Source organism: Oncorhynchus gorbuscha, linkage group LG25 (assembly GCF_021184085.1).
Source record: "Oncorhynchus gorbuscha isolate QuinsamMale2020 ecotype Even-year linkage group LG25, OgorEven_v1.0, whole genome shotgun sequence".
Taxonomy (NCBI): Eukaryota; Metazoa; Chordata; class Actinopteri; order Salmoniformes; family Salmonidae; genus Oncorhynchus; species Oncorhynchus gorbuscha.
This window is the reverse complement of record NC_060197.1, coordinates 34614966-34687054: the sequence shown is the minus strand read 5'-3', so window position 1 is coordinate 34687054 and position 72089 is coordinate 34614966.

Below are 72089 nucleotides of genomic sequence, written 5' to 3'. Positions count from 1 at the left end.
GAGAGAGATCAGGGGCCTCGCAGTCGAGACATCTGAGTTAGCGAGCGGGTAATTTGGCTAATACAGATTAGCTCCCGTGGGAACAGACGTATTGATTGAACAACAAAGGCTGGGAGAAAAACGCTCCAACATTCAATTATCTACACCGATAGACATAATGCCATCCCCTCTCTCTCTCTCCTGCCCCACCCCCCCACGCTCTCTCTCCCACCACTTTCTCTCTCTATGTTTGCGAGTTTATGCAATTCTTTGGTGTGTGATTGTTTTTGTTCATATGAGCTCGGCTGGTGTGTGTGTGTGCGTGCGTGCGTGCGGTGGGGCTGTGGTCACCCGTGACACTGAAGCATGAGCAAGGAAATTATGAAATTAAGGACGTTGAAAGCATGTGATGTACACTATATATACATAAGTATGTGGACACCCCTTCAAATTAGTGTATTTGGCTATTTCAGCCACGCCCATTGCTGACAGGTGTATAAAATCGAGCACACAGCCATGCAATCTCCATAGAAACATTGGCAGTAGAATGGCCTTACTGAAGAGCTCAGTGGCTTTCGACGTGGCACCGTCATAGGATGCCATCTTTCCAACAAGTCAGTTCGTCAAATGTCTGCCGTGCTAGAGCTATCCCGGTCAATTGTAAATGCTGTTATTGTGAAGTGGAAACGTCTAGGAGCAACAACGGCTCAGCTGCGAAGTGTTAGGCCACACAAGCTCACAGAATCCCCGCAGAAATGTTACATCATCTAGTGAAAAGCCTTCCCAGAAGAGTGGAGGCAGTTATAGCAGCAAAGGGAGGACCAACTCCATATTAATGCACATGATTTTGGAATGAGATGTTCAACGAGCAGTTTCCAAATACTTTGGTCATGTAGTGTCTGTTGTTGCAGCCACCAGTGTAGGGTGCCGTTGCCCCTAGATTCTGATCTAGGGTCCGTTTTCTCTTTTTATTCCTCTAATTGTTAGGATTGGGTAATAGTGCCTTCGGAAAGTATTCAGACCCATTGACTTACGTTACGATACAGCATTATTCTAAAATCTCTCCAGAGATGTTCGACCTGGTTCAAGTCCAGACTCTAGCTGGTCCACTCAAGGACATTCAGAGACTTGTCCTAAAGCCACTCTTGCGTTGTCTTGGCTGTGTTCTTAGGGTCATTATCCTGTTGGTAGGTGAATCTTCGCCCCAGTCTGAGTTCGTGAGCACTCTGGAGCAGGTTTTCATCAAGGATCTCTCTGTACTTTGCTCCATTCATCTTTCCCTCGATCCTGACTAGTGTCCCAGTTTCTGCCACTGAAAAACATCCCCACAGCTTGATACTGCCACCACCATGGTTCACCGTAGGGATGGTGCCAGGTTTCCTCTAAATGTGATGCTTGGCATTCAGGCCAATCTTGGTTTCATCAGACCAGAGAATCTTGTTTCTCTAATGAGTAAAAGGCACATTACAGAGTCTGGCCACTGTACTATAAAGGCCTGATTGGTGAAGTGCTGCAGAGATGGTTGTTCTTCTAGAAGGATCTCCCATCTCCACAGAGGAACTCTCAAGCTTTGTCAGAGTGACCATCAGGTTCTTGGTCACCACCCTGTCCAAGGCCCTTCTCCCCCGATTGATCAGTTTGGCCGGGCGGCCAGCCCTAGGAATGGTCTTAGTGGTTCCATACTTCTTCCATTTAAGAATGATGGAGGGCACTGTGTTCTTGGGACCTTCAATGCTGCAGACATTTTTTGGTACCCTTCGCCACATCTGTGCCTCGAAACAATCCTGTCTCTGAGCTCTATGGACAATACCTTCTACCTCATGACTTGGTTTTTGCTGTGACATGCACTGTCAACTCTGGGACCTTTTGTAGACAGTTGTGTGCCTTTCCAAAGCATGTCCAATCAATTGAATTTGCCACAGGAGGACTCCAATCAAGTTGAAGAAACATCTCAAAGATCGTCAATGGAAACAGGAGGCTGATTATTAAAAATGAATAAGGCTGTAAAGTAACAAAACGTGGAATAAGTCAAGGGGTCTGAATACTTTCCGAAGGCACTGTGTGACCAATGCGTCCTGGTTATTAGTGTATTAGCGTTAGCCATCACACCTCTGGCTCTTTACAATTTCATAGCTCTAAATCTGATTGCCACTCGTCAGGTCTATCTGCGGGCGGCTCGGCTCGTCTTCTTTGGGAGAAGCGGAGTGGCGAGGGCTTCTCATTTCCCACGGCCAATGACACGTGAAGGTGACGCAGATAACAGATGCGGGGGCACATGCACAGACACACATTCCCACAAACAGTCTATCTTGTTTCTTTCGCTCGCTCTCTTGCTCACACACACACACACCAGGGTCATCATCATTAGGCGAGAGCGGCGGTGCGCTAAATGGCTGATGATGGGAGGGAATTTTTGGCTAATGGCAGGAGCGTGCGACCAGGGCGTGATATCCCTGGAGTGTCTAGAGGGATGGAGAGAGTGTGGTAAATTGGGTGGGAGTAGGGTGGGGTTGGGGAGTAAGCAGAACCTCAAAGTAACCTTACATTTTAGACTTTTATCACTCTTATCCAGAGTGACTTACAGTAAGTACATTCAACTAAAGTAGTCGAGACACCCACATATCAGGATTATTGCGGATAAAACCTACTACTTTCTTCAATATCCATTCACTCAGTCTAAAGGCCTAAGGCAAGATCACTGGTTAGAGGGTGAGCTATGTATGAAAAGATCCAATCCTCCAAATTCGTTCTCTATCAGGGTAACATATAGTCCCAAAAGTCATTTGAGGGTTTGGGCAGGAGAGGGAATTTATCGAAATGAAAGGCTACTCGATGAAGAGGGGAGGCCATTTTCTGGCGAAGCAGTATTGACTCCTGCACTCGTTCTAACAAAAGGCATTAAATAGCCTCACCTGGAACTGTGTGTGTGTGTGTGTGTGTGTGTGTGTGTGTGTGTGTGTGTGTGTGTGTGTGTGTGTGTGTGTGTGTGTGTGTGTGTGTGTGGGTGGGTGGGTGGGTGGGTGGGTGGGTGGGTGGGTGGGTGGGTGGGTGGGTGGGGCGGGCGGGCGGGCGGGCGTGCGTGAGAGATAGTAGATGGAGAGCATATGGGAGGGGAGGAGAGAAGGGGAAATGAGGAGGGGATACCAGAGAGAGAGAGAGAAATAAAGGGGGTGGGGTCTCGTGAGGGTGTGGTGAGCGAGATGGATAAGTCGGTTGGGGGGAGAATGGGAGGACAAACTTTGCTGGCGTTTTATCTCTGGTATCTTATCTTATGGGCTTGGATGTCATAAAAGCATAATGATGATTAGATCAGTGAGGAGCGATATTTATTTTACTGTGCTCTTTACACAGGAGTGTGCGCAGTCCTTTGTCATAAATAATGAAACCCTCCCATCTTAGAAGTTAAATGAAATATTTACACAGGGACGCCATGTAAACTCTCCCCCTGAATGAATCATTATCACACCCACTTAATGTTAGAAAAATTCAAAGGCATTCAGGAAAAGAACCAAACAATAATGGCCACCTTTTTTGCAGTGTGTTTGTACAGTATGCGGTCACATATTTGTGGTCCGACCACAATCTTTCACAATTAAAAAGTGGATAGGCTCACCGTGTATCTTGTATCTTCAGCATAGCCATTCAAATCAAATCAAATGTATGTATATAGCCCTTCGTACATCAGCTGATATCTCAAAGTGCTGTACAGAAACCCAGCCTAAAACCCCAAACAGCAAGCAATGCAGGTGTAGAAGCATGGTGGCTAGGAAAAACTCCCTAGAAAGGCCAAAACCTAGGAAGAAACCAGGCTATGTGGGGTGGCCAGTCCTCTTCTGGCTGTGCCGGGTGGAGATTATAACAGAACATGGTTCTGTGGTTCTGTTCGATGTTCAAATGTTCATAAATGACCAGCATGGTCCAATAATAATAAGGCAGAACAGTTGAAACTGGAGCAGCAGCACGGCCAGGTGGACTGGGGACAGCAAGGAGTCATCATGTCAGGTAGTCCTGAGGCATGGTCCTAGGGCTCAGGTCCTCCGAGAGAGAGAAAGAACGAGAGACAGAGAGAGCACACTTAAATTCACACAGGACACCGAATAAGACAGGAGAAGTACTCCAGATATAACAAACTGACCCGAGCCCCCCGACACATAAACTACTGCAGCATAAATACTGGAGGCTGAGACAGGAGGGGTCAGGAGACACTGTGGCCCCATCCGAGGACACCCCCGGACAGGGCCAAACAGGAAGGATATAACCCCACCCACTTTGCCAAAGCACAGCCCCCACAACACTAGAGGGATACCTTCAACCACCAACTTACCATCCTGAGACAAGGCTGAGGATAGCCCACAAAGATCTCCGCCAAGGCACAACCCAAGGGGGGGGGGGGCGCCAACCCAGACAGGATGATCACATCAGTGACTCAACCCACCCAGGTGACGCAACCCTCCCAGGGACGGTATGAGAGAGCCCCAGTAAGCCAGTGACTCAGCCCCTGTAATAGGGTTAGAGGCAGAGAATCCCAGTGGAAAGAGGGGAACCGGCCAGGCAGAGACCGCAAGGGCGGTTCGTTGCTCCAGAGTTTTTCCGTTTACCTTCCCACTCCTGGGACAGACTACACTCAATCATATGACCCACTGAAGAGATGAATCTTCAGTAAAGACTTAAAGGTTGAGACCGAGTTTGCGTCTCTGACATGGGTAGGCAGACTGTTCCATAAAAATGGAGCTCTATAGGAGAAAGCCCTTGCTTCCAGCTGTTTGTTTAGAAATTCTAGGGACAATTAGGAGGCCTGCGTCTTGTGACCTTAGCGTACGTATAGGTATGTACGGCAGGAAAATAATCAGAGAGATAGGTAGGAGCAAGCCCATGGAAAGCTTTGTAGGTTAGCAGTAAAACCTTGAAATCTGCCCTTGCTTTGACAGGAAGCCACTGTAGGGAGGCTAGCACTGGAGTAACATGATCAAATTTTTTGGTTCTAGTCAGGATTCTAGCAGCCGTATTTAGCACTAACTGAAGTTTATTTAGTGCTTTATCTGGGTAGCTGGAAAGTAGAGCATTGCAGTAGTCTAATCTAGAAGTGACAAAAGCATGGATTAATATTTCTACATCATTTTTGGACAGAATGTTTCTGATTTTTGCAATGTTAAGTAGATTGAAAAAAGCTGTCCTTGAAATGGTCTTGATATGTTCTTCAAAAGAGAGATCAGGGTCCAGAGTCACACTGAGGTCTTTCACAGTTTTATTTGAGACGACTGTACAACCATTAAGATTAATTGTCAGATTCAACAGAAGATCTCTTTGTTTCTTGGGACCTAGAACAAGCATCTCTGTTTTGTCCGAGTTTAAAAGTAGAAAGTTTGCAGCCATCCACTTTGTTATGTCATTTATTTTTTAAATTTTACCTTTATTTAACTAGGCAAGTCAGTTAAGAACAAATTCTTATTTTAAATGACGGCCTAGGAACACTGGGTTAACTGCCTTGTTCAGGGGCAGAACGGCAGATTTGTACCTTGGCAGCTCGGGGGTTTGAACTGGCAACCTTCCGGTTACTAGTCCAACGCTCTAACCACTAGGTTACCCTGCCGCCCCATGCTTCTAGCGAGGGCAATTTTGGGGCTTCACCATGTTTCATTGAAATGTACAGCTGTGTGTCATCTGCATAGCAGTGAAAGTTAACATTATGTTTTTGAATGACATCCCCAAGAGGTAAAATATATAGTGAAAACAATAGTGGTCCTAAAACAGAACCTTGAGGAACACCGAAATTTACAGTTGATTTGTCAGAGGACAAACCATTCACAGAGACAAACTGATATCTTTCCGACAGATAAGATCTAAACCAGGCCAGAACTTATCCGTGTAGACCAATCTGGGTTTCCAATCTCTCCAAAAGAATGTGGTGATCGATGGTATCAAAAGTAGCACTAAGGTCTAGGAGCACGAGGACAGATGCAGAGCCTCGGTCTGAGGCCATTAAAAGGTCATTTACCACCTTCACAAGTGCAGTCTCAGTGCTATGATGGATACCAATCACCCACCTGGATGATGCCATGGCAGCCATTTTAGTGATGTAATACACTACTTTAGTCCTGTGATATTCTGTAATTATCTATAACACTATAATACATGATAAAGAGAATTGAAGAATGTCTCAATACTCCACACCATAACATAATAAATACAGTAGACCATTGTGATACTGTATAATGGAAGATTTTTTTTTATTTGACTTCTAGCCTCTCCCCAAATCACTTCTAAAACCTGGAGTATTTTTGGTTGGCCAATTACTAGCCTTTTACAGTTCATGTTAATTGGGACCAGAAACTTGGTCTGAGCCTCATTCGATAACGATTCTCTCAGATTCTCTCAGACTCAAAACTGCTGGATTGTTTTGAGAATACAGATTGGAATACAGTATGTTCAAAGATTCATCCACTCAGGACTCATCCATCAACATTGAGGAATATACCAGGCTGACTTGCTGACTGACGAGAGGCTGACTGACGAGACATGTTAGGACGTGTTGATGATGTTGTACCAACAATAACAATCCGGGCATATCCCAACCAGAACCCCAAGATGAACGGAGATAGCCGTACCATGATAAGAGCCCATACTGCAGTATTCAATGTCAGCAGAACAAATCCAGATGACTCGGTGGCGCGTGTCATACAAGGCAAGCAGGTACGAGCTCCGCAAATCCATTAGGGATGCAAAACGACAATACGGACTCAAACTTTAATTGATGGGTCTACCAATTCTTACAGACAACAAAGGCAAATCCATCTGTGTGGTGCCCACCGAAGCCTCCCTCCCAGACGAGCTTAACACATTTTCTGCTTGTTTTGAGGCAGACAATACTGAGGCATTCAGGTAGACTCTCGCTGTTCCGGACGACCAGGTGCTTTCACTCTCTGACGCTGACATGAGGAAAACTCAAATGAGTGAATACTCACAAAGCCGCAGCCAGATGGCATCCCTGGCCGCGCCAGTGTGTGCCGACCAGCTTGCGGCTGTCTTCTCGGACATCTTCAACCTGTCTTTGTCCCAAGCTGTAGTCCCCACCTGCTTTAAGGAGACCACCATCATCCCAGTGCCCAAGAAAAACAAGGTGACATGTCCAAATGACTATCGCCTCGTCGTGCTCACCTCAGTCATCATGAAGTGCTTTGAGAAGTTGGTCATGGCCCACATCAAGGCCAGCATGCCAGGCACATTAGACCCACTCCAATTTGCCTACCGCTCTAACAGATCCACAGAAGATGCCATTGTCATTGTTCAGCATTTAACACTATTGTTCTCTCCCAGCTCGACACCAAGCTCAGAGCCCTGGGTCTGGACACCACCCTCTACAGCTGGATTTAGGACTTCCTGACAGGCAGACCACAGGCTGTGAGGATTGGCAACAACACCTCCTCCACACTTCTCTTAACACAGGAGCCCCCCAGGGGTGTGTCCTCAGCACTCTGCTGTACTCCCTGTTCACCCACGACTGTGTGGCTTTGCAGGACACCAACTCCATCATCAAGTTTGCTGACAACACCACGGTTGTAGGCCTGATAACCAACAGCGACAGGTCAGCCTATAGGGAGGAGATAAGTGAACTGGCATTGTGGTGTCATGACAGCAACCTCTTCCTCAACGTCAGCAAAACAAAGAAGTTGATTTTTGACTTCAGGAAGCAGAGGAGGGAACATGTCCCGATCCACATTAATAGGGCTGCAGTAGAGAGAGTCACAAAGGGAGCATACTGACCGGTTGTATCATGGCACGGTATGGGAATTTCTTGGTCCACGACCGCAAGGCCCTCCAGCGAGTGGCGAAGATGACCCAGTACATCACTGGGACTGTGCCCGCACCCATTCAGGCCATCTACTCGAATCGGTGCCTGAGGAAGGCACGCAGCATCATCAAGGACCCCACACACCCCAGCCACAAGCTGTTCTTTCCCTTACCATCAGAAATGGGGTCTGATACCAACAGGCTCAGAGACATATTCTATCTACAAGCCATCAGACTGCTGAAGTCTGGAACTGGACTGACCACCTGCTCTGATTCTCCACAAATTAGCACACATGCACCCACTCATGCACACACATATACATTCCTGCTACACACACAACTGCTGCTACCAGACTCTTATTATACTGCTCAGTTTATGCACTGTTTTTACACATGTAAATATTGGACTATAAATTCACTTTCTGTATTATACTAATGCAAAAAAATATATATATATACTGAGCCATTTACTTTATAGTCATATTCTTATCTTTTCTTATTTCTTATTGTTGTGTCATTGTTGAGAAGGAACCTGCAAGTAAGCCTTTTGTTGGACTGTGTATACCATGCGTATCCAGTATATAGGACTTATAAAACTTGAAACTGGAACTCTCCTTCCCAATACACTCTGGCCTTCAGCAGAATATTACTTATTAAGTACACTTTATGAGCTTGGATTTTCATTCTCCAGTGTTCTTTTCTCCGATCTGCATACAGAGCTGTAGCCATCATGCTGGGAAAGCGCTTTCCAAAAATACTAAACTACAGATATAAAGTCTGTCGAGTAAGATGAGACATTTTGTAGCAGTGCTATTTTCTTTGAAGTAAAAAATGTAATAACAATAACGAGGCTATATACAGGGGTACCGGTACCGAGTCAATGTGCGGGGGTACAGGTTAGTTGAGGTAATTTGTACATGTAGGTACAGGTCAAGTGACTATGCATAGATAATAAACAGAGAGTAGCAGCAGTGTAAAAACAAAGGTACAGGAATCTAGTAGACTAGATCATAACTCTCACTGTCCTAGTGTCACATCCAATCCGGTCGACTGGATCATAACTCTCACTGTCCTAGTGTCACATCCAATCCAGTCGACTAGATCATAACTCTCACTGTCCTAGTGTCACATCCAATCCGGTCGACTAGATCATAACTCTCACTGTCCTAGTGTCACATCCAATCCAGTACACTAGATCATAACTCTCACTGTCCTAGTGTCACATCCAATCCAGTACACTAGATCATAACTCTCACTGTCCTAGTGTCATATCCATTCCAGTAGACTAGATCATAACTCTCACTGTCCTAGTGTCACATCCAATCCAGTAGACTAGATCATAACTCTCACTGTCCTAGTGTCACATCCATTCCAGTAGACTAGATCATAACTCTCACTGTCCTAGTGTTAAATCCATTCCAGTAGACTAGATGATAACTCTCACTGTCCTAGTGTCACATCCATTCCAGTAGACTAGATCATAACTCTCACTGTCCTAGTGTCACATCCATTCCAGTAGACTAGATCATAACTCTCACTGTCCTAGTGTCACATCCATTCCAGTAGACTAGATCATAACTCTCACTGTCCTAGTGTCACATCCATTCCAGTAGACTAGATCATAACTCTCACTGTCCTAGTGTTAAATCCATTCCAGTAGACTAAATCATAACTCTCACTGTCCTAGTGTCACATCCATTCCAGTAGACTAGATCATAACTCTCACTGTCCTAGTGTTAAATCCATTCCAGTAGACTAAATCATAACTCTCACTGTCCTAGTGTCACATCCATTCCAGTAGACTAGATCATAACTCTCACTGTCCTAGTGTCACATCCATTCCAGTAGACTAGATCATAACTCTCACTGTCCTAGTGTTAAATCCATTCCAGTAGACTAAATCATAACTCTCACTGTCCTAGTGTCACATCCATTCCAGTAGACTAGATCATAACTCTCACTGTCCTAGTGTTAAATCCATTCCAGTAGACTAAATCATAACTCTCACTGTCCTAGTGTTAAATCCATTCCAGTAGACTAGATCATAACTCTCACTGTCCTAGTGTCAAATCCATTCCAGTAGACTAGATCATAACTCTCACTGTCCTAGTGTCACATCCATTCCAGTAGACTAGATCATAACTCTCACTGTCCTAGTGTTAAATCCATCCATATCCTCTTTCAGTTAATATAAAATGGTGAGAGCCTGAACCCAGGCCATTGTTTCAGTCTGAGATCCCAGCTGTATCCAGAGTAAAGCCTGGTCATCTTCAGAGAAGGAATCGCCTAGGAAAACAGCCTCTGATCCTCAGACTCTCCCAGGAGAGTGGCAGAGAAGAGGCAAGGAGATCAATCTCATCAAATGTCACGCGAAGCCACTAGTGAAGCAGTCTGTGATTGCTGTTGATACAACCTGGTCATTGACCCATGGTGTGTGTGTGTGTGTGTGTGTGTGTGTGTGTGTGTGTGTGTGTGTGTGTGTGTGTGTGTGTGTGTGTGTGTGTGTGTGTGTGTGTGTGTGTGTGTGTGTGTGTGTGTGTGTGTGTGTGTGTGTGTGTGTGTGTGTGAGAGAGAGAGAGAGTACGTGTTGGTGTGTGGAAGGGGGGTTTGGTAGGCCACTGTGTGCCCGAGTTGACCCTATCTGGCTTGGATACTTCAGGGAGAGCTTAGAGCAAATGGAAACACCAGTCTCTCTAGCTATGATGGTGGAAGGGAAGGATCCATGGTGTGTGCATGCGTGGACTGAGGAGGAGGAGGAGAGGTGGGCAGCACTATAGGCGCTGTGTGTGTGTTTAAAGGTGTAAAGACACAAAAATACACCACCCCGTTCACGAAAATGGATCGCTCCTACAGACAGTGAGTCACGTGGCTTTGGTTTGCTATATAAATCAGGCAGACAGGCATTGAGACATTCAGTTACAGTTTGATTGGGCAAAACGAGTGACCGAAGCAACTGAGCGTGGTATGATCGTCGGTGCCAGGTACCCTGGATCCGTATCTCAGAAACGGCCACCCTTCTGGGCATTTCACACATGACATGTGTCTAGGGTTTACCGGGAAAGGTGCGACAAACAAAATACATCCAGTCAGTGACTGTCCTGTGGGGGAAAACAGCTCGCTGATGAGAAAAGTCGAAGGAGAATGGCAAGAATCGTACAAGCTACAACGTGGGCTACAAACAGACAAACAGCACTACAGTACAACAGTGGTGTGCAGAACAGCATATCAGAATGCGCAACTCGTCAATTCTCATCACAGATGGGCTATTGCAGCAGGCGACCACACCAGGTTCCACTCCGATCAGCTAAAAAAAAGGAACAAGCGGCTCCAGTGGGCAGGCGGTCACCAACACTGGACAACTGAGGACTGGAAAAACATTGCCTGGAACATGACAGTGAGTTCAGTTCACTTGGGTGGCCTGGTCAGTCCCCAGACATCAACCCAATAGAGCGTCTTTGGGATGAGATGGAACAGGCTGTTCACAGCATGAATGTACCGACGTCCAATCTGCAGCAACTACATGATGCCATCCCGTCAGCATGGACCAACATCCCTGTGGAACGTTTCCGACACCTTGTAGAATGCCCCGAAGAATTCAGTCTGTTCTGGAGGCAAAGGGGGGGGTCTGACCTGGTATAAGACGGGTGTACCTAATAAACGGTCTAGTGAGTGTAGCTCTAAACACTGGCTCTCGAGCACACACGTACAGTTACTGTATACATGGTCGTTCACACAAATCCACATAGACATATTCAAAATGTAATGTAAGCATCAAATACACGACCCCCCTCAATCTTGAACCCTCATACTGCACGCTGTTATCTCTTTTACACACACACACACACACACACACACACACACACACACACACACACACACACACACACACACACACACACACACACACACACACACACACACACACACACACACACACACACACACACACACACACACACACACACACACACACACACACACACTGGCAACTGGCACCCTGGGCACCTGCTTTAGGAGGCTTCAGACCCCCCTCTCGGCAGTGGCTAATCCCTGCACAGGTTAATCCAACTCTGACCTGCCCCGGATCTAACTGCCTGATCCTATCTTCCTCTCCCTGGTTCTCTCGCTCTCTTTCTGTTTCTCGCTCTCTCCCCCCCTCTCTATTTTTGTTTCTCTCTCCCTCAGCCACTCTCTATATATATATATCTCTCTTCCTCTTCCCCTCTCTCTCTCGCTCTCTCTTCCCCTGTCTCTCTCTCTTTCCATCTCTCTCTTTCCATCTCCCTCTCTTTTAAAGTTCCTGCCACAACAGTTCTGATGCCCTCCTTTAAACCCCGGCCCAGCAGAGCCCAGCCAGTGCCAAACTGATGGAGAGATAAAGACCCCATTTCCCCTGCCCTCAGATTCCCATTAGAGTTAATTTTGGGAACCATTAGTTTAGGGGGAGACTCCAGCCTCTCAGAACCCCTTAAGCCTGCTGTCTATTTAGTAAGGTTGTTTAGTGAAGGAGAGGAGGTTGAGGAGAAGTGGAGAGACGTAGGAGTGTGTGTGTGTGTGTGTGTGTGTGTGTGTGTGAGAGGTGACTCTTGAGTGTCACTGTTCTAATTCCCATAGGAGGTGGTGCGCCATGTAGCTCATACCCTCAGGCAAGGTAGCTTCATCCGCATGCTACACCCAGGAGCTGAGATGGATTATCCAGAATGCCTCACATTCTGTGCGTACTATACCTGCGCTCTCCTGGACAAGGGCGTCAGCTAAGTGCCATGTTACTACTCCCTGGAGTGGGCTTAGGAGGGGACGTTTGATGGAGGTTTTGCTGGAGGTTGGCAAGGCTGTGTGCCTGAAGGCATATTGGCAGGTAAAAATGTTTAAGAGGGCACTTTTTGGGGCAGGAGTGGGTGGAGGGGGTGGAAGAGACGTTGGTAGTTGGCATGGGTTAGCCCTAATGCACGTGCTCGTGCCACATGTGCCCCCTTAGTGTCTGGGCATTGTGCCAGTCCAAGGTGGCACTGCCATTTACGATCATTCGAGCCCTGATGCTACTGCAGGAAACCATTTTACAAATGGCAAGACAATGGTTGGCAGTTGGCACAGATGTTGGCATAGTGGAAAGGCACTGTGGTCACCATAAGGTACCCTTTTGGATGGGATTAGTTAGATTAATTGTCGAAGACCATTTGTTTACGAGAAAATGTAACTATTGGGTTAGGCTTAGTTGTCAAGTGTAACAGTTTAACTTTCGTCCATCCCCTCTCTCCGACCCGGGCTCGAACCAGGGACCCTCTGCACACACAGACAACTGACACCCACGAAGCATCGTTACCCATCGCGCCACAAAAGCCACGGCCCTTGCAGAGCAAGGGGAACAACTACTTCAGATCTCAGAGTGAGTGACGTCACCGATTGAAACGCTATTAGAGCGCACCACCGCTAACTAGCTAGCCATTTCACATCGGTTACACAAGCACAACTTTGGCAATCGATCTGCTCTCATAATACTTGTAAAGGTATTTACTTCTAAACATATTTTTGTGAGAAAGTGAAATGGATGATTTATCTTGGTTTAAAAGTAAAGTGAGTATCTGATACAACCACAATCTCCAGGATTCCTTAATCCGAAGCTGTGCCATGTGTTTGAGATTATAGTCATTTTCAGTAACATTCGCACTTTTGCAGTGTCTATATGCACCCATTGACTTCCAAGTTCCAGGGGCTACATGTGTTAACCTGTCGTTGTCTGTCCTGAGGTGATTGTAGTGCTGTGTGACCCTTGCGTCCCCTTGTCTTTGTAAACGGAACAGATGCCTGCATTCCCCTTGTCAGGGAGGACAGAGCCCAGGCAGCTGAGGTGGTCGTAAAAAGTCCCCGTCGAGCCTCGAGACCAGCCGCACAAGAACCCTAGCCTCAATCTCCCCTGGCTGCCTCCTAGCGAGCCAGCTGACACCAACATTATCCAGTTAGCATGTGGGATGAAGTCCTTGTGAGGCCAGGGCTTAGATTACTGTTTGGCAGTAGGGGTACGTGGGTAAAATCCCTGAGAAAGCCAAGCCAGTAAAATAAAACATAGTACAACCTATGCTGTGATAATTGCATTGTTTTCTTTGTAACTCATTCGTTCATACGCAACCTTCATGTACAATAAGGCAGAGACAACAAACAGACAACAGTCACATAGCGGCGGAATAAACTGATCTACACGTACGTTTGTTTCATCACAAACCAGGAGAGCAACATCTGTCTGGTGAAGTCCACAAAGAAAATATTGCACGTAACAAACCTGCAGCATGTTTTCAACGGTTTACTGAACAACTACTGATTTACATCCACAGAGTTACCGCGAGTCAGCACAAAGACAACAGGAGCACTGCCTCCGCTATTCCAGCACCATTTCAACTTAAACATTTAAACATCATCAAATCAACAAAGGCTATATATGCATATTTTAATACACTGAACAGAAACTTAAAGATACCAAGAACAATTTAGTCCAACCAATGTTGCTAAATATCATGTGGCTGTCCATGGTACCGATTTCTGTCTGTGTGTGTGCGTGAGCATTCGTGTGCACAAGTAAAGAAAATAATAATAATTGAGACACCCTACTTGTAGACTAGTTGAACGTCACTGCCATTCGCTCTCTTTTATGTCGGCAAATTGGTCTACGGCTCTGTCATCTACTGTAGTACGCTTTTATTTTTGTTGTTGTCATAGGCTACCTAGCTTAAATGCTTGCTAGCCTAACTTCCTCACATAGGCAAAAATGAACCAGCAAAGTTAGCTAGCTAGTTAACATGAGCCGAAAAGGGCTACATATTCAACATGTCATACTCTTTTGGTCCAGACAGCATCAGATACATGGGCTACACACACTGGCAGAGGGGCTCCGTTTCCCTCGCTCGGATGATTTCTCTGATGAGATTCGGCCACTTGCGAATTGACGGAAAATTATGAAAACAGAGATTGACGAAAGATTAATTATTTTTATAATGTCAAATGTTTTATTGGTCAAATATTTGGGGAAGCTTGGCTTCCCTTCCCATCGATGAATGCATTCCACTGCTGTTTGTGGACTGGGTACCCTGCAATATAGACGCAACAGTTCGTACAGTTGAAGTCGGAAGTTTACATACACCTTAGCCAAATACGTTAAAGCTCAGTTTTTCACAATTCCTGACATTTAATCCTAGTAAAATTCCCTGTCTTAAGTCTGTTAGGATCAACACTTTATTTTAAGAATGTGAAATGTCAGAATAATAGTAGAGAGAATGATATTTCAGCTTTTATTTCTCTCATCACATTCTCAGTGGGTCAGAAGTTTACATACACTCAATTAGTATTTGGTAGCATTGCTTTAAATTGTTTAACTTGTTCTTTAAATTGTTTAACTTAGGTCAAACACATTTTGGCCCATTCCTCCTGACAGAGCTGGTGTGACTGAGTCAGGTTTGTAGGCCCTCTTGCTGGCACATGCTTTCTCAGTTCTGCCCACATATTTTCTATAGGATTGAGGTCAGAGCTTTGTGATGGCCACTCCAATACCTTGACTTTGTTGTCCTTAATCCATTTTGCCACAACTTTGGAAGTATGCATGGGGTCATTGTCCATTTGCAACCAAGCTTCCATGCTTCATGGTTGGGATGGTGTTCTTCGGCTTGCAAGCCTCCTCCAAACAGTTCTATTTGTGTTTCATCAGACAAGAGGACATTTCTCCAAAAAGTACGATCTTTGTCCCCATGTGCAGTTGCAAACCGTAGTCTGGCTTTTTTATGGCTGTTTTGGAGCAGTGGCTTTTTCCTTGCTGAGTGGCCTTTCAGGTTATGTCAATATAGGACTCGTTTTACTGTGTATATCGATACTTTTGTACCTGTTTCCTCCAGCATCTTCACAAGGACCTTTGCTGTTGTTCTGGGATTGATTTTCACTTTTCGCACGAAAGTACGTTCATCTCTAGGAGACAGAATGCGTCTCCTCCCTTCCTGTCCCATGGTGTTTAGACTTGCGTACTAATGTTTGTACAGATGAACGTGGTACCTTCAGACATTTGGAACTTGTGGAGGTCTACAATCTGTTTTCTGAGGTCGTGGCTGATTTCTTTTGATTTTCCCATGATGTCAGCAAAGAGCCACTGAGTTTGAAGGTTGGCCTTGAAATACATCCACAGGTACACCTCCAATTGACTCAAATGATGTCAATTAGCCTATCAGAAGCTTGCACAAATTAGATGTCCTAACCAACTTGCCAAAACTATCGTTTCTTAACAAGACATGTGTGGAGTGGTTGAAAAACTAGTTTTAATGACTCCAACCTAAGTGTATGTAAATGTCCGACTTCAACTGTATAAGGAAATCAGTCAATTGAAATAAATTCAGTAGGCACTAATCTATGGATTTCACATGACTGGGAATACAGATATGCATCTGTTGGCCACAGATACCTTTAATTGTAGAGGTGTAGATCAGAATACCATTCAGTATCTGGTGTTTTTGCCTCATGCAGCGTGACACATCTCTTCCACATAGAGTTGATCAGGCTGTTGTTTGTGGCCTGTGGAGTGTTGTCTCGTTCCTCTTCAGTGGCTGTGCTAAGTTACTGGATATTGGCGGGAACTGGAACACGCTGTCATACATGTCAATCCAGAGCATCCCAAACATGCTCAATGGGTGAAATGTCTGGTGAGTATGCAAGCCGTGGAAGAACTGAGACATTTTCAGCTTCCTGGAATTGTGAACAGATCCTTGCGACATGGGGCCGTGCATTTTCAGGCTGAAACATGAGGTGATGGCGGTGGATAAATGGCACGACAATGGGCCTCAGGATCTCGTCACGGTATCCCCGTGCATTCAAATTGCCATCGATGTAATGCTCTTTTGTTCATTGTCCTCAGTTTATGCCTGCCCATACCATAACCCCACCACCACCATGGGGCACTCTGTTCACAACGTTGACATCAGCAAACTGCTCGCCCACACAACGTCATACAAGTGGTCTGCGGTTGTGAGGTCGGTTGGACGTACTGCCAGATTCTGTAAAACGACGTTGGAGGCGGCAATTCTCCGGCAACAGCTCTGGTGGACATTCACGCAGTCAGCATGCAAATTGCATGCTCCCTCAACTTGAGACATCTGTGCATTGCGTTGTGTGACAAACTACACATTTTAGAGTGGCCTTTTATTGCCCCCAGCATAAGGTGCACCTGTGTAATGATCATGCTGTTCAATCAGCTTCTTGATACGCCACACCTGTCATGTGGATGGATTATCTTGGCAAAGGAAAAATGCTCACTAACAGGGACGTAAACAAATTTGTGCACAAAATTTGAGAGGAAAAAACATTTTGTGCGTATGGAACATTTCCACGATATTTTATTTCAGCTCATGAAACATTGGGACAACAATTTACATGTTACTTTTTATATTTTTGTTCAGTGTAGTTAACAATGACTTGTCAAGGTGTTAGCTGGTGTTTAACAATGAGTTGTCAATTAGTTAGCTTGAAGTTTTTACATTAAGTCAGCTAGAATCTGTCATTCAGTTAGCTTGTAGCTAACATTGAGTTGTCAGTGACTTAGATAGTAGGCTAACAAGGAGATGTCAATGACTTACCTCGTAAGCTTTTCTAAATCTTCTACATACAGTATCTCTGTATGTCTGAACAAAAACCTCGACAATGTGTTATTTTGTCCAAGTTTTATGTATTATGAGCTGACTAACGCACTTTGTGAACCCCTCTTCTACACTGCATTTGCTCATTGCTCTATCATCCTTTACTAAAGTGATAATGCCCGAGAAGCTGTTTCTTTGGAGGATATATTGGCACGGCTTTTGTTCGGCCCGAGACAGTCGACACCGGATTCGAGGGCATTATCACTTTTACACAATGGTTTACCAATATATTCAAATTATGAATGACATTTTCATAAACGGTAGTGTGATAAATGTATTCATTCGACACGTCTAAGGTTGCTACCCAAGCTGGCTGGTCGCTCATTCTATCGGGTTTGGTTGCTGATTGCTGCATTGTCCTTTACACTACAATAAATAATGCTAAATGGTCTACCCAGGATGAGGTTATTTTTCTGTTTGTGGTGGCTTTGCAGAAGGGATTGTGCCATCAAATAATTGAAAGACAAAATGCTAACTTTGTGTTACAATTAAATTGTGTAGGTCATAATACCAATCGAAAAGATTGGGTTTCTCAGATAGTGCAGCCCCTTGAATGTAGTGATTTGCATAAATATGCAAACAGAGGAAATATAATTGTTTTATTTTTTAGGAACCTGCACAGATACAATTTTCCATATGGTGTGTGTGTTTCTGTGCGAATAAAAACACTTGACTCCACAGGATTGGCCAAAACGGAGCAAATGGAATGGCAACATAAACCTGGAAACTATGTGTTCTATATATTTATTTAACCAAGTCATTTAAGAACAAATTCTTATTAACAATGACGGCTTACTCTGGCCAAAACCTAACCCGGACAACGCTCAGCCAATATTGCGCCGCCCTATGGGACTCCCAATCACGTCAGTATGGAATCGAACCAGTGTCTGTAGTGACGCTTTAACCACTGAGATGCAGTGCCTTAGACCGCTGCACCACTCGAGAGTCCCAAAGTCAAATGTGTTTGATGTATTTGATACCATTCCACTGATTCTGCTCCAGTCATTAACGTGAGCCCGTTCTCCCCAATTTAAGGTGCCACCAACCTCCTGTGCTTGACTCTGTCTGCTCTAGATGCTTATACCTACCTATTCACAGAGATTGATGGTGGTGATTTTAGGTCAAGCAAAACCCAATACAGAGAAAATAATAGGATCGCTCTCCCTTTCACTCACTCACTCACTCACTCACTCACTCACTCACTCACTCACTCACTCACTCACTCACTCACTCACTCACTCACTCACTCACTCACTCACTCACTCACTCACTCACTGACACACACACGCACACAAACTCACACCGTCTCTCTCTCAAACACACACAGCAGCTCTCGCAAACACACAAACATATAAATAGATTAGGGGCAGCTCTCAGTATCAGAGGGAACACATATTTGGCCTGTGGCCTGTTTCTCTGTGCTGTAATCAGAGGCCAGAGAGAGAGAGAGAGCTGGCTGTTGGCCCTGGATTAAAAGCTTGCCTGGTTGACATCCATCAGGTGGATAAGGTTACACATGGCACGGCACTCTGGAGAAGACTGCTCTGCTCGCTCCTCCTTCGGGGGAGATTGGTCGTGCCGGGACATTATAAATTGGAGGCGGGCATGCCTCGTTTTTTGAGGAATGCTCTCCCACCTTTTCCCAGTCTGGCCGGGAAGGGAGACGGATACTTTGGGAAGGACGAGGAACATTTGCCAACTTGGTGTGGTTAGATAATGGAGTTGTAGTGTGTAAGGCCCACGGCATGTCATGGTACTGGGAGCTGAAGGAGACTTTCATAAGAGGGTTGAACTTTGTCCCAGTTCAGTTGATATGTTGAATCAGATGCTGGTCTGGGACAAAGATGTGCATCCCAATTCCTGGGTTGACAAATACTGGTTTAAGTCAGTTTTTTTTGGAAAGGGTAAAGGCTAATTTCAGTCACTATACTGACTTCATTTATTTGTAAAGCAGAATGATCCTCTGTGATCCTGCCTAACGCTAACCCCTGGTATTGTTACATCAAACAAACCCTTTTGAAGAGGGAACTGAGGAGAGAAATAAATAGAATTGGCTATGTAGTGACATTGTGACCAAGTAGTCTACAATAACACTGAACACAAATATAAACGCAACATGTAAAGTGTTGGTCCCAGAAATGATCCCAGAAATGTTCCATACGCACAAAAATATGTTCTCTCAAATTATGTTCAGAAATTTGTTTACATCCCTGTTAGTGAGCATTTCTCATTTGCCAAGATAATCCATCCACCTGACAGGTGTGGCATATCAAGAAGTGGATTAAACCGCATGATCATTACATGGTGCTGGGGATAAAAACATTCAATTGCCATGCTGACTCCAGAAATGTCCACCAGAGCTGTTGCCAGAGAATTTAATATGAATTTCTCTACCATAAACCACCCCCAACATCATTTAGAGAATGTGGCAATACGTCCAACCAGCCTCACAAATGCAGACCACGTGTAACCACGCCAGCCCAGGACCTCCACATCCGGCTTCTTCACCTGCGGGATCATCTGAGACCAGAGACCCGGACAGCTGATGAAAGTCTGTGACGAGATCCTGAGGCCCAATGTGCCATTTGTCCAACGCCATCACCTCATGCTTCAGCATGATGAATCAATGTCCCATGTCGCAAGGATCTGTACACAATTCCTGAATGCTGAAAATGTCCCTGTTCTTCCATGACCTGCATACTCACCAGACATGTCACCCATTGAGCATGTTTGGGATGCTCTGAATTGACGTGTACCACAGCGTGTTCCAGTTCCCGCCAATATCCATCTACTTCGCACAGCCATTGAAGAGTGGGACAACATTCCACAGGCCACAATCAACTTCCTGGTTAACTCTGTGTCGATCTTGTGGTATGGTCATGTGACGATTTGCTCTCTGGGAACTTTCTCTGACACACACACATTATTAAGCATTTCACTGTATGCTTTAACTTGTATTCTGTCATGTGACAAATAAACTTTGATTTGATTTGACCCCCCCCACAAACACACATTCACACCTACACTCCTTCGCATATCTCTCCATCCCCTTTAGGCCTCAGAGAGGACTGCTTGTTGTTGTCGTGCTCCGCCCTTTGCTAGCCCAAAACAAGCCACTTTCTATGGTACACCTCCTTTTGTCTCCTCCTCTAAATACTGCCACCATGTCCCTTTGAAATAGAGGCCAAACACCACTGATAACCCAGCACTTATCTTAACCCGCTCCTTCCGACTAGAGGAAGAGAAGTATGGGAAAGAGAGAGAGGGTTGCTTTATGCTTTAGTCCCTACAGAAGGGAGGGCATGATGCATGTGCTGGTTGCGTGTAAGCATTGCTAATTCCAGGTATTGGCGAACAGCCCGATGCATTATGCATTGCGTCCGTAGAGCCGGAGCCTTTGACTGTAAGGCCCTTTGCACCACTAACACACACACACACAAACGTACAGATCAGTGCACACCGATGTACCATCCCTCTCACATATAAGACCCTTTTTTGAGGGAATCAAGGCTCTCTTCTCCCCTCTCCTCCCTCTTTCTCCATTCTTCCCCAGCTCTTCCCTTGACTTTTCGCAATACATGATTGATCTATCAGCAGCCGTTTTTCTGCGCTTCTCAGAAAAGTATTGAGCTTTGAATGATTTATGGCTGTGTGTGTGTGTGTGCGTGTGTGCATGCGCGTTTGCAGTGTTTTTGCATCTTCAGATGCCTATCCAAGTAAAGAAGAGAAGCGTGAATACAGTCAGTGCTGGGAACACCTATCGCTCGTGAGAAAGATGCAGACAAGATGCAAAAACGTATATGTTCCAAACCCAATAGTCTCAGAGGATGTAACATATTCAAGGAGCAGCAAAGAGGGAATTGCACCCATAGAGGAAGGTTCAAAGATAATTATTGGGTAGGGCTCATGTACAGTATGAGAGGGGTTCCCCAAGGCTTGATGTTGGGCCCGCTGACAATTCCACAAAATCCCACATCTGCAAATTGACCACAGTAAGCCCAAACAGATAGAATATTTGATTAAAATGTAATCATGTCCAACCTTGCTTACATTTGTATACGATCACATATATTTCACTATTATGCATGGGAATACTTTGGAAGAAACCTTGGGTGTCCAAATAAATTCACAGGACCACCAGTTGGGGATATGCCTGTAAGGAGACGTGTCAGTGTAAGGGGTCCTGATCCATTTTAGACAGCCTCATCCATTAAAAATAGGTCTGTTGACGGACTGCTCGGTTCCCTGTAGGGGAAATTAATCTAGGACATGATTCTCTATCATACCGACCACCATCTTCTCCACAACCTGGAGAGAGACCCTTTACTATAGCCCCAAAGCCCCACAAACAAGGTCAGTCAAGCTATGCAGCAACCACACGTGTGTATGGGGGGTATGTGCGCTTGTGTGCAGTAGCAGTGAGCCCATAGATGCGCTAATGAATCCAGAATGGTTGGATTTACTGTGTGTGTTTGTGTGTGCATACCTGTGGATCTGTGCATCTGTGTGGTTGGGGAATGTGCAGGTACAGGCCAATGGATGAAAACATTGGTTTAACCCTGTACTGTGAGCCTGTGTGCATTATCTGGTACTGTGTGTGTATATATACATGCATATATACACACAGAGTACCAGTCAAAAGTTTGGACACACCTACTCATTCCAGGGTTTTTCTTTATTTGTACTATTTTCTACATTGTAGAATAACAGTAAAGACATCAAAACTATGAAATAACACATATGGAATCATGTAATCATCAACAAACCAAAATAGATTTTATTTTTAAGATTATTCAAAGTTGCCACCCTTTGCCTTGATGACAGCTTTTCACACTCTTGGCTTAAATTTTTTGTCTTTTGATTTACACTATATATACAAATGTATGTGGACACCCCTTGTCTTTTGATTTACACTATATATACAAATGTATGTGGACACCCCTTGTCTTTTGATTTACACTATATATACAAATGTATGTGGACACCCCTTGTCTTTTGATTTACACTATATATACAAATGTATGTGGACACCCCTTCAAATTTGTGGATTCGACTATTTCAGCCACACCTGTTGCTGACCGAGGTATAAAATCGAGCATACAGGCATGCAATCTCCGTCGACAAATATTGGCAGTAAATTGGCCTAAATGAAAAGGTCAGTGACTTTCAACGTGGCACCGTCATTGGATGGCACCTTTCTAACAGGTCAGTTCGCCACATTTCTGCCCTGCTAGGAGCAACAACGACTCAGCCGCAAAGTAGTAGGCCACACAAGCTCACAGAACGAGACCTTTGAGTGCTGAAGTGCGTAGCGTGTAAAAATCCTCTGTCCTTGGTTGCAACACTCACTACCCGAGTTCCAACTGCCTCTGGAAGCAACGTCAGCACTAGAACTGTTCGTCTGGAGCTTCATGAAATGGGTTTCCATGGCCGAGCAGCCGCACACAAGCCGAAGATCGCCATGCGCAATGCTAAGTGTTGGCTGGAGTGGTGTAAAGCTCTCCGCCGTCTGGAGCAGTGGAAATGCGTTCTGTGGCGTGATGAATCACGCTTCACCATCTGGCAGTCCGACTGAGGAGGATGTTATAGCAGCATAGGTGGGACCAACTCCATATTAATACCCATGATTTTGGAATGAGATGTTAGATGTGGAGGTGTCCACATACTTTGGTCATGTTGTGTATCAATAATGGTCAACCACCCAAAGGACATCAGCCAACTTGACACAACTGTGGGAAGCATTGCAGTCCAGATGGGCCAGCATTCCAGTGGAATGCTTTCGACATCTTGTAGAGTCCATGGAAAAGAGGTGCAAATCAATATTAGGAAGGTGTTCCAATATATATTTACACTACCGTTCAAAAGATTAGGGTCACCAGTCTCAACATCAACAGTGAAGAGGCGACTCCAGGATGCTGGACTTCTAGGCAGAGTACTCTGTCCAGTGTCTGTGTTATTTTGTCCATCTTAATCTTCTATTATTATTGGCCAGTCTGAGATATGGCTTTTGTCTTTGCAGCTCTTTTTTATTTTTATTTTACCTTTATTTAATCAGGCAAGTCAGTTCAGAACATATTCTTATTTTCAATGACGGCCTGGGAACTGCCCGTACAGGAGCAGAACGACAGATTTGTACCTTGTCAGCTCGGGGGTTTGAACTCGCAACCTTCCGGTTACTAGTCCAACGCTCTAACCACTAGGCTACGCTGCCTAGAAGGCCAGCATCCCGGAGTCGCCTCTTCACTGTTGACGTTGAGACTGGTGTTTTGAAAACAACAGTTTTCAGCTGTGCTAACATAATTGCAAAAGGATTTTCTGATCAATTAGCCTTTTAAAATGATAAACTTGGATTAGCTAACACAACATGCCATTGGAACACAGGAGTGATGGTTGCTGATAATGGGCCTCTGTACGCCTATGTAGATATTCCATTAAAAATCAGCCGTTTCCAGCTACAATAGTCATTTACAACATTAACAATGCCTACACTGTATTTCTGATCAATTTGAAGTTATTTTAATGCACAAAAAATGTGCTTTTTTTTTCAAAAACAAGGACATTTCTAATGTCCCGAACTTTTGAACGGTAGTGTGTGTGATTATATATATATATATATATACATATAAAGCAGACACTTTTATCCAAAGCGACTTACGGTCATGCGTAGATACATATAACTTTTGAGTACTTTCCCGCCTCCACTACCGTTCTCTCTCTCTTTAAACGGCAGGTAGATGAGAGTCAGTGGGAGCATTCAATCTTCCATGGTGCTGCAGTCTCGAGTCCTGTCCCGACCCACCCTTCCCACTCCCACAGAGTGAAAGAATAGCTTTTCTATCTATCCTCTCCTCCCTTTCTCTCCATCTCTTCTCTGTCATCCTGAATCACAAGAAGGGTGTGTGTGTGGAACTACTGCCTGTAAACCTGGGCAGCTCTGAGGTGTGTGTGTGTGTGTGTGTGTGTGTGTGTGTGTGTGTGTGTGTGTGTGTGTGTGTGTGTGTGTGTGTGTGTGTGTGTGTGTGTGTGTGTGTGTGTGTGTGTGTGTGTGTGTGTGTGTGTGTGTGTGTGTGTGTGTGTGTGTGTGTGTGTGAGACAGAGAAATAGGGAATGTGTGTGTGGGAGGTACTACAGCACCTTAGTGTGGAGAGAGTACACACACACACACACACACGCACACACACGCACACACACTCCCACTATAGTACATTCAGAAGGTTTTCAGACCTCTTCACTTTTTCCCATTTTGCTACATTACAGCTGTATTCTAAAAAGGATTCAATTAACATTTTTCCTCATCAATATACACACAATACCTCATAACGACAAATCGGGAAAAAAAACAACCTTATTTACATAAGTATTCATACCCTTTGCTAAAAGAATTGAGCTCAGGTACATCCTGTTTCCATTGATCATCTTTGAATTGTTTCGACAACTTAATTGGAGTCCACCTGTGGTAAATTAAATGAATTATTGTATTTTTTTACCTTTATTTTACTAGGCAAGTCAGTTAAGAACAAATTCTTATTTTCAATGACGGCCTAGGAACAGTGGGTTAACTGCCTGTTCAGGGGCAGAATGACAGATTTGTACCTTGTACCAGATTTGTACCTTGTCAGCTCGGGGATTCGAACTTGCAACCTTTCGGTTACTAGTCCAACGCTCTAACCACTAATTGGACACGATTTGGAAAGGCACAAATCAAATCAAATCAAATTTATTTATATAGCCCTTCGTACATCAGCTGATATCTCAAAGTGCTGTACAGAAACCCAGCCTAAAACCCCAAACAGCAAACAATGCAGGTGTAAAAGCACGGTGGCTAGGAAAAACTCCCTAGAAAGGCCAAAACCTAGGAAGAAACCTAGAGAGGAACCGGGCTATGTGGGGTGGCCAGTCCTCTTCTGGCTGTGCCGGGTAGAGATTATAACAGAACATGACCAAGATGTTCAAATGTTCATAAATGACCAGCATGGTCAAATAATAATAAGGCAGAACAGTTGAAACTGGAGCAGCAGCACAGTCAGGTGGACTGGGGACAGCAAGGAGCCATCATGTCAGGTAGTCCTGGGGCACGGTCCTAGGGCTCAGGTCCTCCGAGAGAGAGAAAGAGAGAATTAGAGAGAGCATATGTGGGGTGGCCAGTCCTCTTCTGGCTGTGCCGGGTGGAGATTATAACAGAACGTGGCCAAGATGTTCAAATGTTCATAAATGACCAGCATGGTTGAATAATAGTAAGGCAGAACAGTTGAAACTGGAGCAGGAGCATGGCCAGGTGGACTGGGGACAGCAAGGAGTCCTCATGTCAGGTAGTCCTGAGACATGGTCCTAGGGCCCAGGCCAGTTGAAACTGGAGCAGCAGCATGGCCAGGTGGACTGGGGACAGCAAGGAGTCATCATGTCAGGTAGTCCTGGGGCATGGTCCTAGGGCTCAGGTCCTCCGAGAGAGAGAAAGAAAGAGAGAAGGAGAGAATTAGAGAACGCACACTTAGATTCACACAGGACACCTGAATAGGACAGGAGAAGTACTCCAGATAAACAAACTGACCCCAGCCCCCCGACACATAAACTACTGCAGCATAAATACTGGAGGCTGAGACAGGAGGGGTCAGGAGACACTGTGGCCCCATCCGAGGACACCCCCGGACAGGGCCAAACAGGAAGGATATAACCCCACCCACTTTGCCAAAGCACAGCCCCCACACACACCTGTCTATATAAGGTCCCACAGTTGACTGCATATCCGAGCAAAAACCAAGTCATGAGGTCGGAGGAATTATCCGTAGCGCTCTGAGACGGGATTGTGTTGAAGCACAGATCTAGGGAAGGGTACCCAACTTTTCTGCAGCATTGAAGGTCCCCAAGAACATAGTGGCCTCTATCATTCTTAAATAGAAGAAGTTTGGAGCTACCAAGATTCTTCCTAGAGCTGGCCATCTGGCCAAACTGAGCAATCGGGGGGAGAAGGGCTTTGGTCAGGGGAGGTGACCAAGAACCCGATGGTCACTCTGACAGAGCTCCAGAGTTAATCTGTGGAGATGGGAGAACCTTCCAGAAGGACAACCATCTCTGCAGCACTCCACCAATCAGGACTTTATGGTAGAGTGGCCAGACGGAAGCCACTCCTCAGTAAAAGGCACATGAAAGCCCGCTTGGAGTTTGCCAAAAGGTACCAAAAGGACTCTCAGACCATAAGTAACAAGGTTCTCTGGTCTGATGAAACCAAGATTGAACACTTTGACCTGAATGCCAAGCGTCATGTCTGTAGGAAGCCAGGCACTGCTCATCACCTGGCCAATGCCATCCCTACGGTGAAGCATGGTGGTGGCAGCATCATGCTGTTGGGATGTTTTTCAGCAGCAGGGACTGGGAGACTAGTCAGAATTGAGAGAAAGATGAACAGAGCATAGATTTTTAAAGAAAATCTGCTCCAGAGCGCTCAGGATCTCAGACTGGGGCAAAGGTTGACCTTCGAACAGGACAACGACCCTAAGCACAGAGCCAAGACAATGCAGGAGTGGCTTTGTTACAAGCCCAGCCAGAGCCTGGACTTGAACCCGATTGAACATCTCTGGAGAGATCTGAAAATGGCTGTGTAGCTACTCTCCCCATCCAACCTGACAGAGATTTAGAGGATCTGCAGAGGAGAAACTCCCCAAATACAGGTGTGCCAAGCTTGTAGTGTCATACCCAAGAAGACTCAAGGCTGTAATCGCTGTCAAAGGTGCTTCAACAAAGTAATGAGGAAAGGGTCTGAATACTAATGCAAATGTATGTATATATATATTTTTTTATTTGCTAAAAAATCTAAAAACTTGTTTTTGTTTTGTATTGTGTGGTATTATGTTGAGAGGGGAAAAAAACGATTTAATCATTTTAGAATAAATCTGTAGCGTAACAAAATGTGGAAAACGTGAAGGGGTCTGAATACTTTCCAAATGCACTGTATTATGGGGAATTGCCACCTCCATTGATTTTCAGAGAATTCACCATGATCTCACTAAGCAAAATATGTGTCGCTATTACCAAGTAAGCAGGAAGGCATCATGTAGCCTACACATTTCCACTCCAGCCCATCAAATCAAATGTTATTTGTCACATGCGCCGAATACAACAGTGAAATGCTTACTTACAAGCCCTTAACCAACAATGCTTTAAGAAGCTTTAAGAAAAATTATAAAAGATAAGTGTTAAGTAAAAAATAGAAAATAAAAGTAACATATAATTCAACAGCAGCAGTAAAATAACAAGCAAGGCCATATACAGGGAGCACCGGTACCACCATGAGAAGAGATTTCAGAGCAGGTTTAACTAGTTAGAATGTCCAATCGTTATGCCTGCGTGTGCAACCAATCATGGAAACACACACAGACGCAAATACTAATTTAGCACAAATTAAAACAGACAAACCCTCTAGCCCAGTTATTCATTAATTCAATGCCTCGTGATTGAGGGTCACTCCACTAACTCCCACACCGACACAACGGCATGAGGTTGCAGCAGGTGACAATGACGCAAGTTCCGCCACTTCTCCTCTACCACCCAGTGGACTCAGACAGACTCCTCTGGCTGCCCCTTCCCTCTCCCCCTCCCTCTTACCACTCCTTTCTCCTTCCCTCTCCCCCTCCCTCTTACCACTCCTTTCTCCTTCCCCCTCCCTCTTACCACTCCTTTCTCCTTCCCTCTCCCCCTCCCTCTTACCACTCCTTTCTCCTTCCCTCTCTCCCTCCCTCTTACCACTCCTTTCTCCTTCCCTCTCCCCCTCCCTCTTACCACTCCTTTCTCCTTCCCTCTCCCCCTCCCTCTTACCACTCCTTTCTCCTTCCCTCTCCCCTCCCTCTTACCACTCCTTTCTCCTTCCCTCTCCCCTCCCTCTTACCACTCCCTTCTCCTTCCCCCTCCTCTTACCACTCCTTTCTCGTTCCCTCTCCCCCCCTCCCTCTTACCACTCCTTTCTCGTTCCCTCTCCCCCTCCCTCTTACCACTCCTTTCTCGTTCCCTCTCCCCCTCCCTCTTACCACTCCTTTCTCGTTCCCTCTCCCCTCCCTCTTACCACTCCTTTCTCCTTCCCTCTCCCCTCCCTCTTACCACTGCCTTCTCCTTCCCCCTCCCTCTTACCACTCCTTTCTCGTTCCCTCTCCCCCTCCCTCTTACCACTCCTTTCTCCTTCCCTCTCCCCCTCCCTCTTACCACTCCCTTCTCCTTCCCCCTCCCTCTTACCACTCCTTTCTCGTTCCCTCTCCCCCTCCCTCTTACCACTCCTTTCTCCTTCCCTCTCCCTCTTACCACTCCTTTCTCCTTCCCTCCCTCTTACCACTCCTTTCTCGTTCCCTCTCCCCCTCCCTCTTACCACTCCTTTCTCCTTCCCTCCCTCTTACCACTCCTTTCTCGTTCCCTCTCCCCCTCCCTATTACCACTCCTTTCTCCTTCCCTCCCTCTTACCACTCCTTTCTCGTTCCCTCTCCCCCTCCCTCTTACCACTCCTTTCTCCTTCCCTCCCTCTTACCACTCCTTTCTCGTCCTCTCCCCCTCCCTCTTACCACTCCTTTCTCCTTCCCTCCCTCTTACCACTCCTTTCTCGTTCCCTCTCCCCTCCCTCTTACCACTCCTTTCTCCTTCCCTCTCCCTCTTACCACTCCCTTTCTCCTTCCCTTCTTACTCCTTCCCTCCCTCTTACCACTCCTTTCTCCTTCCCTCCCTCTTACCCTCCTCCCTCTTCCCCTCCCTATTACCACTCCTTTCTCCTTCCCTCCCTCTTACCACTCCTTTCTCCTTCCCTCTCCCCCTCCCTATTACCACTCCTTTCTCCTTCCCTCCCTCTTACCACTCCTTTCTCGTTCCCTCTCCCCTCCCTCTTACCACTCCTTTTCTCCTTCCCTCCCTCTTACCACTCCTTTCTCCTTCCCTCTCCCCTCCCTCTTACCACTCTTTTCACCTTCCCTCTCCTCTTACCACTCCTTTCTCCTTCCCTCTCCCCTCCCTCTTACCACTCTTTTCACCTTCCCTCTCCCTCTTACCACTCCTTTCTCCTTCCCTCTCCCCCTCCCTCTTACCACTCCTTTCTCCTTCCCTCTCTCCCTCCCTCTTACCACTCCTTTCTCCTTCCCTCTCCCTCTTACCACTCCTTTCTCCTTCCCTCCCTCTTACCACTCCTTTCTCCTTCCCTCCCTCTTACCACTCCTTTCTCCTTCCCTCCCTCTTACCACTCCTTTCTCCTTCCCTCCCTCTTACCACTCCTTTCTCCTTCCCTCCCTCTTACCACTCCTTTCTCCTTCCCTCTCCCCTCCTCTCCTTCACTCCTTTCTCCTTCCCTCTCCCCCTCCCTCTTACCACTCCTTTCTCCTTCCCTCTCTCCCTCCCTCTTACCACTCCTTTCTCCTTCCCTCTCCCTCTTACCACTCCTTTCTCCTTCCCTCCCTCTTACCACTCCTTTTTCGTTCCCTCTCCCCTCCCTCTTACCACTCTTTTCACCTTCCCTCTCCCCCTCCCTCTTACCACTCCTTTCTCATTCCCTCTCTACCTCCCTTTACCACTCCTTTCTCCTTCCCTCTTTCCCTCCCTCTTACCACTCCTTTCTCCTTCCCTCTCAATGGTGTGTGTGTTTCGGGGAGTGCCACGTTCAGCCAATTAAGGCTATCCTTGCATCCCCCTCCTCTCCCCCTCCTCTTCCCTTCCTCTTCCCCTCCTCTCCCCCTCCTCTTCCCTTCCTCTTCCCCTCTTCCCCTCTTCTCCCCCTCCTCTCCCTCTCCTCTTGCCCTCCTCTCCCCCTCCTCTTCCCCTCCTCTCCCTCTCCTCTTCCCCTCCTCTTCCCCTCCTCTCCCCCTCCTCTTCCCCTCCTCTTCCCCTCTTCTCCCCCTCCTCTTCCCCTCCTCTCCCCCTCCTCTTCCCTTTCTCTCCTCCTGGCACTTTAGCTCAACTAAACCAAAGTTCAGCTGAAGGGCAAACTTTGACTTACAGTAGCTAGCTAGTCATGTGTCTTGGGGTGGCTGGGATGGCGAGTAGTAGAGGGTAGAAGGGGGAGGCAGGTGGCAGACGTCACTCACTTGGAACCACTACTTTTCATTCCCTCTCTCCCTCCCTCTTACCACTCCTTTATCCTTCCCTCTCTGAGGAGAGAATGGTGGGTGTGTTTTAGGGAGGTAGTCAAAATGCCACGGAGTGCCACGTTCAGCCAATTAAGGCTATCTTTGCCTCCGCCTCCTCTTCCCCTCCCTCCCTCCCTCCCTCCCTCCCTCCCTCCCTCCCTCCCTCCCTCCCTCCCTCCCTCCCTCCCTCCCTCCCTCCCTCCCTCTTCCCCTCCTTTCCCTCCCTCCCTCTTCCCCTCCTCTCCCCTCCTCTTCCCCTCCATACCCCCTCCTTTTCCTTCCCCCTTTTCCTTTCTCCCTCCACTCCCCCTCTTCTACTCCTGGTGCTTTAGCTCAACTAAACCAAAGTTCAGCTGAAGGGCAAACTTTGACTTACAGTAGCTAGCTAGTCATGTGTCTTGGGGTGGCTGGGATGGCGGGTAGTAGAGGGTAGAAGGGGGAGGCAGGTGGCAGACGTCACTCACTTGGAATGGTTCTTACCCTCGCCCTCCTCACCCTCACCCCTCTTCAACCCACTCCTAATCCTCCCCCTCCTCCTCACCCTCCTCCAACTTTACCATCCCCCTCCTCACGCCCCTCACGCCCCACCTTACAGTATGTGATTCCATTCCCCCAAAGTTGCTGTTGACAGCTCCAGGGGGCCAGGTTATGGGAACAACATGTCCATTCTACCCAGATGCCTTCTAATCACTGCCAGGCATTTCTCCTGTCGCGAGAGAGGGAGGAGGGAGGGAGACTCGGGGAGAGGGGGGGGTGGGGTGGAGGGGAGAATCGAGATAGAGGAGTGACAGTACAGTAGCGGCGAGAGCCTTTACTTTTTAATATCCTTCACCTATTCAGGAGTTGGGCAAGGGAAAACAATCAACCTGAATGGGCTTCTTCTCTCTCTATCTCCCTGCCTGGGTGTAAAACAAAACCCCAATCAATCAAAACAGAGAGCCGAGGAGCCGACAGGAGGTACAGCAAAGATCACGGCGAGACAACGCGAGAGGGGAGGTTCACGTGCCAGACAGCCGGACGCGTGTCCATGAGACGCATACGAACGCAGCGAAGCCTAGAGACGTAGGGACTCATACCCCTAATGACGTTTATAATACATGCTGGAGCATGAAACCACACTGTTCATTGATACGTATACTGTAAACACACTTCTGTGTGTTTCAAGGAAGTGCCACCTTCTCTATTTATACACTAATATGCACAAATTTCTCCCTTTCCGCCTTTCCGTGTTGATAGTGATGCATAAACACGCCAATTTAAGTTTAAAAAAAGGCACAGGCCAGACACACTATACAGACCTACCTCTCCGTGACCACTACAGCCACACACACTGGCACTGCAGACCGTCTGATACTACAGCCATGCAATAATTATACTCTGAATGTGAAAGTGTCCCCCTGCTTCTTCCTGTCTATTCAAAACTGATGCCATCACACTGATGACATCACAGCCCGGCAGATTACAACAAAAACTGTTTCCATTGTTAATCTGCCAGCCAAACTGGGAGGAATATTCCGCAGTTCCCCGCAACGGAGCTTATGTTCTCCCGACAGGGCAATGCTTTTTCCCTTCCCCGTTCGTGACTCATGGCGAAGCCGAGCAAAGAGCCAGGGCCAATAATTCCACAGTCCGCATTGTTGTACCTATGGCTAATTACAAAGCAACACACCACCGACACATTTATGAGTGATTAAAGAAAAGCTTGATGCTGCTTCCCTTTGCTCTTCTGAAAACACTGCGAGACAAAAGCAAGTTAATTAGGATGAGGGGCCCTGTGGAGAGAGAGGCGCAAAAAGACACAGATCCCCATATCCAGTACCTTGATTGCACAGCACGAAAAGGGCAAGTTGTGAATTGGAGGGTTCCAGCTAAAGTTTGATGGATTTCTGAGCGATTTTGACGACATTGACGATTAGATCAGGATCTAGGCCCATGCTAGATAGGATTGTGTTATGAGTGACGGTTGCCACTAGAGATCAATTTGCCTGAATACAATTTTGAAACTATCATTAATGAACCCCTATATCCGTAAGAAAGCCGAGACAAAATCTCAGGTTCTCCTCGCTAACAAGCCAGGCGTTAATTTGACTGCCTATCTCACAGATTGAATCTCACTTCTCTATGTCTCATAATTGATTTGCTCGCCTAATAGCACACAGGACTGTGTTTTTAGATATTAATCTCAAAGTTGACTGAATACATAATTTTTGTATACCATAATATTGCATATAAAGTACTAAGAGCAGAGCTGAAATAATATGGACTAATGTGGCTTGGTTGTATGATCACTCGGCCTATCATTTATTCAAACTAATGTCAGAGAGAATCGCCGTGTTTTATCCCATTTAAAAACAGGCACACTTATGGGCCTGACACATGGCCCGGTTTTGCCTCGGGCATCTCCCTTGCCGCCTCACTCAGTGTGACACCTGCAGGACCCCAAACACAGGCACTGTCGCCACAGTGGGGCTACTGTGTAGTCGAAAGCAACATGATCGAACGACGCCCAAATGTCAGAGCTATCTTGGCTGACCCCATAGTGCATGCAGGCTTTGGATAACATAACATTTCAGTAACAGGCGTGGAGTTGATCGCATTGTGTTCACCCCCATACCTCCCCCATACCAGACCCCTGAGGTCACAAACCCGGTCACCTCACACACGTCATGTAATTGATATTGTTGTTATGATGATGATATTTCCAATACAATGACTATCAGGGCTTGTATCTACATCAATGTTTGCTTTGTGCGTCAATGCCATTTCAAGAAAGCAAAACCATTAGCTCTCTTAAATTGAGTTAATATCCCATACTGTATCTTCAACGACTTGCAAGTCAGTTCACTGGGCGTGTGTGTGCGGGTATATGTGTGTTTTTGTTTGGGTGTTTGTTACCGGGGCGGCAGGGTAGTCTAGTGGTTAGAGTGTTGGAAGGTTGCAAGATTGAATCCCCGAGCTGACAAGGTAAAAATCTGTCGTTCTGCTCCTGAACAAGGCAGTTGACCCACTGTTCCTAGGCCGTCATTGTAAATAAGAATTTGTTCTTAACTGACTTACCCAGTTAAATAAAGGTTTAAAAAAATAATAGAAACATGTGGGTGTGTTTGTGTGGGGGAGAGAGAGAGTGTCTGTGTGTTTACAGTGGTTCCATACAGAACGTTCTAGAGCTGCGGGAGTCTCGTGCGCCAAGGCAATCTGTATGGTATAGTACTTTATTCACTGCTATTTACTTGAAAATGGCATAATGACTTCATAGATCTTCATTTGACCAAGTATAGCCTTGTACGATTGTACAGTTACTAGTTGTGTTGTATTCTTCCTGGTTAGTATTATTTATTCATATGCTTTCTTAGTTAGTTCTACTTGATTACCAGCTGGGACAGGTCTGTAAGGCCTTAACAAATGAGTGATGTCCGAGTCGCTCAACCTACTGTTTGCAGGTCAGGTGGTAGCGTGCAGGCATGGTCTGACTATCTACTCCGGGGGTGGGACAGAGGTGTGCAGCCAAGCAATAAAACACAAGATTACTATTTGGTTGGTAGAATCAAAAATGATTAGTAATTACTGCTGGGGTGGAGCAAAAGCCTCCACCCACACCGGCCCACCCATGTCCTAGACCAGCAGACACTGGGCTTCCCCTTCTATTCTGCCCTTTGCCCCCCCCCCCCCGTTATTAATAATGATGGGAAGTGCTAGGGACCTCGCAATAAGATATTATCACGATACTTAGGTGCCGGTACGATATGCATTGCGATTCTCACGATTCTATGTGTATTGCGATTCGATATAGTGATTTAATGTTTCAAACATATTGCTCACCATATGCCTGCTGCAGAGGGACAAGAGAGAGCCAGGAGAAAAAATGGTTTTGATCAGTCATGAAAATAAATGTGCTGGGGGAAAAAATGGTCTCCCTCTTTAAAAAGAAGATGGAGAACAGGCTATGAAGGGAAATGACTTTGGTGCAGACATAGTCAACTAGCGCAAAGATAATATTGTGATATTGTCAAAACAATACAATACAGCATCAGGAATAATATCCCAATATGTAACTGTATCAATTTATTTCCCCTCCATCACTAATTGTTAATGACTAACCCTTGGAGGTCTCGTGTGCGTAAGAAAATCCACAAGGGCTGTATTGAGAGGGAGGCAGAGGGGATCACCCCATGCTCTCTTCACAGTGTTTACAAAAACACCCAAACAGGATGCCAAGTGGGCCGGGAGTGGGTTTTCTTTAAGCATCATTTCCTGCGTTATTTGTACAAATCTATGTCAAGTAGTTAATTGCTCCGTAATGTATCGATCTCCTCAGTTGAGGTTGCTTTAGTTGACTTTTTTAAATTCATTTTTTTAGAGCTCTTGTGTGCAAACAGCCACGCACCCACATGCACTCCTCTACTAAGTGTTAATACTGGTGTTGCTGCTTCAGCGTGAAGTGTGTTTTTTTAGGGAACAAACTGATCAGGCAAACAGCCGTCTGGGTTTTTATAGACCCAGTGTAGGTCGAGCTGAGTGAACGAACTCAACACAGCGAGGGTTGGAAATAGGATGGACCTCCTGCCTTCAGGGGACAGCTGATCTAGTCTGCAGACGAACTAAGTTTTACTGTTCCACCCTAAACGTCAAACCGACTGGATACCATCAGTATTTCTTAGTATAGAAGTCTGCCCTGGAATATAAAGTATATGTATGTGGAATGTTTGGATTACGTTGAGGATGTAGTTGGCTATACTTATTAATAGTCAAACAGTTCTTGCAATCTGAAAGACCACTCGTATCTACTGTATGCCACATCCAGGGTAGATGACCATAGAAAAAGTTGTTTCTAGTACCACAAAGAGAGCATTATCTCTGCTGTTGCTATAGCTACTTAGAATGGCTCCATTATCATATTTTACATACTTCCGTATCTAGAGGGAAACATAAAACATGACCATAAATGGGGGTGAAAATACAATTGCGGCGTGTCTATTGGCTCCCTCCAGTCTGTTGATCTGAATAGCAGTGGGTTCTTGATTATACCACTGCACCCAGGCCTATTGCACAGGCACATAAGTGGCTGCTACTGCACTGCCAAATGGCACATTCTCTTCCCGGCCTCCTCAATGACTTTCTATGAGCCCTCCACTACAATGGCCGCTGTTGTCATGGGAGCGCCTGACCAAGGGCGATCTCCAACGCAGTCCTAGCGGTCCGAGTCACAGCGAGAGTCTTTGAACCGGCCACCTCCGAATTCAGTGGGCCGTGATAGCGACAATCAGAGCCAAAGACCAGGCCATTGTTGTTAGCTGTCCGCTGTTTTGATCACTTCGTGTTTTTTCACCTCAGTTTGTTTGTTTTTCTGCTTACGCACCCCCAACATTTCCAGATATTTATCTGATAAAACGTCTCACTCTTGTGGCTTATCTCCCTCGTACCATAAAGAGCTTTGTCACACTTCAAGATGGTTCATTCTGATGGAGTTATTCTCTCACTCTCCACAAATCAATAGCCCATAGTTTAGCCTTTCATAGGAAAGATTACAGAGAGAGCGCTATTAGGGGCTTAGCACTATCAATTCTTACATCGGAAAGCCACTTAAGGGTCCTGGCAGTCTTGGTTGAGAATCTGGACCATTCTGGACCTGGCACGCCACTGCACTGCAGAGAGGCAATGTTATCGAGTTCAGAGATGCACCGCACCTCACACATCCGAGGGCGTTGCTCCGAGGGCCCCTTTAGAAGTACACTTCCTTAAAACAACAGTGAGGCAGGACAAGAAACCCCCAAAAAAGCACTTCAATTGGCTTTTACCTATCACAGCCCATCATCAAGATAATGGCCACCTCTCTTGACTCCTTCCCAGATATAAGCTTTCTTCAAAATGGTCTCTAATGTCGGAACATGATGTGTGTGATGGCAGCGAGCAGCAGGTTGGAATTAAAATAGCCGGTGTCATCAGCTAAATATAAAAGGCAAGCCACCGCCGTTGCTCCCTTTCTAAAGTACAACACGGAGGGGATGGAATTCAGGCAGGCAGCCCCATAACCGGAGCACCAACATAGCTAACGCTAAGGGTCTAGCGCTCACGTTGTCGAGGGCCACACCACTGGCTTTCAACTCGGCTGCTCAGCTATGCTGCATTTCAGCACACCACACGTGACTGCTAGCGCCCGTAGCAAGGGTGGCATTAGAAGCACCGCGAGTCGTTATGTGGAACACATGCATTGGCAAAGCTTGTTGCTATCGCTAGCATAATTAGCCACTCGGCAAAATGGCCACATAAGCTTTCATTAGCTTGCAGAGCGATGAAAGGAAACATGAATAGCATATATTTGAGGGAATCTTGGCATTGGTCCATCCCTCTTTAAACAGAGTTTTGTTAACTTTTTGTGGGTGACTTAAGTTCATTAGAAACAAAAGTTGTTTTGAGGAATAATTGCCAAGGCTTATTTGTTCTGTATTTCTGGCACTGAAGCTTGGAATAGTAGGATGAATATATACCTTTTATATATTAAAATATTGGGATAGGTTTTCTGTGACTCACTCTCTCTCCCTCTCGGAGAAAAATGCCTCGAGTTAAAAACGAGACGTATGATCACCAAGAAAAAACTAGTGAGGGGTGAAATGAGGCTCACGGAACCTGACGGTGGGCGGGATTACCATGCACTGTCAATCACTTACAGATTTAGCCCACACTCTCCCATATGAACCAAGTAGAGCCTCCATTGGTTTACATTTACATTTGTGTAATTTATCAGACACTCTTATCCAGAGTGACTTACAGTTAGTACATCCATCTTAAGATAGCTAGGTGGGACAACCACATATCACAGTCATAGTAAATACATTTTTCCTCAATAAAGTAGCTATCAGCAAGGTCAGAGTAAGTAAGTGGGATTAATGAGTTAAACAGATGTTTTGGGGTGGGAGGTGTAAGAAGGGGGTCTCTCTTGGAAGAGGTAGGGTTTCAGATGTTTTGGGGTGGGAGGTGTAAGAAGGGGGTCTCTCTTTGAAGAGGTAGGGTTTCAGATGTTTTTGGGGTGGGAGGTGTAAGAAGGGGGTCTCTCTTTGAAGAGGTAGGGTTTCAGATGTTTTGGGGTGGGAGGTGTAAGAAGGGGGTCTCTCTTTGAAGAGGTAGGGTTTCAGATGTTTTGGGGTGGGAGGTGTAAGAAGGAGGTCTCTCTTTGAAGAGGTAGGGTTTCAGATGTTTTGGGGTGGGAGGTGTAAGAAGGGGTCTCTCTTTGAAGAGGTAGGGTTTCAGATGTTTTTGGGGTGGGAGGTGTAAGAAGGGGTCTCTCTTTGAAGAGGTAGGGTTTCAGATGTTTTGGGGTGGGAGGTGGGGGAAGAGGTAGGGTTTCAGATGTTTTGGGGTGGGAGGTGTAAGAAGGGGGTCTCTCTTTGAAGAGGTAGGGTTTCAGATGTTTTTGGAAGATGGAGGATTTCATCCAAATGCCAAGTGAAGCAAAACATCAAACTTACCCCTGCTTACATTTCTACCTCAATAACCCTTTCTTCCTCCTTGCCTTATACTGTATCTCATTGAGCTACTGTATTCTCACCCTTTTCACTCATTTAAATAGTCATTCCCATTGTAAATGAAGTATTTGGCACTCAGGTGATGATTGGCTGTACAGATCATCTCATCCGCTGGCCTATTGACTAGCTCACTTGCTCTAGTAGTTTGTGTGTGTGTGCGTGCAAGTGTGTGGGCAGGGAGACAACAACTTCCTGGAAAATTAGAGAGCACTACACCACACTAGTGTCATGGCACCAGCACAAGATTGGTAGCATATATTTGGTCTAGTTACGGGAGGCAGATAGAATGAAGGGAGATGTTTAAAAGACTTCAAAGGATTGGTGAGGTGTTGTGATCCGTGATATTGGGAGATTGAATACTATCTCTGGGATGCTTAGGCTGCTGTTTCTGTGGCATTCTGCAATCCTGGCTTGAACTGACCACTTGGGAGCGAGCATTGTGTGTGTGTGTGTGTATGTGACTATCACTGCCCAGTGGAGTGAGAACCTGGCTGAAGCTGCATATTTCCTTTGCCCCCACCCCCCTCCCCAAGAGGCCACCCCGTTGAAGGAGCATTTTGAAGCAGGCATCCAGCTGGGAAGCCCTCTCTCAATTCAATTCAAGGGGCTTTATGGCATGGGAAACATATGTTAACATTGCCAAAGCAAGTGAAGTAGATAATATACAGAAGTGAAATAAACAGTAAACATTAACACTCACAGAAGTTCCAAAAGGATAAAGACATTACAAATGTCATATTATGTATATATCCAGGGTTGTATCGATGTGCAAGTGGTTAACTCTCTCTCTCTCTCTCTCTCTCTCTCTCTCTCTCTCTCTCTCTCTCTCTCTCTCTCTCTCTCTCTCTCTCTCTCTCTCTCTCTCTCTCATTCCGCCGGCCTGCCGCCCATTGCTTTCTCTGGCCGGGGGTAGACGGCAACACCCGTGCTGTGATAAGGACAGCTGGCCCGCACTCTCCGCAGGCCCCAGAAGGTGTGAAATCTGTGACACCTTTCAAAGCACATTAGCCTCATTTTGGTGGCAAAGAAAAGGGGAAGGTGGAAAAAAGGAGGCCATTATTTGCATTAGGTGGAGGTGATCTCCTTCCTCTCCCATTTCTCTCCAACCCATCTGCCCTTTTCGGTTTCTTATTCCAATTGATAACCAGTCATTGACTGGTCAGGTCAGGTGACAACCTTTAAGGTGACACACATCTGATTGCCCAAGTGTTTAGGCTGTTTTTCTACTTCCCCTAGTCAGAGGAACACACACACGAACAACTCTATAGAACACAGTATATCTCTGATCGCTATACAATACATGGGGTTAAGAGATCAGTGGAGCCCAAGATTTTTGTTCTGGGTTAACTGAGATTAGTTCCATGTAAATGATCAATGTGACTTTATGCTTGTCCCTTCTTTTTTTGGGGGGGGAAGTTTGCCTGTTTACCCCCATATCCCTATTTCATTACTGGATTGATGTATTCACATGGGAACACAGATAATCAAACCCGTTGTTGTTCCATATATCCAATAGCAGGCGATCCTACTCTATCCTTATCCCAAAAACAAACTCCCACTGGCTCCATGCAGCACCCTCTGCTTTCAATGTGGTCTAATAAAGGCACATTCAGCAGAAATAAAAAGAAGTGAAATCCATTGTGAGCATACACAGATGACTTATTTCTCCCAGCCTTCAGTCGCTTGTCATTCCAGCGCGATATCACACAGACAGCAGTGAACGACAGCTAAATGGGAAAACCAAGGGCTATAGCAAAGTTTGCTGATGTGAAAAAAGCAGATAAACACTGGCGAGGAGAAGGACAGAACTATTTTATCAGACGGAAATGCTTTTTTTTTTTTAAATGCCGACAAGGAGAGAGGCTTTAGACTGGTCAATGGCTCGCCGTCCGAGTGAAACACAGAGAGATTATCCTGTCAATATCGCGTCAACGCTCATTTGATTTAGCGTCCCGACGCCGGTAGCTAAACCCCTCACCATGTCTCTAACGGACAGAGATCTTGGCTTTCCATACGACGGTCGTCAGTATGCGCGGGACATCTCAGATCAGTGTTGATTTAATCATTTTCAGAATGGGAAATATAATTACAACAACTGGCGGCTTTGCACATTACTGAAGTGCTGCTTCATGACTTTAGAGCCAAACGGGTCATGCTATTGAAGTAGGCCGGCAGGGATTAGATGTTTTCTCACGGATTTAGCCCCGAAATGGTTGGTTCCGTCTCTAGACGCGTGTGCGTATTGTTCAACACTGTACATTGTGTTTTTTTTTTCAAAACAACAACGGGATTAACCAAACATCTCAGCCCAGCCGTGGAGACTCCCTTCAGGCTTTCTCGCCCTTCTCACTGACCGTCTCACACACTCTCGTGTCTATGTGCCTTGAAACCGCACTGTTGAGCTCTTCCTGTTTTCCCGGCTAGGATGGCGAGATGTTTCAATCCATAGGTCTTCTTCGACAACTGGAAGAAATAGCACATCCAATCGTAAAAGCTTTGTTTCAGATTGCCTTATTGTCACACTACAATGGAGCAGAGAAGTGCCAATACAGCGACATCAAAAATATACAACACTTTTTATTTATTTTTAATTTTATTTCACCAGGTAGGCTAGTTGAGAACAAGTTCTCATTTGCAACTGCGACCTGGCCAAGATAAAGCATAGCAGTGTGAACAGACAACACAGAGTTACACATGGAGTAAACAATAAACAAGTCAATAACACAGTAGAAGAAAAAAAAGAGTCTATATACATTGTGTGCAAAAGGCATGAGGAGGTAGGTGAATAATTACAATTTTGCAGATTAACACTGGAGTGATACATGATCAGATGGGCATGTACAGGTAGAGATATTGGTGTGCAAAAGAGCAGAAAAGTAAATAAATATAAACAGTATGGGGATGAGGTAGGTAAAATTGGGTGGGTTATTTACCGATAGACTAGGTACAGCTGCAGCGATCGGTTAGCTGCTCGGCTAGCAGATGTTTGAAGTTGGTGAGGGAGATAAGAGTCTCCAACTTCAGCGATTTTTGCAATTCGTTCCAGTCACAGGCAGCAGAGAACTGGAACGAAAGGCGGCCAAATGAGGTGTTGGCTTTAGGGATGATCAGTGAGATACACCTCCTGGAGCGCGTGCTACGGTTGGGTGTTGCCATCGTGACCAGTGAACTGAGATAAAGGCGGAGCTTGCTGACGTATTCCTCTGAAAGTTTTTATCGCTCAGCAATGAGAGCAAAAGGAGATATCATAGTTTGGCTAAAGTGACTATGGTATGCTTTGTTTTCATTTGTTACCCTTTTTTAGATGAGATAACATCCCATACAGTTATTAATCACCAAACACTGTCCAGATTCAAAGTCAAATACCCACAAGATGTTCGATGTTAAGTTAAGACGTCCCCTCAATGGTATTTCTTTGAAGCAGGATTTTGCCGATGATACGTGTTCCCTGAGTCCCTGACAACAGATTATTTCTATTTTTTATATGAGCCAAAAGCTGCCTGGGATCAGGGGTGGAATTTGTTATTGGCATAAGTGTGAGAACAAGTTATGAGGCTGTAGGCCATACAGAGGACAGAAGGCCAAGGCTGAAAACACTTACTGTTTATAATTAGCTGTTCTGGTCCTCACGTCACTCCCCAACCATCACCCTGAGCTCTGCACACAAGGAGGGATGCCTCCGCACACATCCCTTGACATGTACTGTAGAGATCACAGAAGGACATTGGCTGCGTTACGATTCTCTACCCTTCTTCAGAAGTGCACTTGATCACTCTAGGGATTTGGGGGGTGGGGAAACAGTATAGAGCTGGGCTGTCAAACTCATTCCATGGGGGGGGGGGGTCCTAGTGCCTGCTGGTGTTTGGTTTGCTCCTTCAATTAAGACCCAGACAACCAGGTGAGGAGAGTTCCTTACTAATTAGTGACCTTAGTTCATCAAACAATCCCAAGGTGAAAACCCGCAGATACTCTGACCTCCGTGGAATGAGTTAGATATTATTTTTTCAGGTTTTCATATCTATTTGTAAAGATGAAAATAAAAAGTAGTTACTATATCTTGCGCTAGTCGGCTGTACTTGTGCCAAAACACCGGGTATTTCTCATCCTATAGCTTGTTTTCCATCTTATTCTTAAATATTTGAAATGGTGTGGTGTGCCAACATGTTTTGAAGACTCATCTCCAAGATGTGTTTTGTCAGTGCTCTCTCTTGTTCCTCTGGAGCAGACATATGGTGAGCAATGTGAACACTATCGGAGAGCCAAGTCTAGGTCCAAGAGGCTTCTGAACAGCTTCTACCTCCAAGCCATAGGACTCCTGAACATTTAATCAAATGGCTACCCAGACAATGCTACTCTCTGTTATTATCTATGCATAGTCACTTTAATAACTCTACCTACATGTACATATTACCTCAAGTACCTCGACTAACCGGTGCCCCCCCCCCACATTGACTCTGTACTGTTATTTTACTGCTGCTCTTTAACGACTTGTTACTTTTATTTCTTATTCTTATTCAATTATTTTAAACTGCATTGTTGTTTAGGGGCTTGTAAGTAAGCATTTCACTGTAAGGTCTACACCTGTTGGATTCGGCGCATGTGACTAATACAATTTGATTTGATTTGATGTTTGGAACATAGAATCACAATAAAATCGCAATACATATAGAATCGCGATACATATCGTTTTGGCACCTGAGTATCGTGACAATATCGTGAGGTCCCTGGCAACTCCCAGCCTTAGTTCACTCCCCCTCATTCATTCAGTTTAAAGCATTAGATTTGGTGCAAACATGGATGGGAGGGTAGATGTACATGTGAAAACGTGGTCCATGACACTGGAAAAGAGGGTCTTTATGAGTCGGGGGTCGCGCTAGGGGCCAGGGAATTTGACATGGCCATGAGTTTGACAACAGGCCATAAAGAGGAAAGAAGGCCAAGGCTGAAAATGCTTTGTACTGTCTGTAATTTACCCTTTGCGAAGCCCCTCCCCTCTTGGTTACTGTTACAATCTTTGACAACATTTTCCACGGAAAGCCCAATTCCCCCATCTAACCAGTTGCGAAATCCCCTCACAATGATCTCAAACTGTGTTTTTAATACACAATGAAATTAAACACAGATTACACCTTGCTAATCAGGAAATAGCTTCAGGGGAACCTGGTAAAACTATTCACTGTCAACATGCAGCCAAAGCTACTAACCACTTTTGGAGTTAACTAGCTAGTGCCCTCAAATCATTTGCTGATGTCGACATTTGATGGGAGTTGTATTAATAACATGGCTAACTGACTCGCCTAGTTAAATAAAGGTTACATAAAATATAAGGTAAACTTATCCAGCTTACATACATTTAAGAAGACAAGTTATATTAAGTGGCTAGCTAGCAACGTTTGGGCAAAGACGATACAGTATGAAGATAGGCTAAAACCGCTTCCCTGAATCCCTGATGAGACTTGTAGGCGATGTCATGGCGACGTTGGCTAGCTAAGCTCATGCGTACAAATACATCATCGGGTCTAACGGTTTTCTTGTGCCACAAACTGCCCATGTGCAGGCTGTCAAATCAAAGGCACTCCTTCAATATAAAGTTGTTTCTGACAAATATCTAAACATGTCACTTTCACGGGGTTGGCCCAAAAACATATTCAACTACTTAAGACATTGGCTTGAATCTAGGTTGTACCTTTAGATTTCAAGAAAATGAACAACTAACAAATAATTTTTCCCTTTCCCTCTCGTTGACTTCTCAAAGCCCAAATCTTCAGTTTCTTGGCAATTTCTTGCATGGAATTTCTCAGAACAAGAATAGACTGATGAGTTTCAGAAGAAAGTTCTATGTTTCTGGCCATTTTGAGCCTATAATCGAACCCACAAATGCTGACGCTCCAGATACTCAACTGGTCTAAAGGACAGTTTTATTGCTTCTTTAATCAGAACAACAGTTTTCAGCTGTGCTATCATATAATTGCAAAAGGGTTTTCTAATGGTCAATTAACCTTTTAAAATGCTAAACTTGGATTAGCTAACACAATGTGCAATTGGAACACAGAAGTGATGGTTGCTGATAATGGGCCTCTGTTAGCCTATGTAGATATTCCATAAAAAAATCAGCTGTTTCCAGCTACAATAGTCATTTACAACATTAACAATATCTACACTGTGATCAATTTGTTATTTTAATGCACAAAAAAATTGATTTTCTATGAAAACAAGGACATTTCTATGTGCCCCCAAACTGTTGAACGGTTGTATACAGTATATACTGCATTCTATACTATTCTACTGTATCTTAGTCTATGCCACTCTAACATGGCTCATCCACATATTTATATATTCTTAATTCCATTCCTTCACTTAGATTTGTGTGTATTGCGTATATGTTGTGAAATTGTGAGATATTACGTGTTAGGTATTTCTGCACAGTCGGAGCTAGAAGCACAAGCATTTCACTACACCCGCAATAACATCTGATAAACACGTGTATGTGACCGATAAAATGTGATTTGATGTAATGTGCCAATAAGCACAGGTGAGTGTCTCTCTCGCTCTCACTCACACACTCTCACTATCAACACACACACACACACACACACACACACACACACACACACACACACACACACACACACACACACACACACACACACACACACACACACACACACACACACACACACACACACACACACACACACACACACACACACACACACACACACACACACACACACAGACACGTTGGTGGTCAATTTAAGTGCCAGGCGGATCAGATTTGAGGCGGGCAGCCTTCTGGGCCGTCCTCATCTCTGGGGGCTTCACACAGCACTGTCAACAAGGTCAGGGTGTCCACAACGTTATTACACCTTGCCAGGGGGACAGGACAGCCATCACCTTCCTCCTCCAAAGTAATCATGGAACAGCTAATGCGTGCGGCTCTCCTGCCTCTCTACCGGTCTCAGAGACACCAAAGGCCTTGCAGGAGTCATGCACATCAGAGCCAGATGACTCTTCAGGGTGGACGGTGGAGCGGCCTGGCTGCTTAACTGTTAGATGTCATATTTGCACCTGGATTGGAATCATCACTCAGGGATGTGATGATTCAACACGGGGGTGGATCGGACATTGCTTTGTTGCTTTGAAAAGAGATACATAGCTGTGATGTTGACTTCAAAGGGCCTGGCCCTTGAATCAAGTTTAAACCGCCATGCTCAGTTTTTTTCTCCAATAAAATGGATTCAAAAACGGACATTGAATGAAGCATGAATTTATAGGGGAGTTGTCGAGGGATTCAATATTCATCACGCGCTGATATTGTGTGTACTTTAATTAGACGTCCAGGGAAGCAAATTGAATGCAAAAAACGCTAAGACAATGCAACTCCTCGCCAAATCAAACCTCGGTATCCGGGAAGCTCAGATGGGAGGTGATGACGACATGAACATGTCTGGACTCCCCTGATGGGATCATCAGAGTGGACTAATGCGCTCTGACAAAGAGTCCCTCAACAACCCTTTCTCATGTGTCCAGGCTAAGCGTGTGGCAAAAAGATCAAGTTTGAGTTTGACCGTGATCTGTTCAGGTTGGGGCCCAGGAATTGTATATTTGGTTAAGGCTTGGTTATCAGCCCATTAAACTAAGAGTTAGATAAGCTTATGCGATTAAAAGGGGAGGAAGGACGGCATCAATTAACAAATCCCTTCCGACATGTTTGCCGATATTTGTTTGATTGTGTTGTGTCTGGGATGTAAGCCGCTTGATACCGTTTGCAAATATTTGTGCTTTCGTCATTGGAATTTCTCATTGGAGAATAGTGGACATTATATCACTAAGGATGTAGTCACGCACGCGGTCTTTTATAAAAAATAACAAAGTCATGTAGGATCTACTCCAAAGCACAATGTATACAAGTCATTCTAAAGCATTATATTGCTTTCAGAAACCACAAAATATAGCCATTTCAAGCTAATGCTCTGTAGAAGATGAGCTAATGCTGAAATGTCACCCAATACCACCCTGAGCTATCACTAAAATTCACACTATTTTACAACAGCTTCGTGTACGGTGTGTCGGCATCTTATGAGGCCACCAATATGGTAGTGATCAGTCTTCCGCTTCTCCCGCAGACCTTTGTCATCTCCACCGACGCCGACACAGTCCCTGTCCATTGTTTTCCCTGCCACATCATCGATGAGATAGACCATGGACATGCCACTTACAATGGGCCTCTCCGGATTAGCCTAGTGCAAAGCTACCCATCGGTCCCCTCCCCCGACACACACGCATACAAACGTGAAGAACAGTGGGCCCTCTTGCTTTACGAGTGCATCTCAAGAGTTGCTTTTCAGACTATTAAAAGCTAATTGGTCTGGTGTTGAAGGGTGATAACCACTAAACAGCTATCATCGGCTAGTGTGACACTCAATCAAGAGCCACTCTACACTGTACTCTCCTCTCTCAGAGAGAGGGAAAGCTCATCCTTTGTCCCATGAGTCAGGCCTGGACGTCAGAGGACCCCGATCAGAAGACCCTCTCTGTCAAATAAAATACAAGTATCTGTCACATGCACCGAATACACATGCACCGAATACAACGGGTGTAGACTTTACTGTGAAATGCTTACTTACCCATCCTTAACCAACAACATTTGCGGAAGGAAAAACAGTAACAAAATAAAATAACAATAAGAGTATATACAAAGAGTACCGGTACCAAGTCAATATGCAGAGGTATGAGGTAACTGAGGTAATATGTACAGTATTACATGTAGGTAGAGGAAAAGTGACTACATAGACAATAAACAGTATCAGCAGTGTGTGTGAAGGAATGAGAATGTGTGTGTGGTGTCAATATGCGTGTGTGTGTTTTGTGTGTGTGTGTTGGAGTGTCAGTGTAGTAGTATGTGTGGGTGGTGGATCGAGTCAGTGAGTGTATATCGAGCCTGTGCAAGAGAGTCAGTGCAAAAAATCTTTCCTGGTTACCCGCGGGTGGCTCCAGAGCAGGGCATTGTGGGACACGCGGAGGCCCTCGGCCTTTCCTGGAAGTGAGATGTTTAGGACACAGGTTTTTGGCACTGGCCTGAAAGCAGTTAGCCTCCACCAACAAGCCGATGTGATGGCTCTGTCTTATCTCTCACTCTTTCTCTTCCATCCATCCCTCATCATGACTAGAGGCTCAGTAGCTGAACGGCGCCGAATGCCGTGATTCCCATTCGATTTGGATTAATTGGTTGTCAGTTCCTTTATTGAATGGGAGGGGAGAGTGGTGTCGATATTGGCAGGCTCTTTTAAATCGCGTTGAGGGTTCGCCCTTAAGTGGCAAAAGGGACAAAGCAATAATCGCTGTCACAGTTTTTCCATTTTTGCCCAGATCACAATAGCAACGTGTGACTTTTCTTTGGCAATTTCATGCATCACGCGTCTCATTCTATTTGTTTAATCGCAAATGTGTAGGCATGTACAGACCTTTATATGCATTATCTACCATAATCAGTGCTGGCCCTGTGAAGGAGTGTTGTCCTGGGGCATATGGATCTTTGATCCTCCCCTCTCTGAGTAGGGTCCCACAGATCTCCATGAGAGACCTCTTTGCCAATTTGCCCAATGGGTTTCAGCCTTGGAGTATTGGTTGACGGTCACTGATTTACATGCTCATTGCAGCCTATTACACTATTAACTCTCACATGACGACCGGGTTCCTCTATAAGCAAAAAGCACGCTCCGTGCCTGCACAAGTTCGCAGTTCCCTGCATTCCCGTCCAGCCTCCCTGTGGTAAAGCTATGCCCGACAGTGTTATTACCCTGCCCTGTACTTATTAGCCTTGATGGGTGCGAGCCAGCGTACAGCACTACCAGACGACCTGGTTCGCGGGGGACGAAAACCACGCTTGACGTCTCCACCTCATGTGGAAGGCGAGGGTAAATAAGAGTCCAGCGAGAAAACAACCTGCACCATCGTTTCCTCTGGGCCAAGGTGTCATGAGCTGGCTCTGGCTCTCGCTGTCCACAAAGGTTGAGTTACCACCGGCTGGTTGGTTAGCCATTCACTTTGCTTAGGTTTCTCTCTCGGTTTTCTTCCCCTGGTATGAAGGTATGTGTGGACTGCAGGTTATGCATGACAATCCACACTATCCACCACCACCTTCCTCCTTTCTAAATGTCAATCTCCTGTACGTCTTTCCCCATACAGAGAGATACACCGAGTGTGGGATCTTAATTTGATCGCACTGTTGCAGGAGAACTTCCCTGCAATGGAGGACATTTTTTTACTTGTATTGTATTTTAGGTTTAAAAAGGCTTCTGAAGTTTCTCATTTCCACTTTGACATTTCCGACTTGATTTTCCATTATGAGACATTTATACACCCCTAACAAAAATGTCCATGGATGATCTAATCCACATAATAATTCACATTTGCTGTTGCTGCAGGATCATTTTCCTGCTGAAGGAAAACAGGCTCAAATGAAGCTCTTACACCTGTAGCACAGAGAAAACACAGTGATATCAATAAGAACAGCCTGTGTTATTATAATACTGTGCGGCACTGTGCTCAAGTACAGGGGATAACTTCACCTTCATGTTTGGGGATGGATGGGGGAGAAAGAAAATGTAATTTGCATGTCAGAATAGTGACTTCAATAGGGACATCAAATGAGGTTACTTGATATTGGACAAGTCTGCAAATCTAGTTTGCCAGCAATCTAATATGAAAACCATGCATGGACTTAAAATAGCTGGCTGGAGGGAGCCAATCATAATACTTTATTTTGAGAATGTAATTTTCTCATGCCTGGCCAGTAATTAACCTTGGGTACAAAAAGGTATTGGAAACCGCCACAGACACAATTGTACAGCTATAGTTTGTTAAGGACTGGCTATATGATAGGCAGTGTTAGGGGAGAGAAAGAAGGGAGAAAAAAAGAGACCAGATTCAACTTTGTCCAGCGCCGGCGAGCCTTTTCTGAGGCTTTCTTTGCATTCTCTTCCCCGTCTTATTTAAACTGCTATTTCTTCACTTCTTGCTGAATTGGATTTTGTTCTGAACTAATTCAACCCTTCTCATTCCGGGTCCTGGGGGAACCAGCGGGATCGCTTACAACCGTGGCCGTCCAACACCTGGGAGATAATTGACTGTGTTACGGTCAAACTTGTTTTTCCAAAAGTCCTCACAATGGAGACAAAGAGCACAGCAGACAACGCACACACAAAAAGATCGAAATCTTAGAATCCATTCCCAGACGAGGACTGGACTGAACAGACGAACCAGGCAGCCAAATTACTTTGCCCCAGTGTGTGGAAGCATTGTCGTGTTTGGGGGGAGAAACGGTGGTGGTTTGGTTCTTACTTGGGTTTCAAGCCGAGATAATGTTCAGGTCCGCGATAAAGGCAGATGAACACATCTATTGTCTTTCTCTCACACTAGATGAGAATGAATGCTATCGTCAACTTTAGATTAATGTGTGAAAGTTGTACTTGTAGTTAGATCCTTGTAGTGAGATTTGCATTTATAAGATAAGACGGACATCTCTACAGGCCTTTCCGAATCAATAACACATATAGCCACAATCCCTTACTAAAAGCTGATGTCAAACAACCTCAACCTCCATTTCACAACGACTTCTTCTACCAACCAGTTTACAGCACCGTAATGTTAGGAAATGAGTAGGTCAAATCAAATCACATTTGCCGAATACAACACGTGTAGACTTTACAGTGACATGCTTACTCACGAGCACATTCCCCCCAAAAAGTAAGACAAAATATTGGCTAAATAAAAAAGGAAATAGTAACACAATAAAAACAATCGTGAGGCTTTATACAAGGAGTACCAGTAACGAGTCAATGTGCAGGGGTACGAGGTAGTTGAGGTAACAACGAGGCTATATACAAGGACTACCAGTAACGAGTCAATGTGCAGGGGTACGAGGTAGTTGAGGTAACAACGAGGCTATATACAAGGAGTACCAGTAACGAGTCAATGTGCAGGGGTACGAGGTAGTTGAGGTAACAACGAGGCTATATACAAGGAGTACCAGTAACGAGTCAATGTGCAGGGGTACGAGGTAGTTGAGGTAACAACGAGGCTATATACAAGGAGTACCAGTAACGAGTCAATGTGCAGGGGTACGAGGTAGTTGAGGTAACAACGAGGCTATATACAAGGAGTACCAGTAACGAGTCAATGTGCAGGGGTACGAGGTAGTTGAGGTAACAACGAGGCTATATACAAGGAGTACCAGTAACGAGTCAATGTGCAGGGGTACGAGGTAGTTGAGGTAACAACGAGGCTATATACAAGGAGTACCAGTAACGAGTTAATGTGCAGGGGTACGAGGTAGTTGAGGTAACAACGAGGCTATATACAAGGAGTACCAGTAACGAGTCAATGTGCAGGGGTACGAGGTAGTTGAGGTAACAACGAGGCTATATACAAGGAGTACCAGTAACGAGTCAATGTGCAGGGGTACGAGGTAGTTGAGGTAACAACGAGGCTATATACAAGGAGTACCAGTAACGAGTCAATGTGCAGGGGTACGAGGTAGTTGAGGTAACAACGAGGCTATATACAAGGAGTACCAGTAACGAGTCAATGTGCAGGGGTACGAGGTAGTTGAGGTAACAACGAGGCTATATACAAGGAGTACCAGTAACGAGTCAATGTGCAGGAGTACGAGGTAGTTGAGATAATTTAGTTTAAAGGTTAATTGATTGCTAATTGTATTTCAGTAATTATCTGAAGTCAATACTTCCCATAGTAATTAACAAGACGGCGTGAATTACATTTCCCAGGAAACCGGGAACCTTCTCAGGACATTAGTATTCCCATTAAGTTCGAGTTAGGGGTTTATTTTAGAGGTTGACCGATTAATCGGCGTGGCCGATTAATTATGGCCGATTTCAAGTTTTCATAGACAATCGGTAATCTGCCTTTTTGGATGCTGATTATGGCCGATTACATTGCAGTCCATGAGGAAATTGTGTGGCAGGCTGACCACCTGTTACGCAAGTGCAGTATCAAAAGGACCTTGTGGCTGCAAGGAGGCAAGGTAATTTGCTAGCTAGGATTAAACTTATCTTATAAAAAACTATCAATCTTCACATAATCACTAGTTAACTACACATGGTTGACAATATTACTAGATTAACTAGCTTGTCCTGCGTTGCATATAATCAATGCGGTGCCTGTTAAATTTATCATCGAATCACAGCCTTCTTCGCCAAAGTCACGACTCCGACCGAAGGACACTCCCCGTTCGGGTGGCGCTCGGCGGTCGTCGTCGCCGGCCTACTAGCTGCTACTGATTATTTCCTCCCCCTCCTTATGTGTTGATTGAGTGCACCTGTTTTGAGTTAGGTAGCAAGGCTTTATTAGTCAGCCGTCCCGCAGGGTTCCTTGTGCGGGATTAATTATTGTGACCGTCTGTTTAGTGTACATGTGTGCACGTCTATGGGTTTTTGTGTTTTCCCATTTTGTGGGTTTTCCCTGGACAGTTTAAGTCCCCCTGTTTGGGGTATTTGTTTGTACATTACGCCCTGTGTGTTCGTGAGGGTTGGCGTATGTTCGTCGTTTGTCTGTGCATTAAAATAGCACTCACCTGAACTCTCTGCTTCCTGCGCCTGACTCCTCACCCACTACACTCAGATCGTTACAGCCAAACGTGTGATGATTTAACAAAAGCACATTCGCGATAAAAGCACAATAGTTGCAGTCATGTACCTAACCATAAACACCAATGCCTTACTTAAAATCAATACACAGAAGTGTATATATTTTTACCTGCATATTAAGTTAAAAGAAATTCATGTTAGCAGGCAATATTAACTAGGGAAATTGTGTCACTTCTCTTGCGTTCAGTGTAAGCAGAGTCAGGGTATATGCAGCAGTTTGGGCCGACTGGCTCGTTGCAAACTGTGTGAAGACCATTTCTTCCTAACAAAGACCATAATTAATTTGCCAGAATTTTACATAATTATGACATAACGGCCCAGTATATCACTGGGGCTAAGCTGCCTGCTATCCAGAACCTCTACACCAGGCGGTGTCAGAGAAAGGCCCTAAAAATTGTCAAAGACCCCAGCCACCCCAGTCATAGACTGTTCTCTCTACTACCGCATGGCAAGAGGTACCGGAGTGCCAATTCTAGGACAAAAAGGCTTCTCAACAGTTTTTACCCAAACGACATAAGACTCTAATCAAATGGCTACCCAGACTATTTGCATTGTGTGCCACCCCCCAACCCCTCTTTTTACGCTGCTGCTACACTCTGTTTATCATATTTGCATAGTCACTTTAACTATACATTCATGTACATACTACTTCAATTGGGCCGACCAACCAGTGTCCCACGGCCAACCCCTCTTCTACGCTACTGCTAATATACTCGCTGTTTATTATATATGCATAGTCACTTTAACCATACCTACATGTACATACTACCTCCATCAGCCTGACTAACCGGTGTCTGCATGTAGCCTCACATATAGCCTGTCTTTTTACTGTTGTTTAATTGTTTTTTACTTACCTATTGTTCACCTAATACCTTTTTTGCACTTTTTTTGCACTTGGTTAGAGCCTGTAAGTAAGCATTTCACTGTAATACCGGTTGTATTCGGCACACGTGACAAATAAACTTTGATTTGATTTGAACATTGAAGGTTGTGCAATGTAACAGCAATATTTAGACTTAGGGCTGCCACTCATTTGATAAAATATGTAACGGTTCTGTATTTCACTGAAAGAATAAATGTTTTGTTTTCTAAATGATAGTTCCCTGATTTGACCAAATGAATGACCAAAGCCTTGTATTTTTGTGTGTTTATTATATTATAATTAAGTCTATGATTTGATATTTGATAGAGCAGTCTGACTGAGCGGTGGTAGGCAGCAGCAGGCTCGTTCATTCAAACAGCACTTTCCTGTGTTTGCCAGCAGCTCTTAGCATTGCTTGAGGCACAGAGCTGTTTATGACTTCAAGCCTATCAACTCCTGAGATTAGGCTGGAAATACTAATGTGCCTATAAGAACATCCAATAGTCGGTATATGAAAAACAAATGGTAGAGAGAGAAATAGTCAACGAGTCATAATTCCTAGCTTTCATATCTTCTCATCTTCTGAGCAAGAAACTTAAACATTAGCTTTTTTACACGGCACATATTACACTTTTACTTTCTTCTCCAACACAGTGTTTTTGCATTATTTAAACCAAATGTATAACATGTTTCATTATTTATTTGATACTAAATTGATATTATAGATGTATTATATTAAGTTAAAATAAAAGTGTTCATTGTTCATTCAGTATTGTAGTAATTATCATTATTACAAGTATATATATAAAAATCGACCGATTAATCGATATCGGCTTTTTTTGGTCCTCCAATAACCGGTTTCGGCGTTGAAAAATCATAATCGATCGACCTCTAGTTTATTTAAAATTAGGATGATTACATCCCAAAAACAATCAAATAATGTTTTGGTAACAACATTTTTGTTCTCTAAAATCCTTGGTATGTTCTAACGTTCACTAAAATGTTGTGCACAACATCTATAACAACTAACATAGAACATTCCCCTAAGGATCTTATTAGGTTTCCCGGTTATATAATAACAAAATGTGTTCTGGGAACGTTCCTGCAACATCAGGCGAATGTTCTATACAAACATTGTATAATCATCAGCACAACTGGACAGTTTTTGTGTAATTAGAATTTTGTGGCACATAATGAATGTTCTGGGAATGTTCACAGAACCAATTTTGGTTTGCTGGGTTGTTTTTTTGAGTGCTTGAAGTGAAGTACATAGACGGTTATGTTTTACAGTTTTCAAACTAAGACATTAAATGAAGTAAGTAGTGGGAACATAAACATAAACAGTAGTCAAACTAGCTTGATTACGTTAAGTCATACTTACTTAATTCCTCATAATATTATGGAGATGACCTTTGACCACTACATTCAAAGCATTTGCTATCGTCTAAGTAATGTTGCTGAAATAATCGTTATTTAATATAAATGCTGTTGTTGCACTGTAAAGTTTTCCATTTTGTCATCATTCACATGAAATGGCGCATATACAAATTGTTTACAACATTTAGAACAAGGAATCACGGTCATAAGACACAATAAATGAAAATGATTCAACTTAGCATGGTATGCATACCACGCTGCATACCACTGCTGGCTTGCTTATGAAGCTAAGCAGGGTTGGTCTTGGTTAGTCCCTGGATGGGAGACCAGATGCTGCTGGAAGTGGTGTTGGAGGGCAAGTAGGAGGCACTCTTTCCTCTGGTTTCCTCTGGACTAAAAAAATACCTCAATACCCCAGGGCAGTGATTGGGGACACTGCCCTGTGTAGGGTGCCGTCACTCGGATGGGACGTTAAAAGGGTGTTTTGACTCTCTGAGGTCATTAAAAGATACCATGGCACTTATCTTAAGAGTCGGGGTGTTAACCCCGGTGTCCTGGCTAAACTTCTCAAGCTGTCCTTTATACCATCACGGTCACCTAATCATCCCCAGCTTACAATTGGCTCCTTCATCCGCCTCCTCTCCCCTGTAACTATTCCCCAGGTTGTTGCTGTAAATGAGAATGTGTTCTCAGTCAACTTACCTGATAACATAAATAAATATTGAGTGCCCATGTTTTTGGAGGTGATGGCAGGTAGTGGTTATAACAGATTATAATTCATATTTGGTAGCAATGTGTCAGTTTCCTGCTAAAACATCACATGCAATATTTTTAGCATGCCCGTGGTCCTATCTATGACCTGTTTACAATGAGCAACACTGACCAGTTAGCAGTAGGAAGCTCTCTCATCCATTTATATGCAGATGATACAGTCTTACACTCAGCTGGCCCCTCCCCAGATTTTGCGTTAAATGCTCTACAACAAAACTTTCTTAGTGTCCAACAAGCTTTCTTTACCCTTAACCTTGTTCTGATCACATCCAAAACAAAGGTCGTGTGGTTTGGTAAGAAGAATGCCCCTCTCCCCACAGATGTGATTACTACCTCTGAGGGTTTAGAGCTTGAGGTAGTCACCTCATACAAGTACTTGGGAGTTTGGCTAGACGGTACACTGTCCTTCTCTCAGCACATATCAAAGCTGCAAGCTAAGGTCAAATCTAGACTTGGTGTCCTCTATCGTAATCGCTCTTTCACCCCAGCTGCCAAACTAACCCTGATTCAGATGACCATCCTACCCGTGCTAGATTACGGAGACATGATTTATAGATTGGCAGGTAACGCTGCTCTCGAGCGGTTAGATGTTCTTTACCATTCGGCCATCAGATTTGCCACCAATGCTACTTATAGGACACGTCACTGCACTCTATACTGGTCATCTCTGTATACCTGTCGCAAAACCCACTGGTTGATGCTTATTTATAAAACCCTCTTAGGCCTCACTCCCCCCTATCTGAGATATATACTGCAGCCCTCATCCTCCACATACAACACCCGTTCTGCCAGTCACATTCTGTTAAAGTTCCCCAAAGCACACACATCCCTGGGTCGCTCCTCTTTTCAGTTCGCTACAGCTAGCGACTGGAACGAGCTGCAACAAACGCTCAAACTGGACAGTTTGATCTCAATCTCTTCATTCAAAGACTCAATCATGGACACTCTTACTCACAGTGGTGTCTGCTTTGTGTGATGTATTGTTGTCTCTACCTTCTTGCCCTTTGTGCTGTTGTCTGTGCCCAATAATGTTTGTACTGTGCTGATGCTATGTTGTGTTGCTACCATGCTGTTGTCATGTGTTGCCTCCTTGCTATGGTGTTGTCTTAGGTCTCTATTCATGTAGTGTTGTGTTGTCTCTTATCGTGATGTGTGTTTTGTCCTTTATATATCTTTTTGCCTTTTGGTAGGCCATTGTAAAGAAGAATGTCTTCTTAACTGACTTATCTAGTAAAATAAAGGATAAATAAAATGTAAAAAAGCAACCCTGACCAGTTAGCAATACTAAAGGTAAATTAAGGGCAAACATTAAGGTGTGGAATTATTGAGAGGTTACAGGCCTGGCATACATTCACTCACACACTCATACACACGTAAACACATACACACATACACACACACCCTCCCATCTCTGTTTGTGTGGAGGAGTGCTTCAACTGAGATATAGGTCTCTGGAGCGATTTCACCAGGTTTTGGAAGCGTGCCTCCTTCCCTTTACAACCATCCCTTTAAAAACCCAAGCGCTCTCCTCATTATGTATTTATGTCGCCAACACCGTGATCTAGCGTGACTCATGACCAGTAGTGTAGTGTAGGTAGTGTAGGTAGTGTAGGTTGTAGTGTAAGTTATTGTGACATGGCTGTGACATGTTAAATGTATGGCTGCTTAGCCAGTATGCCACCCTCTCACACCTTTTGTAATACTAGCCGTGGGATATGTAAATCTCTACCATATCAGTCTGACCCGCAAATCCCTCTCAGGTCAAGATGGAAGGAGCGCCGACATGTGCTGTTGGAAGTCAATGCTCTGACTTTGCTCATGTAGTTGCTAGCCCTAAGTGTGCTAACGGGTGGGTTTGGAGGGAAAGCCCACTGACTGGGTTTTTGTCATTCATGCCACTACCTTCCTTGTGACCAACATAGCTTTGAGAAGCAAACACCATCCCATGCTAACACCATCTCATGCTATCACCATCCCATGCTATCACCATCCCATGCAAACACCATCCCATGCAAACACCATCCCATGCTAACACCATCCCATGCTAACACCATCCCATGCTATCCCCATCCCATGCTATCACCATCCCATGCTAACACCATCCCATGCTAACACCATCCCATGCTAACACCATCCCATGCAAACACCATCCCATGCAAACACCATCCCATGCTAACACCATCCCATGCTAACACCATCCCATGCAAACACCATCCCATGCAAACACCATCCCATGCTAACACAATCCCATGCTAACACCATCCCATGCTATCACCATCCCATGCTAACACCATCCCATGCTAACACCATCCCATGCTAATGTGGGTGGCACTTGACTTGGACCCTCATTCCTCAGGACTACATAAAGCTGTCATAATTGGCCAGGTCGCAGTTACAAATGAGAACTTGTTCTCAACTAGCCTACCTGGTTAAATAAAGGTGAAAAAAATAAATAATAATGATGCCATAACAGATGGCATAAACAGTCCTGACCGATGATATCAGCTCATGACACTTGACGTTACAGATGCATTTAAGTAGATGAGATAGATTGCTAACAGCTAGCGGTTTGTGTCAGAGCCAAAGGAACAGCTATATCAAAAATCTGACATCAGCACCTTGTATGTCATCATTTTGACAGTGTTATGTACTTTAAAAACAAATGGTTCTATATATAACCAGTTTTTGAAGGTTCTATAAAGAACCATGTTCATACGGTTCTTAATGGAACCTTTATGGTGCTATAAAGAACCCTTTCCTACGGTTCTATAGACCACCAAAAATGCTTCCACTATGGTTCCAACCCTTTATGGTGCTGTACAGAACCCTTTTTAATGGTTCTTTATAGAACCATTCTCAATCTCAAACGTTCTACAAAGAACCTTGTGAAGAAACATACAGGGTTATTTTTCTGGTTAGCCATATTATATTGTGTTTATTATAGTTTTTTTTTTTTTGACACATTGGATCATGTTTGCTAGCTCTGGAACGGCTGGGGGTCGTTGAGGAGAGAATTGAGAACCACCGATTTACACAACATTTACATTTACATTTAAGTCATTTAGCAGACGCTCTTATCCAGAGCGACTTACAAATTGGACAACTGCTCTCAATTGACACAAGGCCATCATCATTTTTAACATGTAATGAAATAACACCACAGATTAGATAAACTGCAATGAAACTCACTCACGGTTTCACAAAAAGAGCTTTGAGAAAACCACACCCCCAACACATTCTAATGAGCTGCTGCCCCTTCAATTGAATTAGCACTACAAGAGGAAAGTACCCTTTTCTGAACTACAAACAACCATGGTAGGGCTCAGTGTTATTTGGGTCAGTATAGTTTCACATAGAACCATCACCCTTTCCAAAGAACCCTTGAGGAACCCTCATTTTTTAGTGTCTAGTCATTTGTGTCCTAATGTGTTAGCATTGTCATGGAGGTCCAATACCATCCCAATGCGTATTTCCTCATTATAATCCACATTTGCAAAATAGGAAATGGATTCTGAATGTATTATCTGCAGCATTGTAGATATGACATTAAGCTGCTATTCTTTCCATTATCAAGACTTCTTTTGAACAAATCAAATCATGCCATCAACCAATTTCATATCTTGCCTCTTCTACTGGCCGCACACTGTCCTCCATTTTTAGCCACATCTATGAAATGGAATATTCTACATTCAGAAAACAGTATGCTTGGCTGATGGCCCTACGAAGCCAAAAGTACCTGCATATTAGCGCGTTGTTTTTTAAACTGTACACAAGGCTACCCTTGCTAAATGCGGGCAGGGCTAGATTCATGGAAGTGCATGATCAATGAGCGCTGGAGACTGCCAGGCTACATTTCTATGAGATGAAGTTCTGTTACGTTTACCCCCCTCGCCAATTGTGACGTTGGCACAGGGCGAAACAACGCCCGTGCCGTCCCGCTGGCACCCATGTGAGCCGAGCTAAGTGTGGCCCACTACCCCAATGAAACAAACAAACAAATATATCTCTGCCTCGTCGTGTGTTGTCAGGCAAGCCAGACCGGTAAACAGACATGCGGTTCGTGTGATACAATGTGCAAATAGATAAGCAGGCATTCGCCACCTCTGCACAGAGCGCTGCACCTGTTGATGAGTTGTGCGGAAATGCAGACACGCACACACAGAGAAAAGAGAGTTTATCGAAGAAAAACAAGAGTTTACAAGATGATACAGATGGCCACAAGGTGTGACCCTATTCTGCATTTGCATATTGAGTGCAACAGAGTACAGAGGGTAGACATGGCCATCAGGCAACAGAGAAGATAACTCCACAGATACAGTCACTCTGAATCCATGCCTGGATCTCATCTCTTATGTCCCAAAGAATACCTCAATCTGTGTGTGTGTGTCTCTCGCTTTCTTGCTGTGTCTCTGTTCCACTGGGCACAGACGTCTATTAATTGAAATGACGTGGAAACAATGTTGATTCAACTCAGTGGGGTGTGTGTGGGTCTCGTGTGTGTGTGTGTGTGTGTGTGTGTGTGTGTGTGTGTGTGTGTGTGTGTGTGTGTGTGTGTGTGTGTGTGTGTGTGTGTGTGTGTGTCACGCTGTATTCAAATGAACACCCACTGTTTTAGTAGTTCAGCCTTAGAGACTGCACCCTTTACCATTTCAATCTTTCCCCATTCAAAGAGTCGAACCAATAGTCACTCTAGTTCTGCTGTCTGTGCATTTCTTTTTCACTGAAAAATTGCTAGTATTCTTTAATGGAAGATTACCTGTAGATTCAAAGCTTAAAACATCATCCTCTTTTGTATATTTCTCTGTGGTCCATTATTTGATTCCATTTTTGATAGAATAGAGTGAGCCCTCTCCCTCTCTTCCTCCATCACTCATTCTGTCTCTGTCTCTCTCTGTCGCTCACTCATTTAACCATCTATAATCCAGGCTAATCATGCACAGTGTATGCCCACCACCCCCCACTACGCATGTATTGTCTGATGAAACCTTTCACCAACCGTGTCAAACGCGTGACTTTTCAGGCGGCCATCTTTGATCCATGCCGGCTTACTTGGCATGCAATACCACCAGTGTATCCCATCTGCTGACAGTCCATGTACATCATTTAATCCTTTATAATATGCAAAATCAAACCTACATGGGGGAATATTAATTTTGTATCCCCCCCTCCACCGTTGGTACCCTTTAACTCGCCCCTTTATGAATTATTCCAGAGATTGGTCCTGATCTCCGGTGTTGGTAGGCCATTACAGGAGGGGGGACTTAATTCGCCCATCGCTAATTAATTGCTTGCATACTTACCAGGGGTAATAAAAATGCTATCAAGTAAAATACCTCTACCATTAACCTAACTCTGTTAATATGGGGATCTGCGGGGCTCGATTAAACATCCTCGCACGGGGTCAATTCAAAAAGTGCAGTCATTCATTTTGTCAGAGCGGGAGATCGATCGCTGGTTAAGTTTTACCCGTTGGTTTTAACGCGGGGAGAGAACTATGTGTTCTAGTCTCGTTATGGTGAGACCACCTATAGTTTTCAGTTTCTGTACGCTAGTCTTTTTCGAGTGTCACGGTTAGCCCCCAAACATCCCTTTTTCTGAAAGTCCCTCTTTGTCATGGAGAAATGAACTTTTTGTAAGAAGTTATAATTGGTGGTTAAACATTTTATTTTCAAACAGATACATTTTGTTTGCAATGTTTTAAAATGTTTTTTTCTGTGTTACGGTTACCAGCATTTGTATGTATGCAGTGCATTCGGAAAGTATTCAGACGCCTTGTCTTCTTCCACATTTTGTTATGTCACAGCCTTGTTCTAAAATTGATTCAATATTTTTTTCCCCCTCACCAATCAACACACACTACCCCATAATGTCAAAGCAAAAACAGGGTCTTAGAAATGTTTGCACATTTATGAAATATCACATTTGCATAAGTATTCCTTTATTCAGTACTTTGTCTTCTTAGGTATGCTGCTACAAGCTTGGCACACCTATATTTTGGGAGTTTCTCCCATTATTCCCTGCAGATCCTTTCAAGCTCTGTTAGATTGGATGGGGAGCGTCGCTGCACAGCTATTTTCAGGTCTCTCCAGAGATGTTTGATTGGTTTCAAGTCCGGGCACTGGCTGGGCCACTCAAGAACATTCCGAGACTTGTCCCGAAGCCACTCCTGCATTGTCTTGGCTGTAAGGTGAATCTTTGCACCAGTCTGAGGTCCTGGTTTTAATCAAGGATCTCTCTGTACTTTGCTTTGTTCATCTTTTTTTGCTCGGTCCTGGTTTCACCTGGTTTCAAGTTCAATCTTGGTTTCACCAGACCAGAGAATCTCGTTTCGCATGGTCGAGAGTCCTTTAGGTGCCTTTTGGCAAACTCCAAGCAGGCTGTCATGTGTCTTTTACTGAGCAGTGGCTTCCGTCTGGCCACTCTACCATAAATGTCTGATTGGTTGAGTGCTGCAGAGATAGTTGTCCTTCTAGAAGGTTATCCATTCTCCCCAGAGGAACTCTGGAGCTCTGTAAGAGTGACCACCGGGTTCTTGGTCACTTCCCTGACAAAAGTCTTTCTTCCCCAATTGCTCAGTTTGGCCGGACGGCCAGCTCTAGGAAGAGTCTTGGTTGTTCCAAACTTCTTCCATCTATGAATGATGGAGTCCACTGTGTTCATGGGGACCTTCAATGCTGCAGAAATATATTGGTACCCTTCGCCAGATCTGTGACTCGACACAATCCTGTCTCGGAGCTATTCGGACAATTCCTTCGACCTGGTGGCTTGGCTTTTGCTCTGGCATGAACTGTCAACTGTGGGACCTTATATAGGCAGGTGTGTGCCTTTCCAAATCATGTCCAGTCAATTAAATGTATCACAAGTAGACTCAAATCAAGTTGTAAGAACATCTGAAAGATGATCAATGGAAACCAGATGCACCTGAGCTCAATTTCGAGTCTCACAGCAAAGGGTCTGAATACTTGTGTAAATTTCAGTTTATTTTTATTTTTATACATTTACAAAATAGTTATAAAAACCGTTTTTTTGCTTTGTCATTATGGGGTATTGTGTGTAGATTGATGAGAAAAAATATGTATTTAATCATTTTTAGAATAAGGCAATAACATAACAAAATGTGTAAAAAAGTCAAGGGGTCTTAATACTTACTACTATTATGTTCCTTTTGCCTGCATATCTTTCCTTTATTTCAGTTTTTTTAGTTGTCTAATTGGCACCTCAAAGCTAACATTGGGAAGTATTTGAACATGTTTGGTCACAAATGAGGTCAACGCTCATTGACAGGGCATATTCATTTGGTAGGGTAATTCTGTGTGTAGGAATTCCCAATCTCACACCAAATGAACCACCCCTTGATTCATATTTTACAGAAAGTCTCGTTGACCAATCGTTGACCCAGGGTGCTATAAAACACCTCAACATCAAGAAACCAGTCAAACTTAGTCAAGTTAAATATTCTCTGTTTTGTGAACATGCTGTGATGGTGCTCTTAGGTCCTAGTAGTGATATTCATCTTGGATAAACAGGCTTGTTTGCACTACGGATGAGATCGCTAACTGTGCTATTCACAAAGATTCAGTGGAAGGGAACATTTTTGGAATATCATGGCAATACATTTCTCTTGAAGACAGAAATGGCAGGTAAGATATTCCTTCAGATATGAAATACATTTGCAATAACTGAAATCTAAGGAAATATGCCCTCGTATGAAATAATGTTTATTTTCATGCTTTGAAGTCATTACCGTGTTTTTCCATACACAAAAATGTTTTTGCAGAAAAATGATTCTCTGAAGCGAATTCTGAGATTACCCAAAGCTCGTTTTACATAAGAATTCAAGTAAAACCCTCACCTACTTCATATTCAGTCCATAAGTGCATACATTTGTACCCACACACACACACACACACACACACATACACCCACACATACACCCACACACACGCACACACACACACACACACACACCTCCAAAGGGCCACTAAAAGGAACACTTCTTTCTCTCTCTCCATTTCTCCCTTCAATCTCTTTCTTTCATTCTCTCTTTCTGTCTGTCTATCTTCACCTTGTCGCGTTTCTCAGAAACCCAGTGGCGAGGCCGTGAAATTGATGTGATGAAAAACAACTGGGTTACCTCTATGAGCCATTTGCTTTGCCATTATAGCGTCCCTCTCTCCCCTCAGCACGGCGCTGGGGTGTCCACTGTGATAGGCAACACAATGCAAATTACCCAGCAGCTATTTCAGGTTATCAGGCCTGCCCACCGCCGACCCCCTCCCGGCAATCGTCTCCCCCATCTGGAAACCAGCGACGGTCCGTCTGCAGCTCCAGCAGAACTTCACTAGAAGGCTGAGCTGTTCTGCTCCTGCTTTGCAGCAGTCGACTGGCTAGGTGGAGAGTAGTGGATAGGATTGGTTTGATTGCTAACGATACCAAAGTGTTTGATTGATCGAGTTTGGTGGTGGTTACTGTGTTCGCTTTTACTTACAAGACATCAAAATCAGATCCCTTGAAACAAACACAGACCGGGATCAAATCAATGCTCCTTTGAGGATTTCATGAAACACTGAAACACAACAGGAACTCATGAGCTCACATTACCACCATAGACCAATTTAATTTACCACAGGTAGAATCCAATCAGGTTGTAAAAACTTAGCACCATGGACCACAGCAATACCTTTTTCCCTTCAAGAAAACTCCCTGTTGAATCCATGCGAATACACACTGGAGAACCCCCCCCCCCCCCCCCCACCACTCCTGCAGTTATTACCCAACTTTATTCTGCAGCTCCACACATTTACAAGCAGAGATAAGAGCGGAGCAGCCCATTGTTTTTGCCAGAGTGACCCCAAACATCTAAGGGCATCTCAGCCATCTCACATTGTGGCACTACAGTAGCTATATTAAGCCAAATAAAACCCTCTTCTTTGTGCAAAAAAGAAAAGAAAATGGAGGTCTAAGCAATTAAGCGAGCGAGAACAAGAGTGACTTCCCAAGTGCATAACTAAATACGCAAGCAAGCGACTGTGTCATCTCGGATGTGGATAAATGAATAAGTCGGTGACGGCGAGTGTGTAAGTGGGTTAGCATGTAAATAAATGAAGAAGTTAGCAAATTAGTGTGTAAGCGAGTTAGCGAGAAATAAATGAATCAGCGGGTGAATTACAATGCCAGGGGAGTGAGTTAGTCGAGTAAATAAAGACATTGAAGAAGTATTCCTCGGTAAGAAGGACGTTGGACGCTAGGCTCTTCAGTGGAACTGTCATGGCCGCCGCTGCTGACAGTTTTCCCCTTTGCGATTGTTGCACCTCTGCGTTTCTCTGGCTGACATGCCAATTACTCCTTAATTACACGCGTCATCTGGACCAGTGTGCCCGTCACCAGCGCTGATTAATCCTGTTTACCGTAGCGACGAGTCCCTGTGGTTATGGCTGGCCACCAGACAGACAGACAGAGAAATGGGCTATGGGTGTTCTGGTGATGAACGTGTAAATAGGTGTTTATGATTAGCCACTAGTAGACAGACAGCTGACATACAGTGGTCTAGTCTTAACAGTTGGGGATCTGCTGATGCTATAATGATTCAGAGCGGTTTCATGTAAATTATTGGATCTCTTTACCAGGTGAATAGCCCTAGGACTGAGTAGCAGAGGCAACAAAGGCCTGAAAAAAACACCAAAGCGCCATGAAAGTTGCCCATTCATGGGAAAAGGCCAAACATTGATGCTTAGCTCCGAGAATTATATGCTTACACACAATAAAAAAATATTGATGTAGTGTATCTAAGTCTAACCACATCTGTCAGCATCTGACACCAACCCCGATTTACCACCAATGAATAGCACTCACAATGCATTACCTCGCTCCAAGAGATATTATTGACTAAAGAGATAGTGAAACTGCAAAGGTGAATTGCGTTTCCCTCGAAACAAGATACTCACCCTGGGCAGTGAGGTCATGTTAGCATTGGAAACAGAGAGGGCGTGTGTAGGCTGTGTGTGTGTGTGTGTGTGTGTGTGTGTGTGTGTGTGTGTGTGTGTGTGTGTGTGTGTGTGTGTGTGTGTGTGTGTGTGTGTGTGTGTGTGTGTGTGTGTGTGTGTGTGTGTGTGTGTGTGTGTGTGTGTGTGTGTGTGTGTGTGTGTGTGTGTGTTTTTGTGCCCATGCGTGGAAATGTAGACTTTCCATTAAATGAATACAGCCAGATACACATCGTAAGCAGGAAGATCTTGTCACATGACGGGGAGCTGCTCAAATTCCGTAGACCTTTCAACCCATCCCCCCCTTTTAGTCACTCTGCTCTCCTCCCCTGTGTTCACCTGCTTGTCTTTTTTCTAGAGTTGAAATGCACCCTGTAAGGGGGAAAAAAGGTGATGATCGAAATCTGTTTTATTGTGCCGTTAGGATTTCCGTGCACCTGTGGTTACACACCCCGTATATGCACTGTGCAGGCCGATAGGATAGAATTGCAATTCACCAGCTTTTTTTTTACTCCTTACATCTTTTTATTACTCAAAATAATTAGGCCGCCGTCTGGTCTCGTAGGCGGAATGCCCTTGCTCAATGTTCTGTGAAACGTGACGAGAAGAAGGAGAAAATAAAGGTTGTGCTGGTCTAGAACATTCTACCTGTATGTGACACCTCCCCTCCTCCTCTGGTGTGGTTTTACCACTGAGTTCTACAAGACACGCTGTACTTCGGTTGACCTAATTCTTGTCTGGCACATTTCTTGTGCTGAGTGTACATAAGGAGCACGAGACTCGCTTTCAAGGTATTCCAACAGGTGCGTTTCTAGTATTTGGCAATTAAACTGCATCGGTTATGGTGATCCCATTGAATTTAAGTCTAAAACGACTCCACCAAATTCTTTCACTTTTTGTCAGCTTTTGTCACATTTGACATAATTTGCATAATTTGGCATCTGCAGGAATTTTACAACAGTCTTAAAATTCAAGTTTATGTAAACTTCTGCATGTTTTGGTGTGAGCATGCATGTGTGTCAGTCTTGTCCCCTATGGTCCAGCAGTTTTAGTATTGCTCTCGAGTGCCACCCAAGCAAAACCCAAAGCGGCCCTACGTTGTCTGCCCGGAGAGTTAGCGTACCACAGGTCTCTATACCAAGAGCATTATGCATTGGTTCTTTGGCCTCTCCCTCCGCCGACACTTTCTCCCATGCATCTTTCATGACTCAGTGGTGGTTTTCAACAGGCCCAATAACAGCCCTTACAACAGGGAGCTCCGACAGGGGACTCCAACTCGCTTCGCTGAGTGACCATGATATTATTCATCGGCAGGGGGGAGCGAGGCTCGCCACTGCGCCCTACGCTCCTCGAAAATAGGGACGGGGACGGGGGGGGGGGGGGGGCCGCCCTTCAGCGCCCCCGGGCCCCTTTTGTGTTTACCCGCCCCTGCGTGGGACTGATGTTATTTTCAATTTCAAGGCTCAGTCCCGGCTAACTCGGCCCCAGCCCCCGTCATGCCATTTGCCTTAATAACGTGGGCCGGACTCTCGACGGGGAGAATCGCCGCCACCCTGAGACCTGTTTAATGACACAGTGGAGTTCATTGATGGAAAGGATTACATGCTTGCACACAGGGCGCGAGGCGAAGCGACATGTTCTATGAAGGGCACTGCACAAAGGCGATGGATCATGTTTACAGGAAAGAGGTGGCTCACCTAGATGACAAAGGGAGTAAGCTGATTGCTTATGCATGTTTATCCTTGTGTTAAGCACTCCTTGTGTAGTATTCTTCACATACATCCGTAATGGGAGGGTAGTGAGTCACCCGTGCCCTCCCTAATTTTTTTAATTCCATTTGTCGGCTATGTGTTCCATCTTTTCAATAACACTTATGTGATGGCCTGCTTGTCATGCTTTAATAGGTAATAGAATTTTTACACAAAATATGTCCAAAATATTCAACCCAACATCCTACACAGATATAGCACCTGGTGGTCTTTGCATGGGAAACATTGCCTCATAGTTGTTTGTCCAAGGTGCATCTTACATAGAAGGAAGGCATGAAGCCCACACAATGGGTCGTATCTTCATAGCACACATATCCCTTTACATTTGCTGCCGTCAGCGTTGTGTGGAAGCGTGGCCTCGCAGGGGTCGCGACCCATCCTGAAATAGACACTTTTTTTTTTTTTTTTCCCCCCCCGGAGCGAACGACTCATTTATTAAAAGGAAAAATGACCGGGGCTCTGGAGCGTCTGAAAAGACGCCAAACGAGGATCAAAAGAAGAGATGGCATATCTTATCTTGTTCCTGTACAACACACAAATAGACTGAGCATCCCCCTGCCAACTCTGCGTGCCATTAATTCATATACATGCGTCGGTTGCGCATCAAACTAGCCAGATGCTTGGGTAGATTCTGTTGGGACGGCGTGACACACGACAAAGTGATATGAATCACCTTCCAAAAGGTGTTAGATACTGTCTCGGTGAGCTCCATGAAACATATTCTCATAGGCTCATATATTCTGGATTAATGGTCACTTTTGCCAAAATGATTAACATAGCACTCAAACTTCCCTAAAGGGACTGTTTCCTGTAACAAATGATGGTGAAAATGGTAGCAATGGTCTCAAACTAAGCCTCCTGATCATGGGGGGGGGGGGGGAGGGGTTCTGGTCGTTAGATTGGAACATCTTTCTAGTTTCTAGTTCAGAATATATGAGAAATACAGGGGTGAAACATCTGTCTGGGTTTTAAGTCATGTTTTCTATTTATTTTTTGATTTGAACCTTTATTTTGACAGGGGGGTCATGCCGAGACCAGGGTCTCTTCTACAGATGAGCCCTGTATGCGCATCAATACACCATAAATCACATCAATATGCATCGATATTCACATCAATACACAACAAGCAAACACGATCATAGGAAAACAAAACACATTCATCAGTAAAAATGTCTTCAATCGGCCTTTTTGAATTTCCCCAGAGGCACGAATTCATCCAACTTTAGAGAGCCTTGGAGAATATTCCACAAGTCAGGTGTAAAGCAGATTTACCTAACTCTGTGGAGATCTGTAATAGCTAGAACTGGGGCAGGGGACATGAAATCAAGGACAGTGGCATCAGGCCAACCTCTAAGCAGTTCATTCATCATGGGAAAATATTGAATGTAGGCATGTTTGACTATAACTATCTCACATTAGAGGCTTAAATGCAGTAATATTCTGGCAATATTGGAAGCGCAAAGGTCAAAGTGAGATAATTGTGGATTACTGCCATTTTGGATATTGAGAATTCCAGATGATGCACCTGTCGGCTAATTCTTGGACAAATCATGTAACCATTTAGAGCAACTGGTAAAGAATTGCCAGACAAAGACAAAAAGGAGCTAGCTAGTCATGAGTTTGCCATAGAAACTGACAGCATGTTTCTAATAATTGACTAAATGACGTAAAAGCAGAACTGTTGATGGAGGATTCACAACCGTGTAGCTTTCAGATTGGGGTCACCAGCATGCAGTATGTGTCAATCCTCAACGCTTCTGCTTCAAATCAAAGTTTATTGGTCGAATACACAGTTTATCGGGTGTTATAACGGATGCAGCGGAATGCTGATGTTACTAGCTCCTAACAGTGCAGTAAAATGAGTACACAAATAATTAAAAATTAAAATCAAGAAAGGTCAGAACAAATCTAATTTACAACACAAATAGCACTGTAAAAGTAATCCCAAATGCAATCTATATGTGTGTACACCTAATGAATTTCCGCTAGATATACTAAGAATGGTTTGTACAGCAGTAGATATATTAGAATGAGCTATGTCAAGATTCCAGTATATAAATTAATATGCGCTGTGTATAAACAGTGTAACTACAATGTAATGTACAGTAGTAGATATATTAGAATGAGTATACAGTATTTAAATACACAGTATGAAATGGGAGGTGTCCAGTGGTTTAATGTCTTTATAACATGGGACAGCTGTGTGTGTGTGTGTGTGTGTGTGTGTGTGTGTGTGTGTGTGTGTGTGTGTGTGTGTGTGTGTGTGTGTGTGTGTGTGTGTGTGTGTGTGTGTGTGTGTGTGTGTGTGTGTGTGTGTGTGTGTGTGTGTGTGTGTGTGTGTGTGCGCGTGCGTGCGATTGCTTGTATGTTCGTTTTGTGTGTGAGTGTGCATCACCTGGTAGACACTTAGTGATGGCTGTTGATCAGTCTGATGGTCTGGTAATAGAAGCTGTTCATCAGTCTGATGGTCTGGTAATAGAAGCTTTTCAACAGTCTGATGGCTTGGTAATAGAAGCTGTTCAACAGTCTGATGGTCTGGTAATAGAAGCTGTTCATCAGTCTGATGGTCTGGTAATAGAAGCTGTTCAACAGTCTGATGGTAATAGAAGCTGTTCAACAGTCTGATGGTCTGGTAGTAGAAGCTGTTCAACAGTCTGATGGCTTGGTAATAGAAGCTGTTCATCAGTCTGATGGCTTGGTAATAGAAGCTGTTCAACAGTCTGATGGTCTGGTAGTAGAAGCTGTTCAACAGTCTGATGGCTTGGTAATAGAAGCTGTTCAACAGTCTGATGGTCTGGTAGTAGAAGCTATTCAACAGTCTGATGGCTTGGTAATAGAAGCTGTTCTTCAGTCTGATGGCTTGGTAATAGAAGCTGCTCAACAGTCTGATGGTCTGGTAATAGAAGCTGTTCAACAGTCTGGTGGTAATAGAAGCTGTTCAACTGTCTGATGGTCTGGTAATAGAAGCTGTTCAACAGTCTGATGGTCTGGTAATAGAAGCTTTTCAACAGTCTGATGGTCTGGTAATAGAAGCTGTTCCACAGTCTGGTGGTAATAGAAGCTGTTCAACAGTCTGATGGTCTGGTAATAGAAGCTGTTCAACAGTCTGATGGTCTGGTAATAGAAGCTGTTCAACAGTCTGATGTTCTGGTAATAGAAGCTGTTCAACAGTCTGATGGTGATAGAAGCTGTTCAACAGTCTGATGGTCTGGTAATAGAAGCTGTTCAACAGTCTGGTGGTAATAGAAGCTGTTCAACAGTCTGATGGTCTGGTAATAGAAGCTGTTCAACAGTCTGATGGTCTGGTAATAGAAGCTGTTCAACAGTCTGATGGTCTGGTAATAGAAGCTGTTCAACAGTCTGATGGTAATAGAAGCTGTTCAACAGTCTGATGGTCTGGTAATAGAAGCTGTTCATCAGTCTGATGGTAATAGAAGCTGTTCATCAGTCTGATGGTAATAGAAGCTGTTCATCAGTCTGATGGTAATAGAAGCTGTTCAACAGTCTGATGGTCTGGTAATAGAAGCTGTTCAACAGTCTGATGGCTTGGTAATAGAAGCTGTTCAACAGTCTGATGGTCTGGTAGTAGAAGCTATTCAACAGTCTGATGGCTTGGTAATAGAAGCTGTTCTTCAGTCTGATGGCTTGGTAATAGAAGCTGCTCAACAGTCTGATGGTCTGGTAATAGAAGCTGTTCAACAGTCTGGTGGTAATAGAAGCTGTTCAACTGTCTGATGGTCTGGTAATAGAAGCTGTTCAACAGTCTGATGGTCTGGTAATAGAAGCTTTTCAACAGTCTGATGGTCTGGTAATAGAAGCTGTTCCACAGTCTGGTGGTAATAGAAGCTGTTCAACAGTCTGATGGTCTGGTAATAGAAGCTGTTCAACAGTCTGATGGTCTGGTAATAGAAGCTGTTCAACAGTCTGATGTTCTGGTAATAGAAGCTGTTCAACAGTCTGATGGTGATAGAAGCTGTTCAACAGTCTGATGGTCTGGTAATAGAAGCTGTTCAACAGTCTGGTGGTAATAGAAGCTGTTCAACAGTCTGATGGTCTGGTAATAGAAGCTGTTCAACAGTCTGATGGTCTGGTAATAGAAGCTGTTCAACAGTCTGATGGTCTGGTAATAGAAGCTGTTCAACAGTCTGATGGTAATAGAAGCTGTTCAACAGTCTGATGGTCTGGTAATAGAAGCTGTTCATCAGTCTGATGGTAATAGAAGCTGTTCATCAGTCTGATGGTAATAGAAGCTGTTCATCAGTCTGATGGTAATAGAAGCTGTTCAACAGTCTGATGGTCTGGTAATAGAAGCTGTTCATCAGTCTGATGGTCTGGTAATAGAAGCTGTTCAACAGTCTGATGGTGATAGAAGCTGTTCAACAGTCTGATGGTCTGGTAGTAGAAGCTGTTCAACAGTCTGATGGTGATAGAAGCTGTTCAACAGTCTGATGGTCTGGTAATAGAAGCTGTTCAACAGTCTGATGGTCTGGTAATAGAAGCTGTTCAACAGTCTGATGGTCTGGTAGTAGAAGCTGTTCAACAGTCTGATGGTCTGGTAATAGAAGCTGTTCAACAGTCTGATGGTCTGGTAATAGAAGCTGTTCATCAGTCTGATGGTAATAGAAGCTGTTCATCAGTCTGATGGTAATAGAAGCTGTTCAACAGTCTGATGGTAATAGAAGCTGTTCAACAGTCTGATGGTCTGGTAATAGAAGCTGTTCATCAGTCTGATGGTAATAGAAGCTGTTCATCAGTCTGATGGTAATAGAAGCTGTTCATCAGTCTGATGGTAATAGAAGCTGTTCAACAGTCTGATGGTAATAGAAGCTGTTCAACAGTCTGATGGTAATAGAAGCTGTTCAACAGTCTGATGGTCTAGTAATAGAAGCTGTTCAACAGTCTGATGGTAATAGAAGCTGTTCAACAGTCTGATGGTCTGGTAATAGAAGCTGTTCATCAGTCTGATGGTCTGGTAATAGAAGCTGTTCAACAGTCTGATGGTGATAGAAGCTGTTCAACAGTCTGATGGTCTGGTAGTAGAAGCTGTTCAACAGTCTGATGGTGATAGAAGCTGTTCAACAGTCTGATGGTCTGGTAATAGAAGCTGTTCAACAGTCTGATGGTCTGGTAATAGAAGCTGTTCAACAGTCTGATGGTCTGGTAGTAGAAGCTGTTCAACAGTCTGATGGTCTGGTAATAGAAGCTGTTCAACAGTCTGATGGTCTGGTAATAGAAGCTGTTCAACAGTCTGATGGTAATAGAAGCTGTTCAACAGTCTGATGGTAATAGAAGCTGTTCAACAGTCTGATGGTAATAGAAGCTGTTCATCAGTCTGATGGTCTGGTAATAGAAGCTGTTCATCAGTCTGATGGTAATAGAATCTGTTCAGCAGTCTGATGTTCTGGTAATAGAAGCTGTTCTACAGTCTGATGGTGATAGAAGCTGTTCAACAGTCTGATGGTCTGGTAATAGAAGCTGTTCAACAGTATGATGGTCTGGTAGTAGAAGCTGTTCAACAGTCTGATGGTGATAGAAGCTGTTCAACAGTCTGATGGTAATAGAAGCTGTTCAACAGTCTGATGGTCTGGTAATAGAAGCTGTTCAACAGTCTGATGGTCTGGTAGTAGAA